Source organism: Scleropages formosus, chromosome 7 (assembly GCF_900964775.1).
Source record: "Scleropages formosus chromosome 7, fSclFor1.1, whole genome shotgun sequence".
NCBI lineage: Eukaryota > Metazoa > Chordata > Actinopteri > Osteoglossiformes > Osteoglossidae > Scleropages > Scleropages formosus.
This window is the reverse complement of record NC_041812.1, coordinates 25,693,299-25,765,387: the sequence shown is the minus strand read 5'-3', so window position 1 is coordinate 25,765,387 and position 72,089 is coordinate 25,693,299. Positions and strand designations below refer to the sequence as shown.

Genomic DNA, 72,089 nt, shown 5'->3' with positions numbered 1-72,089 from the left:
CACCTGACACCTGCCAATACGGGCGGCGGGAGGGGGTGGCGCGTCGGGGGGCAGCCACGGTATCTGATAATTATTGAATTATACACTGTGCACCTCTTTTACTAACCTCTGCTCCCCAGGGTCCCCGCTGTTCATAAAATACTTCCAAATAAGAAAGGGGAGAGGGAAGAAAAACAGGAAGACGTCACGCCTCGCTGGCTCCCAATACCGCGCGCATTCTTTGCGGAGCCAAAGTGAAAAGATACAATTTCAGCCAATAACCCGGGTGGCAGGGACACACACAAAAGAGACAAGATGTTGCATCGCAGAGGTCATTGACACTGTCCCCGCTATAATTACTACACTTTCTTTGGTGCTTCTGTAAAGCAGTGCTGCTATCCCCCCCCCCCCCCCGTCCACGTCTATACATTAGAATAAAGCGAGCAGAGCACAGGTTTTAATTATTGCCTTTTTGCCACACTGAGAGCCCACCAGTCCTTCCTTTCACGGAGGGTTTGGAGGTTAAGGGCAGGCTGAGGGCTCGCCTGTGCCCTTATTTCATATACCGATGATCACTTTAGTGAACCCCAGACCCTGGGTGAATGAAGCTATTAAATGCACCAGGAAACAACGTGGTGCCGATAGCTGAGCATCTGTTCTGGAGTGAGGGATCCATGTAGACGTGAAGGTGGCCTACTCATCATACCCTGGTCTCTTTCAGCTGTAGCCATGTTTTCTGCCCCTCGTTAGTAGCATGTATATTCATGTCCTTATAACAAAAAATGTTATTCTTTCTGCTATTCTAAGCACACACACACACGCACACACACCATCTGAAACCGCTTGTCACATGCAGGATGGCGGGGAGCCGGAGCCTAACCCAGCAGCACAGGGCATAAGGCTGGAGGGGGCATACCCAGGATGGGATGCCAGTCCATCACAAGGCACCTCGGACCCCAGACCCACTGGAGAGCAGGACCTGGTCAAACCCGGTCAAACCCACTGCACCACTATGTCACCACACCCTCATCTAAGAAGCGGTTTAGTCAAAATAAATGACATCTAACCCAGTGCAAGGTGGATATCGTGTTGGAACTGTGACAGCTGTCTGTGCTAGTTTTCAGTTTTTATTAAATATAACTTTTCTTGGTGTTTGCACACATGAGTCGGGGTAAACCTTTCCGAGGTCAGGTAAATTAATTCAATCAGACTGACACAGTAATCTCAGCATAAAACAGCCACTACATATAATAAACAGATCTATGGGTTGGAAGAGAAAAAAGCTGAACTGAACAGCAAAAATGTTTTAGCAAATGCACCCAACCACTTAAGAATTCTTTGAAGGCAAATCAATCACTACATGATAGCAAGATCCACCGGGTCCTTCATCGCTGATGACCAGCACTTCATACGAGTCTGCAGGCACTGATGTTGTGATTGATTGCTGAATGGAAGTGACTAGAAAGGAGGAAAGGATTATGCTTGTCAGATGCAGTCAATAAGGGTGAGCTGGGCGGTCAGATACTTGCAATACATCCCACATAGTGTCTGCAAAGCGATAAACATTGCACAAAGAAATCGGGAGCTTTGCAGAAAAATTCAGAGAGGCTCATAAGACCATTTTGTTTTGAACCGTTTTTCCTGACGGGACAGAAGAGAAATCTGACTATTAAATAGGTCTGTTTTCCCTCCCATGAAAGACACTGTATTTCTCACTACACTATGAATATTCGAGAGATTGAAAATCATCAAATACACTATGCAACTGAATTGTTCAGCAGTCACTCTAGAGCAACTTTACAGCACCCAAAATATTTAACAGGAACTTTATCCAAGGGTACAACAAAAGAGTCTCTCCTCAGCTCATTTCTTTACCCTATTAGCTGCCGGTTTCCTGAGTACCTTTCCGTAAGGCCACTTAGAGGATGTATTTCTAAGTCAACTGCTAGGAAGTCAACAGCTTTTTTATGAAACACGGATGCAGAATTACCTTGCGAAGACCCATTTCTGTAAATATAAGTAAATAGTTTCCAGTACCTCTGTGCCCCTGAGGTCCTTCAGCTCATACCTTCTTGAAGGCACCAAGTGTAAAAACCGCTGAGAAACAGTACCGATGACATAGCGGTGCCTGAGTTCTGTGAGTCGACCACGTGCACAGTTATTTACAGCTGGATTTAACAACAGCAGAAAAAACAAGCATGTGATTGATTCAGATTTTTTATTTATTTATTAGAAAACAGTAACTTTCATGCACAGCGACAAGGATAAATCACAGCGCTTCCGATGGCCACGACAACCGTTTAAGCGACTGCAATCATCGCAGAGATCCCGGGAGCCCACGCGAACGATGCCTCGCGCAACTCATCCAGGGAGGGACGAAGACAAGAGGAATCTGTCACATCAACGGCCTATCAATAGGTCAGCTCTTCACATAAATATCAGAGAGCAGTAAGTAAATTCTATGGGCGAAAATTGCAATAAAACAAAGGAGGTTTCAAATGCAACGGTTCCCCGATGCATTCCTCCTGCACGGCTCACTCACTTACAGCTCACTGGTGAGATTATAATGTTTGCTTTTATCTGTCAGAAATCAATATTTCAAATGTGCGATAAAAGAGGAAATTGAACTGGGAATAGACTGAAGTGCTGTAAAAGTACAAAGCACAATTATCAAAAGGGACTTACAGAGCTTAATAGGACACACATATAAAAAAATGTTCAAATTAATGTCTGGGAGCCATAATGAGAACTTTTCTTTGCCTCCCCACCCCGTGACCCCCACCTCGGCCTTTTGATCGCAATGCCTTTCCTTCCGAACGCCTTCTATTTGGTCAATATGCCTTGCAATATATATGGACCTCAAGAGGAAACAACTGCATTTTAACAAAACACATTAGATGCAATTGGTCAATTTTTCAGTTTAACTGAAATGCATTATGGGTGTAAACTCAGCATCAAGCTTAAAAGGTTTTGTTCCCTTCATGCATTTAGGAGAGATGAAAGAAGAGGCAAAGGGGGAGAGTAAGACTAAAATGTTGTCTTCGGCCGTCATTTTCGTGCTACCCCTTACTGTCCCCTGACCTGCGGTGCCTCCTTGTGCTGACGCCAGCGGGAGGTGGGCATGCTACTCCCCCTCTCCAGGGGAGGAACGCGCTCCCTGTGAACTGCCAAACTGCTCCTCTCCCACCACCTCCCTGCTCCTCCTTTCCGCTCCTGAAGGGCCACATTAAAAGCTAAAATCTCTGCTCTGCTGGCGGCTTAATGACTACATATGGGCAAGGCACCAGCAGCTGCACTACAGCACGACTTTGATTTTGTTTATAATCTTTCTGTCATTTTGGCTGATCGAAAGTAGCGTGCGAAGGTGAAAAGTAGCCTGATTTGCAGAGAGGTGTATCCTGCTCTTTCGTGTCCGTACTTTTTCCATGTACCCTGGTGCCGAAAGGGAGGACAACCACCCCAGACAAACAAGGCAGTGCCCCTGCCCTGTGGGAGCAGAATGCGAGTACCCAGGATAGACAGCTGGCTGTCATTACTCCACCGATGCTGCTCATTAATTCATGGGCCAGGCTCACCTTCCATGCGGGGAATTGTGGTAGCCGTGCGGGCAGTGAGCGGCGGGGTCCCACAGGGCCACATATATCCTATATATCCTAGTTGGGCCAAGGCCTGGCTGAGGACGGCTGCCTCGCACCTGCTTCTACCCACTCCACCACATGCAGACCGATCAAGCACCACCCATTTCCCAGAGGGGTCCTCCATGAAGACCCTCATGTGTTCCTTGCAACAACACAACCCACAGAGCCACATAATCCAACAGTTCAGCTCAACAAAAATGAAGGCATGATCATTCACAGTGCCATGAAAATAAAGAAAAAATTTATTAAGAGAAGAAAATTTATACAGTTCAAATGAGTAAAATGTTTGAATTATATCTGTTTCAATAAATATTCATTTAAACAGAATCTCACAGTTTCTAGGGGCAGCTGGTAGTCTAGTGATTGCAGGTGCAAGCCTCATCTCCAGCTGTAGTACCCTTAAGCAAGGTACTTGCCCTAAAATTGCTCCAGCTCTATAAATGGGTGAATAATTGTGAGTAGCTTAACACTGTAAGTCGCTTTGGAGAAAAGCATCAGCTAAATGAAATAATGTAAATATATCTGTACAGTGAATTATTTTTCCGTACAATTGCATATTGCAGCCTACTTGCTTTCATGGTCATTGTGTATGCATAAAGTTTTTGGTAGTGTTTGTTCTTCAAAATCATCAGAGGCCAAACAAAAGCTGCTCTTTGGAAGCTCAGTAACCGTAATGAAATGAGCTCCTCCCTGTAATGGGACCCATCTCAAGTCAAACCAAGACAGTGCATATTTTTGTCACCTCCGCCTGTTTATTTTTAGCGAGTATGGATTATTGTTCTGTCTGTGCTGGAGCCCATTTCCTCAAAGCACTTTAGATGTCATCGATAAACATTTAAAAACAAGCAGTTTTACTGACATTTACCAGTTAAAAGCCTCCATTCCAATTTACACGAGTTTTCTTCTTTTGTTTTACTTAAGAACAGGGGATACACATCGCTATGAACACTGGCCTCAGTCATAATGCAGACCGCTCCGTCATAGAGGGCCGGGGCGTTCGGGTTAAGAGGTTGATTCTGCAGCCCTTAACTTTTACAGAACACCTAAAGAAAACAATGACCAGCATAATTACACCCTGTCAGCACTTCTGCCCACACACCAAAAAGCGCTTGGTAGCCAGCGCACATATCTTGTGTGCTGTGGAGTGAGAGGTGTGGAGGTCCTGAGTAGCCACTCAAGAAGGCAGCCAAGTAATTACCCTGACAGAGAGCAGGGCGCCGAGCAAGGCTGCTGTAGAAGAGTAGGCCATGCACCACTTGCCGGAAACAGCACAACAGCACTGACACGGCTGCAGGAACACCAGGCTTCCTTCCAAGTGGACAGCGTGTTGAAATCGGCACTAACATGGCTTGGTGGACCAAGGCTGCTGACCCCTGCCCTAGGTCTTGCATCCACAAGACGTCCAAATTGCTGCCAAACACACTTCCGTGGAACTCATCAGTCTTCGTCTAGTGTCTCCAGTTGTTTCCTCACCAGCAGATACAAGGTTTTCATTGTGAACCGAAAACCGGTGTATGCTTGACAAGTTGTGAAAAAATCATACATCATCAATAACCATGTGTGCAGGTCAGAGATTCAGGGGTCTGCAGAGAGCACAGAGTGTAATGCCGGGGGCACCTTGGAAAAGCCTTCAAAACGTTATACAGGTATTGCTTTTTACCTCACAAGGTGTGTTCCAGCTACTTTCACTTTTCAAATTTATTTAAATGCTGATTCAATAGTAATGAGATCAGTGTTTTTTGTTTAATAATTAGACTGTGCTAGGCAAGGCATGCTTTGTTATGAATCTTTTAGATTATTAATTTACCATAGGCATTTTTACAATTCAATGCAGATATTTCTTTAATGACAGAAAAAAGCTAATATTATTTCACACGTATAGATCAAGCACCCACATACACAAATTAGAAAATATTAAGAAATACACTAAAGGGGCAAATCACTTAAAGATGTATCATCAATGTTCTTTTAATGGGTAACAAAAATGCGTCTGCTGCAAGAACATTTTAGAGTAAAAACCTTTAAAAAAAATATTAAGCACCTTTATAGCTTAAAAAAAAAAACATCCAGTGAGCCTCCAACACATCTTGAAAATCTCAGCAAAACAGGGAGATAAGAATGCAGTACTTGTTCATGAGTGGAGCCCAGTTCATTGGTGTGGAACAGTCATCTTTTTTTTTCTTTTTTTTTTTACTTTGTAATTCAAGATTTTGAGGATCTCCATCCAGGTCTTTGAACTCAGTAACAGTGCCAGAGACTTTTTTCAAGGCCATTAGCAATAAAGAACTCCCTATCGGAGGATACCCATTTTTCCCATTACTGTGCTGAAATAAAACATTTATAGGTCTCTGTTAAAGCAGATGGCTAAAGTCACTTCTGAGTCTCCAGTGAACTGTTAGGATGTTCCTTTTTGCTTTGAGGCCCTGAGATTTTCACTTCCCAGTCTGACCCTGTAACATCACGTACCCAGTGTTAGAGAATTCACCCGATTCGTGTGAAAGAGGTGTGAGCAACAAGCAGCTTCTTCCCACCTTCGGATGCCCTTCAGAAATAATCTTCCTCTCAATTCAAATCACATTTCTGGTATTTACTTTACATTAGAGCAAATTAGAGTAGATATCTGGGTGAGTAAGCGGAGGTCCCGTCGTCCTACTGGGGCCTTTCGCATGTGCCTCCTGGTCTGAGGAAATGAAGAAGTCCTCCTGCGACATCACTGTCTGTGCCGGCGCATACGCTGAGATGCTGCCCATGGTTGAGCAAACAGATGCTGTTGTAGGGAAACAACTCTGAGACCCCCTCCGAAGTCCTGCGTTTGTGTGGAGCACTGACCTGGCCTCTGGGGTAAGTCCGCTGAGCCCCACATGGTACAAACTCTAACTGCCCCGGACTCTGTTCAAGATTGTTTTATGACCCAGTTTGGCTGTTTTACGTCCTTTTACATGATTCTGCTGTTAGCCAGAGTGATGTGCTGTTACACAAACAGACCTGGCTCACAAAATCAAGGACAGTGTGGAGGATGTGAGTATAGGGCATGTAAATCCAGAACCTTTAAAAAAAAAAAAAAGAAAAAAAAAAAAAAAACAAGAAATATCCCTTAAAAGTCACCTGTGTGTTCCTTTCATATGATGTTGGAAAAATCAGATTGTAAGACTGCACTTAACTGCCAGGCTAAAGAAAGATCCATGGACAAAGAAAGCAGTTCTGTTCACCTTCTGTCTTAATGAGTTCAAAAATACATTTTGAGCGCTGCTTATGGCAGGACTGCTCAGCTGTGGGATGAGAGCAGCTCAATAAAATATACACAGGAGGTAAAAACTGGGGGGAAATAAACTGCCTTTCTGACAGCATTAAGCTTCCCAGCTGCTGTGGGGCAGCACAGGGTTTTTATCGGCTCTTCAGATGTTGGATCATGGGCCGCAGAAAGAAGATGCACCAAGGGCACGCAAAGTCAGGGGACGGCTGCACTGCACTACTCTTCAGCCATCTGCCAGCAACATGGGAGCACCACCTTGTCTATGACCAAACCATCATGCTCTGTCTAGCACTACATATTGCTTTGAATCTGAGAACTAACCCATCAGAGGCCATTTATGTTCTAGTGCCATACGAAGAAGTTACCACGCCTGTGTGTTTTGCCATTGATCAAATGGAAGCCGACGGACTACCGTTATCACTGGAACGCTCACCTTCTGCAGTTTTTCATAAATTATAATTTGTGTTTCGAAACTGAAGGATTTTGTCCACATCACCAGAAAGGTTCTGGTGCTGATTATGCCCTTTCCTCAATATTATAAAGAAAACTTAGGCCGCCACTGGGAAGATAAAAAAAATAAGAGGCACTTTAAGTAATTCTTATGATAAAGAAGGCTGCGCCTGGTGCGAGCTCTAGACGATAGCATCAGATGCACTTGTTCCACTGTCAGGATCATCAGTCTAGCCGTTCAATTAGGGCAAAGTGCAGAGCTCACCCAGCTGAAGAGACAAGATCAGTCTGGCCCAAACTTGCCACACATAAAATAAGAGGACACTGCTGCCCTTTTTATCTTTTATCTCTCAGGACCCCCGTAACACCGCCACTGCAGTCTTAAAGACAAAGAAATGGCCCCACTAATAGTCTGGAGGTCACATATGGAGAAGCATGTGAAAAATGCTTGCGTGGCTGCGTACACCACAAATGAAAGATTTTTACAAACAGAGAAAAACATTACTGAAACGAAAAATACGTACGCAGTTTCTGGTGGAAGTAGCTGATACACCGTGTGCCTGTTGGAGAAGCAAGGAGGTCAGCCGTTTCATGGTAAATGATGACATGGAATCCAGGCAATAAATAAATAAAAAAAAAATAAACAAATAAATATCAGCACAGAAGCAGAATGACAAACGCCGGCACTCGAGGCGGCCCATTAACTGCTGACGGCTTCGTCTAGAAAAGCAGGAGCGGACTGGAGGACCGTAATTCTGTCTCATTACGGTACCGATCCGCACGTCCTTTTCATCTCCTTAATTCATTTCTTATAGTTCAGCCTGTCGCTGCCTCTTGTTTTATTGCTAACTAACTTGCACGTTATGGTCTTAATTTACGGCGAGAATTGAAAGGCAGCAAATCACAGAATATTTCCATTGATTACCACAAGCGGTCTAATCTGCTCTATGTTGTTGGCCCTTGATTGGGTGGTACTTACTGATTGCCTTCCTCTAACTTTGGAATCAATCAAAACAAATGAGAGCTGCTGAAAAAGTCAAGGCTAATGCAGCAGGTTGTGTCTCTGATCAAATTTGTGGCAAGGTTTAATCCATAAACCATCCAATGCATTCTAATTTGTATGATGCTGCATGGGTATGTTAACTGCTCTGGTCACGTGAGACCGGGGTGAACTTCATTACTATCATCAGCTTTCCCTTCAATAGTTAGCATAATAGTTCTTCCCATTAAATATACCGAAATTTTAGGAATATAATTTCTTAGCCAACACTTATTCAGTGCTTGTCTGTCTTGAGTCCCTTTAACACTGTTGCTTCATATACAAATGGAGGTTCACCAAAGCAGTTGTACATTTACATTTATTCGTTTAGCAGATGCTTTTCTCCAAAGTGACTTACATCTCATAGAAAATACAATGTGTTCATTACATTAGCAGGAAGAGACATGGATGCGGATGCATGATTAAGTACAGTTAGTTTCTTTCCACCTTACGAACCAATGTTCATCACACGAGTAACTGCAAAAAACTTAGAATATTGATGATTCCTGATCACCTTCCTATTAATTTTTTTTTTTGAGATACACAAACATTTACGTACAGTACAGGAGTAGCGGCTGTGTAAAGGCTTATCCGGGCATGATCATAAAGTTATGGTGCATGAACATTTCCACCATACATGACCTTGAGAGATCATGGGTAAAGTGAGTCAGGAAGAGGTGAGTTTCCAGACCCTTTTTAAATGTGGACAGAGTTTCAGCAGTTCTGAGTGAAAAGGGGAGGTTGTTCCACCACAACGGTGCCAGAACGGAGAACCTCCGTGCTTTACGTTTTGTATGCAGGACCACCAAGCTGGCAGATGTGGAAGAGCGTAGCGGTCTGGTTGTGGTTGATCAAGTCTTGTAGATAGGTGGTTATTTTAGTTATAGTTTCGTTATTTATCCTGTAGAAGGGTACAAAAGCAGTTGCTCACGAGGCTAGTACCTTCATCATATCTTAATAATCTTAATAAAGACCATTTTGATATTTTTTTTCTTAGAAATTATGAATGGAAAAACAAGGTGCTCGCCAAGTTGCATAGATAGTCATGTGGATTTATGACTGAAAAAGGGACAGCTGGTCAGTGAATGTTGGGGTTTGACATCCCACCTGCCACTAAGCTGAGTGTAACTGGAGCACAACTTCCCAAATTCTTCCGACAGCCACGCAACTCTTGACTCGCTCTGACTCCGCGGAAGAAGGTGGTGCTGCTAATTATAGAATGCACTTGGGACACTGGAGGTCTGCTGCGTTTTAGGCAAAATAAAGCACAGTCACATCCGTTTAGCTTCAGTCAGGGCAAAAACTTCCAGGTCTGCAAGGAAAAACAAGCAGCCTAACACTAGAAAAACAAACAGTGGCATGCTGGTCCAGGTTACGACTCTCTTGAGGCTGAAGGCACCTCTGACGACGAGCCCAAACGCCGATAGAGGCGTAACGTGTGCCTTCGAAGGGCCCGAGATCAGGTGTTGCATATTTCTGCCCGATATGGGCTCAAGATGACAAGAGCTGATGAATATAGAGGGAGACACCAACAAAACCAACCCCAAGGACAGTACACCTATGCACACATTACTGTCACTGTCACAGGTGGGTGACAAGATTTTGCTCATGCCAAAAGTTGGCACCTGATGTCCATGCAGTCATTTCATTTTAAAGTTAACTTCACTTCCTCTTTCAGTTTCAGCCTTAAAGTAACAACTCATTTATGTCACAGGATGTAGTGCCCCTCTGCCCCACCGAGTGCTCATTTACTTCCTTGGGTGCTCATCTGAAATGTAGGAATCAGCCGAAGACTTAAATACTCGAATGGCTTAAAGTATTCCTTTAAACTGGATGAAAGAATATTTCACAGAAAACAAACTGCGTTACATAAATTAGATCGAGCAAGGTTTGAAAATGAAACTGTATTCTGTGGATGTTCCAGTTGTGTGTCTGGTCATTTGTACAGCAGTAAGGGTAGAGCAAGTGCAGGAGGCAACAGAGCTATTGTTATTAGGTATTTTACAATTCAGACTCAGAAAGAAAGAAAGTGCAACATTCAAACTGCCTTTTCCATTCTACTTTTAATAGAGTCCAGGTTATAACTGACCTTGGAAGAAAAAGAGTAAAAAGCCTTTGAAAAATTACTTGATAGGGAGAGAATTACAGCAGATGGTAAAATGACATAAAGGTCTCAGATGAACTGGAGAAAGTTAAAAGACACGGTAGACTGCAGATCTTCTAGAACTTCATCAATTCAAAATTATTTCCAGAAATGGCATGTCTCTCGTACACTGGCCTCCGGAACACACAGAACTCTTGAAACGTTAATACTGATCAGGAATACGTTTTCCAATAAAGACTTGTTCTACATATTGTTTCAAGACAACTGTACATCCAGGATAATTTAGCTTAAAAATTACGGTGAAATTTGGAGAAACGAAGAGGTCAGATGTATATTAATGGCTTAAGAGTAAGAAAGGTGTGTAAGTACCAGAATTTAAAAGTATAACAGTTACTCTATTCAACAGTTATTTACATATTCTCTGGATACGAGTCTTCTGGTTGAAGCATTACATGTATTGTATAATACTTCCAATTAAAATTCATACTTGCTGACAGGCATCGTGTAGAGATGAGGTACAGAGAACAGAGTTCTGCAGTGCAATGCAGTTCATTACAATGGAGATGAAAGTTAATGAATGGAATGAAAGAAATAATGAACGAATGAATCACATTGGAGATGAAATGCATTTTCATTAAGTTATAATAAACACTGAAACCCTTTACCTACTGAAATTTACACAGCTTTACTTGCATATTAAAAAGGGTGCTGTGGAATGTAAGCTGTTTAATGGAACACAACACCTTTGTCAGAGTTTCTGTGATTATTTGGCCTGTTACATGTCTTGTGTATGCTTTTTTCTTTCAGTTTTTACCATGTCAGTTCAATGTAAGTCGTTTCATCAAGGGTACTAGAGCAGGAGCAGGGATTCAAACCCAGGGCCTTTCGCTGACAAGGAGACAACTCTAACAACTATGGCATGTGCTGCCCCGTCATCTACAGCAATGAAAAGATAGAACAGATTGATACTTACTGTTGAGGAATATGTGTTTTTGGGTGCCTCGATAATATGAACAACTCTATTTTATTTTCGTTCTGAGTAAATGAGAGACTAGAGACACAGAGTAGGTCCCACCGGTCCTTTTCACTCGCCTAAAACAAAACACCAGTTTTATACGTTTCACTGAGATGGGTGAAAGTGCCATGAAGTTGAGTCCGAGTCATAGTGACCATTCGCATGGTTTCCAAGGCAAAGCAGAACTCAAAGCGGTTTGCTGGTACCTTTTTCTTTGGATGCCTGAGGGGTGCAAAGACCCCACACCCTGAATTGGACTCGAATCCCATAACTGCCAAGCTGCTTGGGAGTTGTGAGGCACAAGGTTTACCTACTGTGTCACCGTGTCTCATGTCATCATGGAGGTACCCAAAAGAGGGCCCTAAAACTAATGATTTTATCTCGGTGACAAAGTCAACAGTAGGGATCCAACCGGAGGATACAAGGTTAGTTGGTTCCCCTTGAGTTTTTCCACTGATTTCTTTCATCTAAGTTGACTGGTCTACAAACCCCCATTTTCTGTATGATATTTTATGATGGTTAGACAGAGGAAAGCAGACTAATGTAAATGGGTTCCGTAGGTCTCTCAGACACCCCCTAATCAGCGGAGACGTGAACTCGCAGCAACGTACGCCGAATTCCTGGCACATGACAGAACGTCTATCTTTCAAAAACTCTGCTTCCATATTCTATAATGGGAAAAAAACACCTCAAAACAAATCTGTCTAATGAGTTTCTTGACTTGTGTTGATTAAAAGCAACAAAAAATGTTATATTGGATTTCCTGTTTTGACTGACACGCATCCTGACTCAAAAGAGCTTTTCTTGTGCCACAGTGACGTGTACTTAGAAATATTTGCTGCATGTATTTATTATGCACTTTTTCTATACTTTCCATCACATTTAGGTTCTTCTTGTGAGAAAGGCCTGATTACAACATAGATAGCAATCAAAACTTCCACAGCTCCCCTCTTTACACAAAGCAGGCTTTTTATGGAACTTGCCATAGTTTCAACTTCACCAACTGTCAGAAATTTACACTTTTTCATTTATTCCTTTTCTTCAAAGGAATTCATAATTTTACCCTGCTTACAATAACTTGCGCATTTACACAGCTGAGTAGTTTTTATGGGAACGATTCAGGGTAGGTACCTTGTTCAAGGATACTACAGCAGCAGGTTGAATTCAAACCTGGGTCTTTCATCTCCAACGGGGGCAGATCTAACCACTATATAGTAATAAAGCTGCATCCTGACTGTGCTTACCTCTTTTCTTTGGTCCACATGTGTCACGTCCACGCCCACAACTCAATCGACAACACCTGACTCTGCTCCGGCACCTGATTAACTGCTCACCCTTTAAAAGGCCCTCCTCAGCTCCCATACACTTTGCGAAATCTCGTCAGGGACAGCAGCCCTTCCTTGCAACTTCTCGTTTGTACACATCTCCTGTTCCCAGTTCACGTTCTCCAGTTTTTGACTCCTTGCTTTGTTTCTCGACCACGTTCATGGATCATCGTTTCAACGCCAGCCGCCGAACGACCGACTCTACTTTGCTTCGTCTCCTGACCTCGCCCATGGATTCCTGCTCTGACTGCCGATCGACCGACCATTTGCCTGTCCCCGACACCAAGAACTTCCCTGATCCCCTGAATCCAGACAAACAACTCCGCACTTGGGTCCTACCGTCCAGGATCTCTCAGCCCGCCATGAAAACATGTATACTGTGTTAGTACACCTGTATCCCAGCAGCTGTGCCTTTGTGAATACTAGAGCTAAGAACATGTTCCCAGGATTCCGAGGCCCAAAAAAAGAGAGATCCCCATTGGTGTAGAATTAAGGTAAAGCTCAAAGAATTTACTATGCTTCCAAGTGACTTTTTACCACCAAGTCATTGAATCCATGAAATGTATTGATGCATTTGTCAATCATGAGAAAAAAGATTTAGTAGGGAAAATGAACACAGGGACACAAGCGATAAAAGTGGCAGGTTCAAGAAGCAGCACTTATTAAAACTGACTACATTCACACAGGAATAAAAAGCTGTCAAAATTTTCATAGCTGTATAAACACCAGCAAAAATGCTGGTTATAAATGTAATGCCTTAGCACCACAGACTGAAAGTCTAACACAGAAGAGTGGCTGAGGATATAAAAACAGTTTGTTATTAATGCAGGACTCCACTGCTTTCCCTGCACCGCCCATCTCACAAACCCCCATTCATAAGAACAGCACGGCCTCCCGCCCGACATATTTACTACCAAAAAACACAGATGACTGGTGTCTGTGTGCCAACAGGGAGTTCTTACCATGACATCTGTATTGCTGTCAGTTAATCTTAATGGTCCCGCCCCTGTGGCACCCCCAACCCCCATCAGTCACACGTGCAGCTGCCTGGGGAGGCGACATGGCTGTGATGGAATTGATGCAGGCAGTTTCTCCTCCAGCCCTTAGGGTCGTTATTTAAACAAAGGGGGGCAAGACTCAGGTGAGTAAGTGAGAGCAGAGAGAACAGGAGAGAGACATGGACAGAGAGAGGGGGTGGGTGGGTGTATCCTTGTGTCGTGGAGGGGGTGGGCTGTTGTGCAGGTGCTTTGTTCAGGGAGGGTGCAGACAAATGAATCCAGCAGGCATTCGGTACACACCGGAGATTGCTTATCGATCCGGATCACAATATTCTTGCCGGCCCCTGAGAAAGGGCTGAGAATTTTCTAAGGGAGTTAATAGCCTGGCGGCTCGGCTGTCTTGTCCAATTCACTGAGGGTAGTGCCCTAATCAGGGCTGAATTCCTTTTTCTGTCAAAAGATGGGGCATCCCTCCCTCTTTCTCCTTTCCAGCCTGGGGCCTGCCTGCCTCTCTTCCACTTCATCGGAGCTCTGAAAGTGATTGGGGTGACAGCCAATAGAAAGTGGCTAATCAAATTGTTTATTATCAGTCCAAATCAATATGTATGGATTACCGAAACATCAAGAGTCAGCCCTTAGAAATGTGACAGTCCTAGTGCACCAGCAGCTGCTTTGCCAGACCCCAGAAAGCAAATCTACATGCTAACAAAGTTTCGGTGTTACTCAAGTTCTCTTGACTTGCGGCATCATCTAACCAGTGCTGAAGATGATGAGCAGGCAGACTGGACTAATTCTGTACTACTCTAAAGCAATCCACAGAGCAAAGTGCCCCTGTCAAACAGTTCATCACAAGGATCATCAGTGGAAGGACTGAAACCAAAAAAACTCCTGAGAGTTGCAACCCTTCTCCTGTGGGGAGGGCCAGTATTTTCTACGTCCCCATAAGCCATGTATGCCCAAGGACCCGATTTTGTTTGTACACATGGAGCTAATTATGACTTGATTGAATTACAATCTGGCAAACCAGGTGAGGTTAGCAATAAAGCAATCCCTGGAGACAGGTCAATTCATTCAAACCCAACTTATGCAAACCTTATTCAAGATGTGTTGTAACACAAACCGAATGAAGCAAAGCCAGGGAGAATCACTATTCTGCATTACCCACAGAGATCCACCCAGTCCTAGTCACCTTCTGCAGCATCTCAAATGAATGAAAGTACAAGAGAGATCACAGATACACTGCTCTATACAAAAAATTGACACACTGAGACACCACAAGCAGCAGCCAGCAAAGCAGCTGATCACGCAACGGACTAGGATGCTCTCTAACATCAAAGATTTCATCCTCCTCTGGAGAAGAACTCTTCAAAAGGGCTACAATTTCGCCTCCATAATGTAACTAAGTTCTAGCTTGATGAGAACAATGCAAGTCAAGCAGCTACTGCTCAACTCCTGCATTGCTCATGTCAACATGCCCAAGTGGATAGGGACAACAATTACAAACCTGTACCTAAGAGGCAAGTAATAAAAACAACTATTGCTACCATTTAAAAGCAATACTGCCACCCAGCCGTTGTTGTGCAATCTCATTTTGGATAAGAATCAAGAAGTTTTAATATCAGAAAAGCCTAAAGCTTGGAGGTTAAACCAAATATGTCTCTGCAGCTCAGACTTCAAAGGTGTACCTTTGATGCTTGAGTAAAGGTCCCAGTTACACAGCTCTGTGTCCCTGTAGCCTACTGCTAACTATGGTCAGTACCCAATCATTACTCAAAGATGGAAGCTTCAGTGCTGAATCATTCATGCTGTTCTCAGAAATGCAAAAGTGCATCTCAGACCTAACCTCACTCATATCAAAGATATCCAATTAACCTGATGGGAGACCAGCCGCAACCAGACACCCTTGGCCAATGTTTCAATATCACTCTTATACCGGCTATTACGTCTACTGTGGCAGCCACAGCACTGAATTATGGATGGACAGGAAAGCTTGGTTTCAAGTCTTTACACAGCACCTGAAACAGGACAGTGAGTCCTTTGTCATTAAACACCAATTAAACCATGTCAAAACATACCAGCCGGACAAGTACGCTAACAATCTGGGTGAAGCTGTCCAGACATCTAGATTCAAGATCACACTGGTTTCAAACCAGGTAATACTGAGTACGGCATGCACTAGGGGCTATGAACACAGAAGAAGAGAAATACAGCTTCAGACTCTAAAAAAATTAAGTCACTGATGTTCAAAATTAGTTCCAGGCAGATAGTTCTCATATCAAATGTTGATATATATACTTCATACACAGTACTCATCTGTGTGTGAAAAGTGTGTGTTTACAGAAGGGGAAATGTGGCTGTGCTGCATTACTCCTACCACCACTACTATTTCTAGTCACTGTCCAGGATCTGTGTCCTTAACATGAAACCACTACATCTTATGTGGTTATGCAGTACCAGTGGTAGGTTTGAGTATGCTTGCTAGAGACTAATTCTTCCCCTTCCCTCCGATGAGGTATTCAGTTGAAAACTTTCAACAGCAAATGAGCTTGTGTGTCTTTCTGGCTCTTCTGCAGCAGTTCCTGGATATGTAAGGTACATAAAGATTGCTTACTTTGACTTTTCTCTCAAGTCCATCCTATGCAAGTTTAGCCCAGATGAACCCAAACTTCTGACTGGCAGCATGTATAGGGGCTCAACAAGCAGGAAATGCAACACGTGAAATTACAAGTGATTCTGATGACCTGAACAGCCTCTGTGTTGTGTTCAGTAAGATTTGTGTGTATATTTGTGAGTGTGTGTAATATGTATTTTTCTAAACATTGAAGATAAAGAAAAACTAATTCCACAAGCTATAGAGTAATGAATCCTAGATGGCTAATACAATTGCTTCTAAAAAAATCTATTTAAGTAGTATTTAAGCCTGTAAAAGATTGCACCAATCTTCGCTCTTACATGCAGTCTCTGGTGGGCTCATTAGGAGCAATGTGGCAACACAGGGGTCCACAACCCAAGCCTGCAGTCTGCTTGCCATCAGCTCAGATGACCAGTCCTGCAGGACTGTGTGTGATGCTCCAAGCTCAACCCCTTGAGGAAGGAGGGAGCAGACAGCCACCAAACCTCAGTGTGTGATGTGAAAGTAAGCTCACTGACACATTTCCCAACATCTCCCTATTCCCATATAGGGTATGTCCACCCTAGCACATTTCTGAAGAACTTTACTCCAAGCAATCTGTGATTCATGCTGGCTCCTGAAGTACCATGCACAAAGCTGAACCTTTGTGTAATCTGGAGAACTTCAGCCCAAGTGTCCAGAATAACTTGGCCAAATCAAAGCAAGCTCAAGCAGTGAGAACATTGATTTTAGAGATGTGAAGCATCATTCAGTACAGAAACGCATTCAGTCGTAACTGTTTTACCCCAACCTACTTAACCAAACATTAAAAAGACATCATGTTACCATATCAACGTAGTGTGAGGAATCATGCAAACTACTGGGTTGAGTCCACTATAAAGGACTTCCTTTCAGCAAAGCATTTTGGACATTTGTTTCCTTTCACAGTTATTACAGATGCACATTTTATTTCCCACTGTTGTTTGCAGTATTATGCTGGAGTCTCGGTGGTGGTGAATTAGATTAATTGACAAAGCAGTTAGCCCCATACCCTGGCCTGCTCTGAGCCACTGAGCACGCATGAAATGTTATGGAGATCGTTTTGCAAAAAGCAATCTCTTCATCATCACCATCATCATCCGGTTGCGGTCAGGGACCATCTTTCCTCCTCCTCTCAGGCACCAGCTGCCAGAAGTCACTCAGCCGGGTAATGTGGCTGGTGCGCAGACCCTGACCCACCAGTGACAGCTTTAATCCCCTGCAGGGGCTAATCTGTGTCACTGTCTGTGCTTATGATATGTATTTTTCTCCTGTGATCAGAAGCAGGCACGGGGCTACACTCCAGCCTGTGGCTCTGGGGTGATTAGGACATTGATTTACATGAGCTCAGACAGCTCTCTGAGAAAAAAAGAATATGACAGCTGCTCGTCAAATGCTGTCTTCGAATGGTAAGACCACATCAGTTACATCCCACTATAACACAGCAACAGAGAGGAAAATAATATTTCAGCCGTTGTCCTCTCAGCTGCGAACAGTTTTCACTTTTTCTGTAATGAAACTAAGCAAATTAATTTATTCAGCTACAGATTTGATCACTTTGTAGGCAAAACTATCAAGTGAATGGTTGTTATAACCATTCGGTTTCCATGTGTAACAAATGTTTCTGGTTCAGCCCTTATAAAATCAACAACCTACTACTGCAGACTCTGTTGCATGCCAAGAAAGAGACTGCAGAGCCCAAGGGAAACAGCTGCATTATTAAAAACACGGAGGGACGGGGACATAGAGCATCAGACAGTCAGTGCGATCTCCTCATGAGTTATCCTCCATCCTTAGAAGAGTCTTCGATACAGCGGCAAGAAAAGGTCTCATGGACCTGTTTGCATGGGGACTGAAGGACTCTCAGCCATTTTTCCCCTCGTAACTCACCAAATCACCAGTGGTTGCTGCTAATCAGATCAGTGGTTGTGGTCAAGCTGGGGACAGGGTGGCATGTTAGATGAGAAAGAAAGGGGCACTAGCTGTAGAGACAATGCAGAACAGGTCTCCAAATAAATTCCAGTGACAAAGATCACTGGTCTACATTTCTGCAAATCCAAATGTATCTGTGAGGGGACATCCATCAGTGGCATTTGCAGTGATGTATATCAGGATCACAAGGCCAGGCCAGACGAGAAGTGTACTGATATCACTGTAATGCACAATGACAGCACAGAACACATTACCCAAGCTGGAGGATGGAGCAAAGGGCCATTTAAGGGACGAACCATAGTGCTAATGAAGACAAAAATATCTACAAATGACAACAATCTCAGAAGTGTCATCATTAGAATCAGATACAGTTCAGCCTCTCTTGATGAAAATAAATCCACATCACTCGAATCGCTCAGGGAGTGAATGCAATTTCTTTCATTTACATGATGCTTTTTTCCAAAGCAACTTAAAATGTTAGGATACTGACCATGATTTACCCATTTATCTGACTGGGCAATTATTACTGTATCAGTTGAGAGTGAATACCTTGATGAAAAGAAAAGCAGGAGGTGGGATTAAAACCTAGCCCCCCTGAGTGTAAGGTGGTGACTCTACACTACCTGATGCCCCAGTGTGGGGAAAAACAAAGACAAGGATGAAGAGACACATTTGCAACGAGGAAAAAAAAGAAGTTTAAAAATGTGTATAGTCAACTCATTTCAAATGGACTTGAATATGGGAAATGGGAACATAGTCGCAGGTTCTTTATTAACCCGAAGACAAAGTGTGAAGGGGAAGTGTGCACTGACCCAGTGCAACCGAGCCAAGTGGTACCGAGTTCCTGGGCGCTCATCACATGAGCTTGCATCCTTACACGCTATGCTCAGGGTTTCTTCATTAGGCGCCCTCAGTACCACAACACCATGACTCCTCCACTGGTTCCCTGAGCAACAGCTGGCCGCCACTCCTCTTCTCCCGCTAGCTCCTCATTGGTCGAGACGAACAAACGAGAGCTTCGCATTTCTTTGCAATTAACTATTTTCCACATAATCAGCACAAAATGTTTTATTGTACATATTTGCCTCACCAATTCTAAAGACTTGCTCCTTGCACGTGTCAATTTCATTTCATTTATGGGATCAGCATTCCTGCTGCTCTTATTGTTTTGGCATGTGGCACATAAGCTTTACCAAAAAGCCTCCTGGATTTTAATTTGACCAGGATCAGACCGCCAAGGAACACTCCCACCACAGCCCAGCTACCCATAGTTCCCTCCTCACAGCTAGGGAGGTCTTGTTGGTCACAGTAGGCATCCAAGCCATCATTTGTGCCCTCAGCCACAGGAAGTGCAGCTCATAGCAGCTACTGTCTTAACGGAACTGGTCCTCCTGAGCAGCAGGTCTCACTGCGGCTCCCCGAGACCACTTTGTCTTTCCCAACAAGTGTACTAAAAATTACACAGGGGGTTGATACCAGGAGATCCAGAAAGCAGTCTCTCATTTTTGGTTTCTGAGGCTACCTATCTTGGCTCGTAATGACAACCTCTCCTGCTGCAACACTTGCCCATCACAATCCACCCCTTCCTCTTTCCCTTCCCTCTTTTCATTCATTAAAACTCCAGCTCACCACAGCGTTTACACGGAGCTGCGGAGGGCAGATGTTTCTGCTTTAGCACAAGGCTTGACTGGTTTACTCTGGCTGCCTGACGGCACCCCAAGCCAAACCAAACCGCACAACCCAGCCTCACCAAGCGCACTCCCACAGAGGCTATATTTAGGCCTAGTCTGTCACCCTAATAGTTTTCATAAATTCCTCTTCTCAACTTTGTATAATGCACCCCAGAATACAAGATCTTAACCCCCTGTCTGCTACATCCCAGTATCATGCGATTACTTTACTTGTAAGAGGATCCATTCCAAACCATGCTCTACTGTACAGCAGCACAAGTGTCTGTAAGCTCTGCCTCATCTGTCTGGAAGCTGTGTCCCACTGACTTTTTGTTTCGATGAAAAGTCAGTCACCCCCCCAACCACCTTTTTAATTACCCAGCAAGAGGGAGAATGTTGAGAATGTTAACAATTATGAAAATTTTACTTACCCATACTAGTAATAATGAAGCTTTACAAGCTAAAGCAACAAAATTCATAATAGTTCATGATGGCACAATGCACGTCATTTTAATTTTAGCATACTGTATGTCTGATTTTACAATTACGGCACAGCCACAGCCACTTATTGAATGCTTTGACAGCTGCCAAAGAACACAACATTAATAAACACTCTCCATTACTCTCGAATTCCTTAAAGCCAAGCATATTAAAATGTGCAGAGTAAAGCTCTCAATCTCCGAGGAGTGTCCCAGGGTGATTATTAAAACAAACCATATTCCATTCCTAGCCTCATTCCGGAACCCTCTAAACCTGTTTATTTTTCTCAACAGGCACTTGTTGCTTGGCTTGAGCTCGTGGTGGTGAAGAACAGTAGCTTCTCAACCTCATGGAGGTCATTTCATTCGACACTGGATCTGCACGGAGTCTTGCTACGCCTGCAGTTGACTTTCAGTAACATATCCACTCGGGGTCTATATCAATCACACTGGACACTTTGAGATAAGACAAGTAAAACCCTTCGCCACTGAGGATGACACGCTGCTTGAATACTTTTAGCAGGTGACTGAAAAAAGTTCAAATTTTTCCATATTTAAAATTCTGTTATTTCCATACCTGTGCTGAAATAGGCTTTCTTCAGACATTAAACTAAATGCAACTCGAGAACCATCTGGTTTTGAAAATCAGAGTAACATGCTTGTGCTCAGGAGCTAGTACTCAATCACTCTTTCAAGATCCGAGTTCTAACTGTTCAGCAGCTCCACTTCCAATTACTTTAAAATACATTGGGCTTCGATTAAATTTAATTAAAGGCAAGCAATTAACAAGGTAAAATTAGGAGCATTTAAATGTGGCCATTAACTTGATTAAAGTTAGATGGCTGGAGTGAGGTAAGCTAAAACCAGTGCTTCTGAAATGAAAGAGACCGTCCCTATGTCATTCTTCAGGAAAGGCATCCTATGCAGCTGACGTTAGAAAAACTACAAATAAATAACGAGTACGTGTCGCATCACATCTTCTCCATCTCTCTTGGTCGAACACCAGCCTGTGCCAGGTGCATCGCAACGTCCCTGGGCAAGGTTTAAAAAAACGGCCATGGCAGGCAGAACTTGAGTAAGGCAAAGTGTAACTAAAGATCGGGTGGTAAATATTTAAATGTGACCGGATTCATCCTGAGAAGTGTGATTTACGGCTTTTGAGCTCTGTCCAGCATTTTTTAAGTGGTCAGACTTATAGGTTACTTAGTCCATCTTGGGTAGCTCTTAAGAAAACTGAAGACTTTTTTTATTTAAAAAAAAAAAAAAAAAAAAACCACATTGATACAAAATTTAAACCTTGTTGATTGTTGTGGTGTAAAAGAAGCAAAATACAGTACATGCAAAAAAATGAGACATCCATAACAGGGAGGTCTAGGCATACAAAAAGTTCCCTGCAGAATGCATGTGGGCCCACTAGAAATTTAGTTCATATGTCTAGGCCTTCACAACACCAAAAAGCTGCATCAGTACCGGTGGAACAAAAAAGCATGACGACTAACTCACTGTCATCATTTCATGGATCCCATGACATTTATATAAATGACAGATAGCTAACAGAAAAATAAGTAGCTCCCTTTTGCGTGTTCTCTCTTCCCTTCTTTAATTTTTCCCCAACCTTTCTTGGCCTCCTCCAGCTGGCGTATGAATAATAAGGCAAGAGGGTTAACGGCAGGTCAAAGACAGCTCCCTATCTCCCCAGTTATTTATTCAGTGAAATGAGAAATTGATCACATTATTGCACTGCGGAGAACCTGATTCATTACAATCAGCATAGTATTGGCAGTTCAGGCTGAAGCCAGCTCTGCTAAATCAGGTGTGCTCAGAAAGGCAGAGGTCAGAGCCGTTCAGACCATTCTATAACTTCTATCCCACCTCTGTGACCTGCTGATGACCACTTAACCAAATGGAGGGGTGGAGAAATACGAGGAAAAAGCAATAAAGGGGAGGGTGAACATGCCTTCAGAACACAGGCTGGACATCAATGCCTGTCTCTTTTCCTCGACGCCTTCTAGAGACGATTGGAGCAAAGAACGTGAGAGGTCACACATGAACATGGCCTTCAGGAAGTTAATGGCTTGGACACTAATAGTGAAAAATTACTTGTGATTGTCACCACACAGGTCATGTAGGATTATACACACACATCATCTGAAACCACTTGTCCCATAGAAGGTTGCGGGGAACCGGAGCCTAACCCGGCAACACAGGGCGTAGGGCTGGAGGAGTAAGGGACGCAGCCAGGATGGGACGCCAGTCCACCGCAAGGCACCCCAAGCGGGACTCGAGCCCCAGACTCACTAGAGAGCAGATCCTGGGCAAATCCGCTCCGCCACCGTGCCTCCCCATGTAAAATTATTTGTTCATTATTCATGAATGTGAATCACAATTTGTAACTGTATTTCACTAATTTTTAGACTCGTTCAATATTCATTCAAGACTTTCCCCAAACTCTTCTGCAGAACTAGTTAGTACTTCCTGCAAATGCTCAGGATACTTAGTTCCTGAGTCATGATAAGCCATAGATTTAGTATGTATTGCTCTCAAAGCTAGATTCAAAGATTTTCGAAAAAACCTTCTGAAATGTTACTCAAACACATTCGTATTTAATTCGGCCCACGCTACGTAAAGAAACAGCCACTGGCAGAAAAGTACTGTGGCCGGTACTTTTCAAGAACTTTCCCAGTACGTCGCCATTGTCTATGTACTACCAAATTACAAACAAAATAAAATACTAATAACAAAATCTGTAATTGTTACATCCAAGATTTTATTATCAGTACTACTCTAATGTAGGCAATCTATCCTATTTTCAATGCCATTCACTATTTTTTTTAAAGATACCTCCCATTTTCTCTGTCCACAGGACTGTCAGTGTTCCTGTAAGCCTGTTTACAGTGAAAAACATCTGCATTTAAATTATTCCATTTCCCCAGGCATGAATAAAATCACCCTCTGCAAAAAAAAAAAAAAAAAAAAAAAAAAACAACAACAGGAAGAAAGTAATTTTTACAATAGCGGCACTTAAGTACGTGCAAGAATTTAGACCCCTCCCACCCCCACAAAGTCGACAAATACAAAGTGAAAGTAATTTTGTATTGTTAGAAATTGCCAGTCTCCATATTAGCAGACTTTTTAACAAACATACGGATGTTTATCTCTTTTAGGAGTTTCGAGTTCTTAGAGGACAAAAGTAAACCTTTGCAGATTCCAGCTGCTTCATCCTAAGTGCACGAAACAGTAATGTGGTAAATCTGGTCAGTCCAGACAAAAACGCAGCAACAGAAGTGGTACCCTTCACCACGTCGTGCCAGGCACAACAGGGTTGCCATCCCTCCTCCTCGACCTCCAAGTGCATGACGTCAGTTCTGCTCACAGCCCTACCGCACAGCACAGGCAGCCTCTCCCCCAAAGGGGGATTAAACCCTATTCATGTGTGCTTCTTCGCATTAAGTGTGAACACATTTCACTGAAAAACTCAGGCCTGACCACACGGCACACTGCTCACCATGAGCGCCACCCTATTGACTACACACACACACCATCTGAACCGCTCGTCCCATGGGGGGTCGGGGGAGCCGGAGCCTAACCCGGCAACTCGGGACGTAAGGCCGGAGGGGGAGGGGACACACCCAGGACGGGACGCCAGTCCGTCGCAAGGCACCCCATGTGGGACTCAAACCCCAGACCCACCAGAGGGCAGGACCCGGTCCAACCCACAGCACCGCTGTGCCCCCCCACCCCTCTTGACTAGAAACCTCGAAATCCAACATACCTCTTTCTACCCAGAGGGCACAGTGTGCTGCTTTGGTGTCTGTTATATTCCACTTCCTGTGTGATACACAGACACTAATTAGACCCCCCCTGGGAACCTCCAAATGTGACCCCCAGCTTGTTGTAAAGGCACACGCACACTCACTGGTCAATCATTATCTAACTTCACCGGCGACCACAGGGTTGTTTGAAACTCACATGGACTGCAGTCTTCACAACAGCCCTTGAATATTAAAACCACAAGAAAAAGTTCTCAGGGCCACTTTGTGTGTCAGTAAAAGAAGACGTCTAACTTCAGGCTTTGCTACACTTTTTTTCATAAGTAACGGAAATTAATTTATTGATTCATTAATTATCAGTACAATATCAGTATTTGTACAAAACAGGGGGACATGGTTGCGCAGAGGATTTGGCCTGTGCCTCTTCTCTGGTGGGTCTGGGGTTCGAGTTCGGCTTAGGGTGCCGTGCAATGGACTGGCGTCCCGTCCTGGGTGTGTCCCCTCTCCCTTTAGCCTCACGCCCTGTGTTACTGGATTAGGCTCTGGCTCGCCGTGACCCCGCTTGGGATAAGAGGTTTCAGTCAGTGAATGTGTGTGTGTGTGTGTGCAGGACTGTGGTGGTCTTGGAGTCCATACTGGGAGCATTTGGAGCAAGGCTGAGTACACCCTGGATGAGATGCTAGTCCATCAGTCCATCACAAGGCAGTCTCTTTCTCTCTCTTTCCCTCTGTCATACACACACAGAGAAAAGGGCCAGTTAAACATCACCAAATTACCTTAAACACATTTCTTTTGAGTGTGTGAGAGGAGAACATGCAGACTGTGCCACGCTCAAAGCCATGTCTGAACCGTCCAGCACTACCTGTTACACCACCTAGTAGGAGTGATAATACACACACGCACACACACACACACACACTGTCTGAAATTGCTTGTCACAAGCAGGGTCATGGTGAGCCGGAGCCTAACTGGGCAACGCAGGGCGCAGGGCCGGAGGGGGAGTGGTACACACCCAGGATGGAGCGCCAGTCTGCCGCAAAGCACTCCAAAGAGGACTCGAACCTCAGACTCACCAGAAACCGGGACCCAGCCAAGCCTGCTCTGCCGCTGTGCCCCCCATGTAGTAATAACAATCCATTTTTACTTGATTTTTATCATTTATAACATAATTTATAACTTAACATAATTTTTCATTTTCTGACTTTGACTGCATTTTCTGAAGGGGCTGGGTCTCACCCAGAGCATCTTTGAGAATGAACATCCTGAAATTCAAAACTTCTCATGCACAATTGCCATGAGATATAATTTATGGCGTGCAGGATGTCTTGCCCCCACAACAAGCACACAGAGGTTATAGACAAATCTGATTATAATAAATGTTAGAATGAAGTTGCTCAAATGTGTGGGAACCTCAGGCGTGACATGACCCTGACCCTCAACAGTAGCGGGTAGAAAACTGGAGAGCCCAGATTTCCTGTTGTTCCTCAAACAGAGCAATGCGTATTACTAAAGCTTAAGCTCCAGCCCTCTGCACTTTACCTTGTCAATAAATCATTAGAGCCCTTTCCAGGACAGGTGAACAACAGGCATGACTAACAGAGGCTACAGCTCCTGCAGAAGAATGCTGAATTACCGGTAGCCTCTATATCAGTATTACAACCGAGACGAGAGAATTTATCCTACACTAAAACTGAATTAAAGAATGCGATACGTAGAAGAAAAATGCTCAGTTTTAAGGATTGCCAGCGTGCAATAAAAAGAAAACGAGTATCTTTACCATCACATACATAGCAAGGCAGTAGAGTGATTGAGGCATCACTGCTAAGGGGCATTGGCCTGTTGGTGGTCTGGTTAGGACTCTCTCAGAGTGCGAAATCAGGGTTCGATTTTCACCGCAGCCCTTTCCTCGTAGACTGCTGTGTCGGTGCCTGAGGAAGGACCACACCTGGCCATCTAGTGGTCTTCCAGCATGGCTCTGCTGTAGCTCCTTGAGAAGGGCTGTGCAGTACCATGGAATTCTCTCTAAGGGCCCTACAACTTTTAATGGCACTGCTTAAAATAATGGTCTACAGATTGTTCAAAATACCTCTCAATTCCAAATTTTTAAAAAGATCTAAATACAAACAATTAAAAGTTTGATTATTTTATCTACTGGACGTCGCGTGTAATTCAGTCCTTGAACCCATTTAAGCGAGTTTTATCGTGTTGCGCTTTTTCGGAGCGTTCATTCTTTTTCACAAACAAGGCTGTGGAAATTTGGAGTCGGTCCAAAGTGGGGTACAAGCTGGAGCGCATGCCAGTCCACTGCATATCATGTACAGAAGCACACACAGCAAGGGAACTGCAGAGTAATAAATTCAGCTGAATTAACTTCTTTGGCTGAAAGGAAGAAACCAGTGTACCTAGACACAAACCCATATGAAGACATAAGAATACAAACCACTCAAACAGTGCTGGGACCAAGATACATTTACATTTATTTATTTAGCAGACACTTTTCACCAAAGCAACTTCCAATGAACTCTATGTAGTGCTATGAGCCCACACACCTTATTCACCAAGGTAACTTACACTGCTAGATACACTATTTACACTGGGTCACTCATCCATACATCAGTGAAACACACTCTCTCTGTGTCACTCACACACTATGGGTGAACCTGAAGAGCATGTCCTTTGAGTGTGGGAGGAAACCAGAGCACCCAGAGGAAACCCACACAGACATGGGAAGAATATTCAAATTCCACACAGACTGAGGGGGATTGAACCTACTTCCTCTTGCACCACCCAGGTGCTGTGAAACAGCAGCACTACTCACTGTGCCACCCAGGTTTCAAACATCCACATGCTACAACAGCACACTATGAGCATTTTAAAGCTTTTAAACATTTACTTGTTCAGATCACAGTGCAGTGAACAGCACAAGGTCAAGAGGTGGGAAACATGATGGAACACACCAAGGTGACATCCAGAAGGACACGGATAAGCTGGTACAAGGCCAGCGTGTGACAGGCTCAAGGTAGAGCCAACAAGCACCTTCCTGCCACACGACCCGGGCAAACAACTTGGGAACATGGAGCGTCAAGAGAGATTCCTCAGCTCACTGCAGACCACTGAATAGTGCGGTGCCACATTCCCGCAGCCAGACACTGTGGGTCTCTTCACGAGGACAGCCGAAATGAGGTACTTCTCACTGCTTAGAGTTGACACATTTTCCTGAACTCCATTTTGAAGAGAGACAAGGAGGCCAAGCATCCAACCCCAGTACACTGTTATACAGAATTATTATATTGTGGTGCACAGCACTCTGCTGTTAGAGAGAAGGAAGAAGAATCCACAGGCAGCATTCATGATGAATATTCTATTAAAACACTTGCATACAAGGAAATAATGCTCTCTGTCCAAGAAAATATTTTCCTCAAGAACCTGCACCTCAAACCAGCTTTCCTCTCTAACTTGCTGGCAAACACAGTCACATTATATCCCCCGTAAGTCCGCCCAATGGTTGAACACTTTATTCTAATTTTCCCACAATCCAACTATTTACAACAGACCTGTTTTCCCGCCCAAACTCACAGTAACGCGGGTCGTTACAATGCAATCATCATCATATAGTATGTTATTCAATTAATAACCCACTTGAGTAGCTGCTGTAATTAATCGCGACATAATATTTTCATCTGACTGGTCTGACAGCAAATCTGCAGCGGTTTCACGTAAAAACATCGCGCATTTTTGTTCGCAGTACACTGGCAATCAGATTCAGCTTAATGAGTGGAAAAAACTGTTGCAGAAATGTAATCATTAATGAAGTCGAACGCAATTAAATGACATTCCTTAACCGAGCACCATAAATGGAATTTACAAGTAAATACTATCCTGACTGTGGTGAGATTAATTCCTTGAACATCTGCAACAGGTAGCTGACTCATCACTTCATCTGTTTCTAACTTATTTTACAGAATACTGAATCCTGCTGTCAAAAGATTTAATGAGTTTCTTCTCAGTATAATTAGGCAGAAGCGTAGCGAAACATGTTTCGGTTGAACTCAGCCTATTCATGTTTCCTTCTAACAGTGGGGTAAAAAAAATCAAGATGCAGCAAGATACAGAATGAACCATTCATAACGCTCTCCTTGGGTCCGTGTGAAACAGGGGACCAGCGCAAAGAGGGAAGCAGCGAATATTTCGGTGACACCGGACATACGGTATGTATCTGAAAGAGGGATCTAGCTCAGCTTCTGTGGGATAGAGACAGGAAAAACTACCTGGGCCTAAAGGTCACAGGTTCAAATCCCCCCATCTGGCTGTAGTGCCCTTGAGTAAGGTACTTACCCTAAACTGCTCTAGTAAAGTTACCCAGCTGTATAAATGAGTAAATAATTCTAGGTAAGAGTGTAAATTGCTTTGGAGAAAAGCATCAGCTCAATGAATAACTGTAAGAGGACATTAGTGAACTTTTCCACTGCCAGTCTGCACGAGTCCAACCAAGAACAGCCAGTCACTAAAGGTACTGCTCCAAATCACGAGAATGTCTCCTTAGGGTCATTAGGGTCACCCAACACAATTAATAAAATGAGAAGGTTAGCGTTCAGTACAGGTGGTGCGGATCTTTCATCCATCGTCAACAACTGCCTGCCCCGAGTGGGGTCGCGGCGAGCCGGCGGTGACGGGATGCCAGTGGCGGAGGTCTGACAACCCTTTAAAACAAACTGCTGTACTGCATAACAACTGGAAACCCCAAGATGAGTGTGAACAGTACATTACCTGCCTGCACGGGGTTTACTGATTATACAAACAATCTAAAAACGAATTCCTTGTCATAAACGATCCTGACATTGACAAAAGCACAGCTTTATCCACACACGAAACTGGATTATGGACACATGAGAGCCACTACCCGTCACATCTGATATAGGGGATGCATGTGGTGGTTCCCTTGATGGGCACAGCAATAACCATCATACTTCACTTGACATTTATGATGTAGTCTCTGCAGGATACGACGCTTAAAAGAGCCTAAATAAATTGCAGTACTTGAGGTTCAGTGACCCTAAACATTATTGTCACTGCCTTTTGTAGGAAAATGTAAAAAAAAGAAAACAGTTAACAGCTGTACTTCCTTTTTATTGCAAGTAGGGTTGCACATGGGGTAAATTGAGTACTTTTTGCTGTCTGGAGATTTGTTTCAACCACATTACAGCAGAAAAACTAGCCTTAGCATCCAGCTCTAAAGGTAGTCTTTAAGATTAAACATCTTAATTCAACTGCATTTGTGACAGCAAACTTTTTCCATGTAAATTTCAGTGTTGGGTTTCTCACCATTTTGACAGTTTAATTTACCACACTCTTACTTCCACTGAACTCTATGTAGTGTTGTCAGCCCACACACCTTATTCACCAGGGTGACTTACACTGGGTCACTCATCCATACATCAGTGAAACACACTCTCTCTGTCCCTCACACACTATGGGGGAACCTGAACAACATGTCTTCGGAGTGTGGGAGGAAACCAGAGCTCACTTACCCAGGCACAGGGAAACAGGTGAACTCCACACAGACTGAGCAGGGACCAAACCCATGTCCTCCTGCACACTGAGGTGCTCAGACACAGCAGAACTACTTACTGTGCCACCATGCTTCTCTCTCAGAGCATTGCACCCAGAAGATTGAGGAAGAGCGAATATATACACACACACACACACACACACACACACACACAAACACATACACACACGTCCTACATTGTGGTAGCTGTGAGCGGCTTACTTCTTCACACTTTAAAGGCTGTAGGGCTCGCTGACTACTAATTTAATATTAAAACCAGTATTAGCATTAGAAACACACACACACATTTTCAGAACCGCTCGTCCCATACGGGGTCACGGGGAACCGGAGCCTACCCGGCAACACAGGGCGCATGGCCGGAGGGGGAAGGGGACGCACCCAGGACGGGACGCCAGTCCGTCGCAAGGCACCCCAAGCGGGACTCGAACCCCAGACCCACCGGAGAGTAGGACTGCGGTCCAACCCACTGCGCCACCGCACCCCCCCAGTAGAAACATGACTGCTGAAAAATTAATTTAATTTATATTACATAGTGAAACATCAGTGAAAGACAAGCTTATATATTTGAGTCTTTATGCAACGATACATGTTACCTCTTAGCTAAATTCTACATTGGTTTCCAAAAATTAACGAAGAGGTAAATGTTCCTTCCTCCAGTTCCTCACCCTACCCAGACATGCTGTAAACACATTTCTTCGATTTGGCTCTGATGTGAAGAATGATGATTCTCTTCAGGAACTGACACTGCTTTAAAATATGCGTTTTATTAAACAAAATTCCTTCTAACGCATTCATTTAGTCAATGCCACTAGATTTTCCCTCCCACAACAAGAACTGTGAGGCTGTAACCCTAACACCATAAGTGTATAAGTTACAAGTTAACTATCACAAAGTGTCCAGAAGCTCAGGGTGCTGGCCTAGTCAGAGTGTACCCTGGATGGGAGGACAATAAGTTGCAGTAGAACAAACCAGCGCGGCACGGTGGCACAGCAATCAGTGCTGTTGTCTCATGGCACCTGGGTGGTGTGAGAGAACGTGGGTTTGATCCCTGCTCAGTCTGTGTGGAGTTTGCATGTTCTCCCTGTGTCTGTGTGGGTTTCCTCTGGGTGCTCTGGTTTCCTCCCACACTCCAAAGACATGCTGTTCAGGTTCACCCACAGTGTGTGTGTTCCACTGATGTATGGATGAGTGACCCAGTGTAAGTAGTGTATCTAGCAGTGTAAGTCACCTTGGTGAATAAGGTGTGTGGGCTGGTAACACTACATAGAGTTCATTGGAAGTTGCTTTGGAGAAAAGTGCCTGCTAAGTAATATAATGTAATTGGTTAAGAAGTGCAGAAACCATAAAATGCAAAAAAAAAAACGCATATGAAGAGGCTACTCAGCATGTTCCTTCCCCTCTCAGATGCCAAACACAGTTTCTTGTTAAAATTACTAATAACATTTGGTTTAACAGCTGAAAATCATTACCAACTTTTCAACTGTTAAACCAAATATTATTGGTAATTAATTTTAACAAGAATTCATTTTAAAGAATGAATATTAAAATAATGTATTTTTATTGTACTGCAAGGAGGTTCACCTCTGTTGCCAGTAAAATGGGGACAGAAAATTATGCACCCAACATATCTATTTTCCTCTCAAATAAAAAAAAATCACTCATTCTGTGTTATATTAAAACAGTAAGTGTTCCTTTAGTACTACTGAAACATTTTGTACAAAATCCAACATAATGGACAGGAATGAAAATATGACACCCCACATAGAAAGGCGACATTTCAAAAACAAACAACTAAACGATATATAATCAAAAATAGAATGAAATAACTTTTGGAAATATTGTCTTTCTTGTTAAAAGGAGTAGGTAATATATTTTTATAATATTTAATTTTATTATTATATTAATTATAATATAATAATATATATTATTATTTTCTTTTTAATGTATAGCAGATATGTTTTTTTGCTGAGATGTACGTCGCTTTGGACAAAAGCGTCTCTTAAATGAATAAATATAAATGTAAATGTAGGTTAAGTCTGATAGCAATTTTTTTTGTAGTTGTAAGGATTCCAAAACAAAAACATAATTTAAAATAACAATGAAAAGTAAATTTTTGAAACGAAAAAAATCACATACTGTTAGTATTAATACAGATATTATCATGATAGAATTTTTCAGTGCTGAAAAACTCAAATATCCTGGTTTTTATTGTTATCCTGGGAGCATTTATTGTATAAGAATTTTTTCTGCGATGTGAAGATTGCGCTCACAGCTCATCTCAGCTGAGGTGAACTATAACGGGATAAAAAATAAAGACATTCAGCTTGCGCTGTAGAAGAAAATCTCCGATGGCAATTTGGCTCCAGCAGTTAAAACTTAAAAAGAATGACACCTTGCAAGGCTTTCAGAAGAAAAGCCCATCTTAAAATGCCTTGAGAAAAATATTGTAGGAAGTTTCACACCAACAGAACTGAAACGCAGACAAATGCGCTCGGTGACAAGCCATAATTCTAGCTGATAAAAAAAAGCACTGGACAGGAACAGGGCTACAAAGAGCAGGTCTGTCTCGTACAGCCGCCGTTTAACGAACGGTCCTGTCCGGAGGCCACGCTTCCCTACGTCCGCATGAGGAAGTCAGTCCCACAGTGGACCACAAACATGGGATGCTGGTGAACAGAGTAGAACCTGAAACAGGTCCTCTGAGCAAACATAGGATGAAGAATAAAATTATACCTCTAAAACGGTAGGGTATATGATTGTGCTGAAGAAGTTCTACTTTTCACATTATCTTACAAGACAAAACTAAAGCCCGAATCCCATTAGCCTCAGTTGATAAAATGTAAGGATACTTCATCACATGTATTTATTCTGGTCATTATTACTTTTATGTATTGAGGTTGGTGTTCTTGGAGCAGCTGGTAGTGTAACGCTTACTACTACTACTACCTTTGGCCCAAAAGGTTGCAGGTTTGAATCCCCCCTCCAGTTTTAGTACCCTTGAGCAAGGTACTTACCTTAAATTGCTCCACTAAAATTATTCCGCTGCATAAAAGGGTAAATAACCTATGCTGTACGTAGTAGCTTAACATTTTAAGTTGTGTTAGCTAAACGAATAAATCTACCGGGAGGTAGAGATTGTGTCACATTTAAAACAATGCATTTTTGAAAGAGTACTAAATTTTTAACAATTTTATTTTTTTTTTCCTGACTGCGTGCACAGCTCTCGGTAACATTGCAACTTTTGTTATTAGTGTAAAAGTGTGAACGCAAAGAGCTGGTCTGTGATGGTTGCTGGAAAGCGTTGGTAAAGTTTAATGCCGGTGTGGGAAGCGCACACCCTGCAAACACAGAAGTGTCAGCTTCTGTACATTTCCAATTCAGATTTGTGGTGCCTCTTACGTGTCAATACGAAACCACATCCGTTATCCTGTTCCTGCTTGTACCAATCTGTTAATTATCATAAAGAACTCATTAGACAGGCGCCTTCCCTTTCCTGTCTCCAATTATTTAATGCATTTTTTTACTCTGGAAAGCATCACTAGGGTTTTTTTTTGTGTGTGTGTGTGTGTGTGTGTGTGTGTGTGGGGGGGGGGGGGGGGGGGGGCTTTCTGTGCCTTAATAGAACTTTTGTTTCTACATACAAAAGCTTTCAAAAGGATCCTGCATATAAAGAAACTGCAGCAGTTATGTTGATTTTCAAGATTTTATTTGTCACATACGGGGGGTGCGGTGGTGCAGTGGGTTGGACCAGGTCCTGCTCTTCAGTGGGTCTTGGGTTCGAGTCCCGCTTGGGGTGCCTTGCGACGGACTGGCGTCCCGTCCTGGGTGTGTCCCCTCCCCCTCCGGCCTTACGCCCTGTGTTGCCGGGTAGGCTCCGGTTCCCCGCAACCCCGTATGGGACAAGCGGTTCAGAAAGTGTATGTGTGTGTGTATATGTACATATTTGTCACATACACACATACAACCTGTAGTGAAATGTTAATCTAGTCAACTCTGTAGACCGTGCAAACAAGACAATATATTTAAAAGAGAAAAATAAGAAGAGAATAAAACTAAAATTAAATTAAAAAAGAAAATGTACAGGGAACTGAGTTAAAGCTAAAATGTAAAAAAATAAAATTAAGATTTAGAGAACAAAAAAATGTGCAAGGTATTGAATATGCAATAAAAAAGTGCAATGTGCAGCACTGATGACTGAAGTCTGAGGACTCAAGTCATGCTTAGATGTAACACATTCAATCTCAGTGTAGATCCTGAGTGTGGCGTCTTTTCATTCACATCTCTGCAGGCTTCTTCAGGAGATTTTGCACACTAGCAGGACAGCACTATAGTCGCGATTCCACACACAGCTTTATACGCATCCAGCTGACCGCATTGGAGATATCGCCGTGAGAAATGATTCAGAGACAACTCATCTCAGCCATGTAAGGGAACTGCCAAATCTGTCCTCCCTGGGATCTCCTTGCCACAAATGACTAGTATGGTACAGTAGGGTACTCAGTAAACTCTGATCACTACGAAAGAACACACTGCATAGTACTGCTGTGCAAGCAGGGATGAACCCATACAATTTCTAGATATAGAAAACTAAAAAAAAATGGCAGTAAATCAAAATAAATCAAAATCACACACAACTATGTGACTTGGATAGGAGGAAGGTATATTTCTCATTTAAGTCTTTCTCGCAAAAGTTAATAATATTCTGAAAAAAATGGAATAATGCAATAAACAACTATGGTGGCCGTATCCCATTAGGGTTCAGGTTCGGGCCCTTGATGCCTCGTGCACCCAATCCCTTCATTTCCGCCAGCAGCTCTCCTCTGGCGTCACAGAACAGAGATCAAAACAACAGGCGTGTTTTTAATGGCAAACAAGCGGCTTGCCAGCTGGATCGCATCAACATAGATGCGGCGGTGACAGGAAGCCGAGGCGACGAGGTGTAGCACCGATGGGGTGGGGTGAGGGAAGCAGAGCAGAGTAGCTCAACTCTCGCCTTTTGTGTGGGGCTCTGGGGGACATGCTTAACGTTATTAATAAGACTCCCGCCTACCTACACAGCCAACTGTGCAGCAGGAGCAATGGCAAGCTCCAAGCAAAGACCTCTAGGGTGGCGGGAGTCAGCAGGCCCTCAGGAGGAGAGGATCGCAGCCTGCAGCCCATTGTCAAGCCAGGATGGAGCCATATTTCTTAATCCATAATAACTACACTTATGAGGCAGATGAAGCTATGGCACACTAAGCTTCAGTTCCGACTCCTTCGCCGTCCATCCATCTTCTTCGCATGAGCTGAATTCAATAGGTAGCTTGATCTTCATCTAAGCAGAGCTTAAAAATAACATCTACAATAAAAAATATTCTTTTACATTTTTTAAACATTTAGCAGCATTGCTAAAAGGTATCGGTGCAGGACAGCGCCACAGATGGTTAACAGTGATGGGTCTAACTTTGTCCTGGTTAGGCAACTGAACCCTTTTAAAAGTTTTTCTCAGCCCATTGCCTTCTGTGTGTGTGTGTGTGTGTGTTTTCCGCATAAATGCTCAAAAGGTTTTGTTCACCTAAACAGGTGAATCCATTCATCCAGACACCAGACTGAGATCACATAGTTATATTTGCAGTGCAGAATTCATACTTCAGGTCAACTTTAAAAACAACCTCTTTTACAATGAACTCGGAAACCTAGCAAACCCTTCAGAAACATTGCTGATATTGTGTTGTCACCTTCACCATGTTCATGTAGTGCCATCTTTAAGCTATCACTTTCAGTAAATTACCCCACGAGTGCCTATTCTTGACTGTAGAACATGTATCAGAAATGTTTGCGTTGTAGTCTATAGCAAATGGGTATTTGACTTAAATTTAACTAGTATTTAAGCACAAGCCAGTACGGTTTGATAGCAGCAGCATTACAGTAACACTTAAAAGTACAATTTGTTCCCTCCCGGCACCGTTTTTTCTTCAAGATCATAAGCAACGAAATGCTCCAGCTGGCCAGGACAGTATACAGCAATCCATTCATTTTTCATCATAACACTCAGACACCTTCCCCCTGTGGAAAGTGGGAGTGTGTTGTCTTAACAAAGAAATATAGGTCATTATGCATTTTAAAATGGCCCTTTAGAAAGACCAGGAGTACTGGAAATATTCATAAGTTTATATCCATCACTGTGACACTGGGTGACTTCATGTCATTACAGAGAGCTAAAGAGATATACTACACAATTCTACTTGGAGTATCTGGATTTACATTAATTGCATGTAACCTAACCCTGGGCTGAGGAATATTGGATGTGCAGAAATGTACTGAGTCCACCACTGTCACATGACCCGGAAGTGAGGCAGAATCTGCCACTCGAACATAGCATAGAGCTGTATGAGGTCTCAACAAACAGGGAAAACTATACCATATTACAAGAGGTAGACAAAATTACAGAAACACCTCACAATATATTAATATTATGGACCCTGTAGGAGTAGGGCCTCGTTTTGCCTTCAGAGTAGCGTCAATCCTTCTTGGAATGTTATCAATATAAGTCTTGAACAGCATATAGTGAGATATTGCACCATTCTTCAAGAAGAAAATCTTCCAGTTCTTTGAGGGATGGAAATCTTTCCTCTACTCTCTGCTCAAGGTTCAATGATCTCTAGATCTTGTGATTAGGGAGGCGATTGAAGGCACTGAATTTGTTTATCAGTGTGTATGTGGGCATAGGCATACTGAAATATGTAAACATCACAATGGAGCAGTGTATCCACCATAAGGTGTACGTGTTCCTGTTCGTGGTCTCGTGTTCCTTGGACATTATATGACCTTTCAGAGCAATCATTGGACCGAATGACTCTCACAAGATGGCTGCCCATACCATTACGGATCCCCCACCATGTTTAACAGGTGGCAACAGACATTGTCTGTTGAAGGCATCCTTTGACTTTCTCCAAACATGAACCCATCTGGGTGTAAGAAATAGGGTAAAAGATGACTCATTCAGACCATATTACTTTTCCCCATTGCTCAAGGGTCCAAGTTTTGTACTTCTTTCACCAGGGTAAGTGTCTTTGTGCTTTGGCCTTGCATACAAGGAGTTTCCAAAAAGCAGTGCTGCCATAAATTCCAGCTTTGTGATGCTCATGGCATAAATGTTTTTCTCGAGACTGGAGCCTATGTAGTGCCTGTCCATCCCTGTCAGCGAGCTTTGATTTGTGGCCACGGTTCCTCTTTCCCTGTGCAGTTGGTTCATGTTGAGCACACGGTGTCAGTATTTTTGACACCGTTCCCCTTGACACATTACAAAAATTTTGCAGTTCTGTGACCGATGCACCTGAAATTAGGGGACTGACTAATTAGCCCTATAGAACTCTGTTCATCACATCATACTGTTTCAGGGTCAGCTGCCATACCTCTTTTATAGCCGACATATATTGCCAATAGGCAGCTGACAAAACGTGACTCAGCTTGTCTGTAATTGTGATTTACTTCAAAGTTGAACTCCGGTGTCATGTGGTGTTTCTCTAATTTTGTCCACCCCTTATATGTGCCTTTAACCTGAATCAGTGTGTGGACATGGCCTACGTCTCCCTTTAGCTACAGTATATAACAATACAGGGCATCCTGTTGTTTACAGGTAACATTAATATTCCTATAATTACTAATATTAGAATAATTTCTGTCGTACCCGTGTTCGATTTCCAGTGCCACGTCTGCTGCGATTACCAGGGCAATCCTGTGCTCCCTATGTGCTGCCACCTTCCTTCTCAACTTTTTGTATAACCTAGAACCCTTTGTCGCTAATGAATACAACATGACATCGGCGTATGCAGGTAGTCAGGCGCCAGCTCCTGTCATTCAGCGTGTCCCGTGGCTGCCCACCGCGCTCGTCGTCCGACAGCCGCATCGATGCCTGCTAAACCTCCGGGCTCTGCGCAGTAATTGGAATGGCTGGCCTAATCCTCACATCGCGACAGACCCAATCGACAGTATGCATCAGGGGAGCTCTCCGCAGTCCCCACGCAGCCTCATTAGCGGTGACGCTCCTGCACTTGCAGAGAAGCCATGAGCCTACCAAATGAACGAATGAACAAACAGACAAACAAACAAACACCCAACCCAGATGCCAGTGGGAGGCCATCCCAGAATTCTCCTTCATGTCAACATCATCGCGGGCACACAACACACGGAGGACCAGCAATGTGTATATATACCACATACTAAAAGTGAGTTAGTTGTGAGTGAGTGAGTTAAATCAGTTTTGAGAGAATTATCATGCACAGACTTGCCCATTTGATGAAACTCTAAATATTTCACTGTGTAGGATGCCCCCAAACACTGAAAATGTGCAATATGCCAAGTAGGTATAATTTATAAACTGCATTTAAAGAATGTTGACCATCACAATTAGAGAATAACAAATGGGATTACACAATGCAAACTATATATTATCGACACCAAAAAAAAAAAATCATAATTTTATCCTAAGTTTCTTCTCAGAGGCTCGATTCGGTTATTCTAAGCACTTCCCAGAGGCTCGATGATTCGGCATGCTTTTCCGACATGAATTAAAGCACTAACACAACTCACGCGGGACTTGTTTCCACCAGACCACCCCCCCACCCAGATCAGAGCTACCCTCACACCTTTCTAAATATAGCATCTAGAATTACTAACATCTCCAGCGTCATTTGCCTGCAGATTTAAGCCCATTCACTCTCAGGTGTTTAAGTCAATCAGTTAAAGTTGAATTTGTAAGAATTATCCAAACTTACCGATTCCCAATTTACCCAAACTTTTTTAACAAGACACTGACAAATGATCAGATAATCCTTTTGGGTGAGCTCAAGTCATGCATGGCACTGACTGCTCAATATCTCACACAAAGCAATAACTTGAAGAACAGGCAGTGGAGCACAGCCAGAAAATAACATCTAAATAAGAAGAATAACAACTGAAAACAAACACTCTGTGTACTATGATTTTATGCTGGCACTGTATTAAAATACACTCTGGCATTGTTATTTGTTCATGTATGCTTAGATGTCTTAAGACGCCCCTGTCTTTTATCGCACCGATGAAGACTTCAATCTTGGCTGTTGCAGGGGTTCCTTCCTTAATCCCTCATATTCGGTCATTTACTATTCTGCACTTAAGAACTTCTGCCAGAAAATTCTGCAGAAGATCTGCAGTCTGTGGCACAAGACAAGGGCTGAGTACCTGGTAACACGGCGAGGATACGAAGTGTTCAGTTGCACACAGTGGACAGCAAGCGAATGGCCCATCAGCCAGACAACAGAGATGGCCAATACTACTCTCTTTAAATGAATCTCTGTACCTTCTCATCACCTCCTCAATGGGTCACTGGGCCTGTGGGTTTCTGCAGTGAGCTTCCTTCCACCTACGCTTGACGTTTTCTTGGCAGGAACACAGTAGCTGGCTCACAATCCCATCTTCAAGAGCCAAGATGCCCTAGAATTGCACAATTTGTTCATTTGTAGCCCCACTGAAGGCCTGCGATGCTGTCACCAAAAATGCAGAGGTAACACTTCTCTCACACCCAGATACACATTGTAGTCAATACAGTACATTCAGTCAAAAAAGCAAAACAAGTCCATAAAGAAAAAATGAAATATTATAACATAAGGCATTTAGCGGATTGCAATTAAGATAAACTGAACAGTTACAGATTTATTACTTCTCTGAACCTGAACTGTATAATAATAGAAAGCTTTACATTTAATTGACATGCAAGTAAATATCTTGGCCTTAACAATAATTATTTTCCAACTGAAAAATGTAAGATAAATGAATATGCAGGGAATTGTACAAGGGACTAAATAAATAACCCGAAGAAGTGCGGACTTTTCAAAATAACACCATAACATTAAAAAAATAATTGGGACATCAGGCTTACCAGGCTGAAATTCTCCCAAAAAAATTGAAAATAAGGTCCATAAATATTCTTTCACCAAAGAGGTTCAAGAAACTTAAATAACAAATAATACAGTTTATAGCCTGATGATTCTGAAATTATTACCTAAAACCAAAATTTACATTCACTGAAACTAAAGGTTATATGAAACCAATGATTGATGCACCATCTGCATGACAGATGAATATTGCTGGAGGTGGAGATTTGCTGAGCACAGCAAGCAGAAGGTGTCAAAAAATGTATAAAACTTAAAAAAAAAAAAACAAGTACAGTTTAATTACTTAACTGAATATTGTTGTAAAAGTGGGGGAAAAATCTAGCCCTTATTTCTACTTTCATGACTTAGGCATTTTTATTAAATCAAGTTCTAGATAACTAGTAAATCAGAAATACATGAAGCAAAATCTAAGTGGCGAAAGTCTGAATTTTACAAAAAAAAAAAATTAGTTTTCCAGAATGAACTCTTCAACACAGCATGCAGACCACCTTGTATGAAAAGTGGAACTGAGGACAAGCAGCAAATGCCATTTAGTTAGTTTCTAAACACTAAAAGGTCAGATCTCATGACATAGAAACTTCTTAAGGCCTGAGAATGCACAGATATTGTAAACTTTTAAGTACAATTACGAATAGTTCTTTTTAAAAAACAATTACTGTACAAGACTCTCTTTACTGGGTATGTACCATGGTGACACGGCGGCACGGCGAGTAGTGCTGCTGTCTCACGGTGCCTTGGTGGTGTGAGAGGATGTGGGTTTGATCCCTGCTCAGTCTGTGTGGAGTTCTCCCTGTGTCTGTGTGGGATTCCTCTGGGTGCTCTGGTTTCCTCCCACAGTCCAAAGACATGCTGCTCATGTTCAACCATAGTGTGTGAGTGACAGAGAGAGTGTATTCTACTGATGTATGGATGAGTGACCTAGTGTAAGTAGTGTATCTAGCAGTGTAAGTCACCATGGTGAATAAGGTGTGTGGGCTCATAACACTACATAGTATCCATTGTAAGTTGCTTTGGAGAAGGGCTTCTGCTAAGTGAATAAATGTATGTCTGTTTTTTGAATAGTACTTGATAAGGAGCCAAAATACAAACTCTGGCTGCACTCTTTTATGTGATTTTCACAGCAAGTGACAAAAGTTTTTTGGGCAAACCACATTTTTAGCAGGTAGTTTAACTGGGGCAACACTAGTAGCATTGGTGCCTTCCAGCACCTGGGATATGCATTTGGACATGGGTTCAAATACATCTAATTCTGCATAGTTTTTTTATGTTCTCCTAGTGTTCATGTGGGTTTCCTCTGGGTGTTCTGTTATCTCACAGGGTGCAAAATCTCATGTGAATTTATGACTCTAATTTGGCCATAAGGGGTATGGGTATGGGTGTGTGTGGCTACCACCTGATGGACAGTCATCCCGTCCAGGGAACACTCTGCCTTGGCTCGTGTCCTGTATTCCTGGGAAAGGCTCCGGTCCACCACGACTCCGTACTGTTCAAGCAGCTATTGATAATGAAGGGATGGGCGGTAATATAACCAAACCTCAATAACCAATCTGACAAGAACTCAAGAAAAAAACGGTGAACACGAAAAAGACAAGACCGGTCATACAGATGCTCCTCGATTTGCGAAGGTTTGACTTGCGATTTTTCGACTTTACGATTGTGAGCTGGTGATAGATATTCAGTAGAAACCGTAATTTGAATTTTTAATTTTGATTTTTTCCCAGGCTTGCCTTATGCTTGCAATATGCGGTGCGATACTCTCTCGCGATGCTGGGCAGCGGCAGCAATGGCATCTCCCAGTCTGCTATACAGATACCCCCCCTATATCTACTTTGTGTTTTGTGCATTCACAATGTCACAGAAAGCCCATGTTTGTCTCCTGCTACTGGTGGGAAGAATAAGAGGCGGGCAATTACTCTTGAGGAGAAACTCAAGATAACTGCTCAGCACGAAGGCAGCAAGCCCATAATGGCCATCGCACGTATGCTATGCTATGATGCTCAGTAGGTTAGATGTATTAAATGCATTTTCGACTTACGATATTTTCGACTTACGACGGGTTTCGCGGAACGTAACCCCATCGTACGTCGGGGACCACCTGTATTCAGAACTGGACGATCCCAAGCCAACGGGAACCAACTAAAGAAATGAGGACCTCACTTCACACTGCCCGCTGCATTCCACTCCACGATGAGAGCTAACGAAATTCAACGACCTCCGCTTCAAGGAAAGGGCCTGCACTGTCAAGCACACGGGACCAAAGTAATTAAAATATCACCTGGCAGCCATACAGAACACCTGCTAAGGTAGGAATATCTGAGCCTTTACGCATCTCAGGTTTGTTTCTTTCGGTGCTAAATGGGACCAGAGCACATCTACTTAACAAGTTATACAACTTTAAAAAATATATGAGCCTCGCATTAATTAAAGTTAGATTGTGATGAAGTAACCTAATAGTTTAAATGAAATTCTACATGGTTCTTTGTGTATTTAAGTCGTGGTGCAGACAGTCTAGGCTAAGGTTACGGGCTGTAATTCGGATGGCGGGGGGAAGGGCGGAATTGGCCTACTTTACCTTGCAATGGGACTCCAGAAATGAGAACAGAAAGAGGATCTGCCTGCATTCAACCATACAGCTACACAGCTTTAACCATAAAATAAAAACTTCATTCAAAAACATTCAGAGAGCACGAAACCAGGGAGAACATTTACGGGAACTGTCTTCTTCTTTCTGCTTTAATAAAACACCATCATATAGCACACACGCTGTTGGCCTCTATAGAAGAATTACCATGACAATGAAGCAAATGACTCTTCAGCAATATGGCCCTGTGGAAAAGGCTGTTTAATTTTGCTGGTGATGATAAGTTGGGGACAGTAATGGCAGCAACAAAAAGAAAAGGACAGGACAGACATTCATGGGCCGTCCCCAGCGGTGCCGCTCCTCTTTGGGAAATGGAGCACCGCTGCTCCTGGACAGGCTTGAGTGCCCAACTAAAGTATACTCAAGTGTCTCTAAACCCACCCCCTGGTCTGCCGTAGCAGCAGGGTGCCAAAACAGGGCCCTCGTGGATCTCGGCTCTAAAGTCTCCTTGACAGCTTGTGTTTTATAACCCCTTTGCTACAGTAGGTCCTGAAATTCAGTGAAAATGTGTCTCGCTTTTTTCTAAATCACACAGTAGGAAAAGGGGTATGTGGGACTTAAAAACAGCAGCATATCGACAACCTTCTTTGATGAAATACTTGTGAAGCACAAATGAAATGACAGGAGCAACAGATTTTGAATTGGTTTGTGGTGTTCCTGCACTCAGAGAGGTGGTGCAGTAGGTTGGCCCGGGTCCTGCTTTTCAGTGGGTCTGGGGTTCGAGTCCCGCTTGGGGTGCCTTGTGATGGATTGGCGTCCCGTCCTGGGTGTGTCCCCTCCCTCTCTGGCCTTATGCCCTATGTTGCCAGGTTAGGCTCTGGCTCCCTGCATGGGACAAGCAGTTCAGACAGTGTGTGTGTTCCTGTACTTTGACTATGTATGTAATCCATAATTATAAGGCTGTACATTAGTTCTCCAAGGGGGGTGTACATATTTAATATCTAATATGTCGAATGGAAGATCAATCAGCCACCATGAACATGCTTGCATTCTTTGAGAAGTCAAGCCATGAGTGTGTACATAGTGAAAATAGAGAGGATGACAAAGCTCATGAGAAATTACATCTGTCTGGACCACTGGTGGACCACTAACAGCTCCCAAAGATCAGTGCTCAGAGTTCACCACAGGTGACACCGCCAGCTGAAGGAAGCGGTCTGATGTTGTCAGCATCACGTTCAGAGAAGAATGGCTCAGCGTGGTTTCCTTCTCTCTTGAGAGCAGCCAGTTTTGCTCGTGTGAGGGGTGACTGTTACAGTGAAGATGACCATGCACTGAACTGGGTGGTCTGACAGGATGCACAACAACTGCCAAAATAGTGGCAGCTTGACGGTTACCCACATCCCTAAAAACCTTCTTTCTGGAACTCAGGCTGGGTAGAGGTTCGTCGGAAATTGCGCAGCAGACTTCGCGGTTGGCCATGCCTCATTCTTCTAATTTCTGGGAATTCCGAACTCATAAATAACGCGCAGACGGACATCGTGATCGACGACGGGCGTAAAAGGGACCCCACCATCTCTAGCGAAACTGAACGATTGCCCTCCACATGTGCAGCCTCCCTAAACCGTCAAAGGAAGAAGCGCAATTGAGCTACAAGGGACAGCATGTGCTATGAAAACCACAAAACAAAAATCAATACAAGTGCTGCTGGAAGGCAGTAAATAAAAACGGCACCCCGGGCAGGCTGACAAGAGGTTAAGCTCAGATACAAAAGCTCTGTCTCTGTGTGTGTGTGCGTGCGTGTGTGTGCGTGTGTGAGCGTAACCAGCACCACGCAGAGACAGATTTTAAACCCTACCTATAGAAATAGTGAAACATAAGTAACTGATCTGACCTTTATGACATGTGCTCTACATGGTGTGGTGAGGAGCGTGAGCTCGCTCACCACGCTCATCGCTATCTCCTGCTGGGCGTGCCACCCGAGTGGAAAAGCGGCGAGCCGCAAGCCCCGGTGCAGACGATCAATTCCACACATTTCTGCCACCTGAGCTTCCAGCACTCCCATATCCCCTCACAGGTCAATCGATAGGGAGCCAAATGCGAAACACAGGGTCGTGAAGTAACCAGGGATGCATGACAACCGGCTGCTCTACTATTGAATAAATAGCTACATTTAAAAAAAAAAAAACTATTTATATACGCATCTACACAGACCCGTTTTGTTGTCTAGTCATCTGAAAATGTCAAGCAGGTACTGGAAGCAAATGAAAATAGCAAACTGCAGGAACATAAGGTGGTGGCATAGTGATTAGAGCTGCTACCTTCAGATCCAAAGGTTGCAAGGTTGAATCCCATCTCCAGCTGTAGTACCCTTAAGCAAGGTACTTCTCCTAAAAATTGTTCCAGTAAAATAACCCAGTTGTATAAATCGGTAAAGAATTGTAAGTTGCTTTGGAGAAAAGCATCAGCTAAATGAATAAATGTAAAAAGAAGACTTTACAGAGCAGTGAATCTACTGAAACTGAAGACATTCACTGGTGGGGGATTCAGCTTGTTCCTGCTTTGTGGTGGGTCTGGGGTTTGAGCCCTGCTTGGGGTGCCTTGCAATAGATGGGTGTTCTTTCCTGGGTGTATCCCCTCCCCACCTCAGCCTTGTGCCCTGTGTTGCTGGGTTAGACTCCAGCTCACTGTGACCCTGCTCGGGACAAGTGGTTGATGGTGATGGATGGAAGATGCTCACAGTCTGATGAGGGACATTAATTAACTTCTTCTTATAACTAACTAAAACTATATGACACGTGTCCTGCAGACAAGGTTTGTCGTTTTGCCGCAAGGGGAGTTTTTCTAATTGAAGCAGAAGTCAGCAAATGCAATAATGCAGAGTATCTACTCTGAATTACATGCAGGATGTTGCTCACTGAAGAAGCAAGTTAGTGAGTCGAAGCCAAGCTGACAGCTGCGCTGCCCCACAGCACCGTGCCGCATGAAAATGTTCTTACAGAACCGTGAGAGGAGTCCATCCAAAACGGCGCTGGATGACATTTTCACCACAACTTAATGGTATCCTCACCGCATTTTCAGATGTTCACATTATCATCACTTCTTTGCCACTTTGTTTATTTATTGCCTCTTTCCTCTTTCTTTGATGTAATCCGACTGGTAATTTTGCAGTGTTATTAACAATGACTTAATAATACATGTTGTACATTTAATACACTTAATACACTTAACACAATAACAGGGACAGCTGGTAGCATAGTGGTGAGAGCTGCTGATTTTGGATCTAAAAGTTGGAGATTTGATCCCCCACCTCTGGCTGTAGTACCCTTGAGCCAGGTACTTACCCTAAATTGCTCCAGTAGAATTATCTAGCTGTATAAATGGGTGAACAATTATAACTGTAACATTGTAAGTTGCTTTGGAGAACCAGGTCTGCTAAATGAATAAATGTAATACAAGTTCTTGACATGTTGTAAAGTTTGTAAATGTTGACCTTGCCAATAAAACCAGTCTTAAAAAAATCACATCCTCACCCCATGTGTAGGCCCCCATCACATTTCAGTTTCACCATACCATCATGAGCTCCTCCAAACACCCCCTACGATGAAGGCATGCAACACAATGAAGCCTTTGCAACTTAATGTAATAATTACCTCATCTCTGCACTGATTGTTTGAAGAACTTTGTTTAGGTAAGCGATTTGTGCTCTTACACAATGCCGATGTGAAGAAAGTCTGAAAACCTGAGATTTGGTGAGATACATGTCTTCATGGGACATTGGAGAGCTGGTAGCATAATGGTTAGAGCTGCTGCCTTTGGCTCTAATAAAGGTCATGGGTTTGATCCCCACCTCCAGCTGTAGTACCCTTGAGCAAGGTACTTACCCTAAATTGCTCCAGTACAATTACCCAGCTGTATAAATGGGTAAATAACTGAAAGCATAACACTGTAAGTTTATTTGGAAAAAAGCATCAGCTAAATGTGTAAATGTAAGCAGTTTTGGGTGGCACAGTGAGTAGCACTGCTGTCTCACAGTGCCTGGGTGGTGTGAGAGGTCATGGGTTCAATCCCTGCTCAGTTTGTGTGGAGTTTGCAAGTTCTCACTGTGTTTGTCTCTGGGTGCTCTGGTTTCCTCTCACAGTCCAAATACATGCTGTTCAGGTTCATCCATAGTGTGTGAGTGACACAGAGAGAGTATGTTCCACTGATGTATGGATGAGTGACCCATTGTAAGTAGTGTATCTAGCAGTGTAAGTCACCTTACACTGAGATAGAGTTCATTGGAAGTTGCTTTGGACAAAAGTGTCTGCTAAATAAATGTAAATTGTGGTAAGCTTTCACTCACAAAGGTGTTTATATGTAAGCGTGCACAGTGGTGCAGCAGGTAGTGTTGATGTCTGGGCTTTTGAGCTGTGGGTTCCAATCTAGACCAATCCGTGTGGATTTCCCATGTTCCCCCACTAGGCTCAAAGCTTTCCTCTCACAGTCCAGATACACGTGTTTGCTACTCTACCGGGCTGGCTGGCGGGGGCCCGGGTGCACCCTCTCCAACTCAACACCCGGGCCACCGCCGTGCTAACTTGTGTAAGGGCTCATCTACAGTACGTGTTTACCCGTAGCCTATGGTTGGCAAGTGTTTAAAACATTAAGTGGCACTCTTGCACAAAAGCTGGAAGCAGCGACTATATAGTGGTGGGAATGAAAAAAGTCCAGTCGGGGCCACATGTTACTGTGGAAACGAGAACTGGCGCTGGGGGGGTCTTGTCGTGTGCATCCCTGGTAATTTCCAGTGATCATTTAGCATCTAAATACTGTACATATGAGAGCAGAATTACAGTGCATGGGGAGGTACGAGGGGTTGGGGGGGGGGGGGGGGGGGGTGTACGAGAGACCACCGTGCAGAAGACGAGCAAACTTCACCTTAATTTGAGGACTTTTCGCAACTGTCTAGTGATCCGTCTGTGTAACTTTTGTCATTTTCCCTTTTTCGCGCTTGCAGTAATTTGTTTCCTGCTAACATTATAAAATTGATGTATTTTTTTTTTCCTAACCGCATTCTTTTTTTTTTTTAATTGAAATATTTTATACGCACCTATCCATGTCCCTATATTATGCAGCCAATTTCAGAAAATGCGCTCATCAAACTTTATATTTCCGTTAATGTAATTGAAGTCTTGTTACTTTTTGGTTTGTTGCCTAAAATACAAATAATTGCAGAAGTATAGTGCCTTTATTTTGTTGTAGTATACACATAAAAATGACCACAAATTTACTGTTTCTGTATAATTTCAGCGATGTATTATTATATGCTGCGGTATTGGATAATGACTAATCGGGGGTTCGAACCCATGCAGTATTTAAATAGATAAGTGGTTAAGAACACACAAAGAAAACGCATTTTTGAGTCGGGACAGTTTGTGTAATTGTTATTGTATTATCGTCGTTTTTTTCTTCGTGATCATTGAAAGGAATATTTAAAAGCCTCTTGTAATTCGTTCGCTTTTTTATTTCGCATTCGCGTTTTCAAACTGCAAATATTTCTTTCAGCTCCGAATCATGTAGACTTTCGGCGTACATTTTAATTTTTTTTTTTTTTTTTTTTTCCCCCGAAAAGATTTTGTGCGTCTTAAAGCGGTAAGATAAAACTGTGGAAAAATCGGGAAATATGTATTATTATTTGATGAAAAAATGCGACGATTACAATATTGCAGCGGCGAGCGCAACCGAACGCAGCGGTTTAAAAGACGGACGAGGAAGAATATCGATATAATCGATAATGTAATTAAAGATTCCGAGCGCTGACGATGAATTGGACGATATCCATAAAAAGCTTTTTTAATGACTGCGGCCCATCTACATTACATGACTAATCTGATCATTAACGGAACCTTCGACACGAAAAGCTTGTATTATTTTCTTAATGCAAATGTACATGATAAAATAGAGGAGGACAAAGGCGCGAGTGAAGGGCCATTAAACGCATCACAAAAAGAGAATTAACATAGCGAACAATGGCCAGATTAGGCCTTCTGGGCATTATATGTCACCACGATGAAAGAAACGTTGCTCTGCTTTTCACGTGGCATCTTTTAAACGCGATCACTTTAAAATAAACCAGATAAAAATGTCTTTTTTTTTTTTTTTTTTTTTTTTTTAAATGAACACCAAGCACACATCATTTTCTTTTGCAAAACTGGTGTATTTGATTATTAGAGTAGGGAAGTACAGCATAGTAGATGTTAGTAGGTATTAAAATTTTGAGAAACTGGACCCAGAAACATCTTCCAACTTTCCAAGAAAGTGCATGTAACAGTCCAAGTGTTCTTAAACATTATATCTATGTATGTATATATGTACACAAGCCCAGACACATTTACACATTTATAAAAACAAATACTTTTACCCCCTTGGTCAAGATGGACTTTGTCTTCTAACGACTTTATGTACATTACTTATGCAATTTGTTGCTGACAGTATTTACAAAACCATCTACACTTGTTTGCATGTGATCTTAATGGAGATGCAAAACATAGCAGCAATGTGGGAATTCTGTATTATATGCCCATGAAAGATACTTACATTTTTTTTTTCCATTCTTCTTGAGGTCAAACAATTAGGACAACTGTTTTCATAAAAAGCTCTCTTCTAAAAGCAGTTTTGCATTAACCTTTAACCCCACTTCCCCCCTCCCAAAAGGCAAAAAGTTAAAACACAATGCAAACATCTCTTAAAACAATTTGAGGCCCCAGCTCAGCCAAACTCCTTGAGCATGTAACTTTTAAACAAATTCAAATTCATAGTCATATAGCTTTTTATTACTGACCCAAAATGTTTGGTCAGTAAAAACAGAAAAGTCAAGTTGCAGACATGCTTTAACTTTGTTTCTAGAATTAAAGAACAAATACTTACGGGACCAGTAAGGGACGAGATGAAGAAAAACAAAAGAAATAGCAGCCATACAGAAACAATACAGGTTAGAAAAAAAAGATGATAAAAGTTACTTGTCTGCAATGTATATATTTTCTGTGAAGGAAAAAAAAATGTTATACAGCTGAATGGATCACAGAAACATACACTATTTACAGCATTTGTATTTTAGTTTGTTTATTAAAGTTCTAATGCATTACATGGACATCAAAGATTATGTAGGTATAACAAACATACTACATATAAAATAACTTAATGTCAAGGTAATGTATCCTATATTGACGAATCTGGAAACGGTGAGTCAACATAACACTGAAATCCCTCATACAAATCCACTCAGGTCATAGAAAAAGAAAATGAAGAAAAAAGGTTAATGCTTCCACTTGATTTCAAGCAACAGTACAGTCACTAATAAATAAGTTCCTTAAAACCATAACATGTTGTACATTGTACAAATAGTTAACAATAACATTGTACATTGTACAAAAAACAAATGTAGCATTTTAGTTTCCAAAGTAAAACCAGCTGCTCTCCATTGTGATTTTCTCCCATACAGGTGTTCATATATTTGTCTGGGGCCTGTTGTTCAGAGCAGTTCTAGTTAGTGACAATCTCTTTATTGTCCTCCATGAACCTCGAGAATCGAAAGTGGCCCGTGTTCTCTGCATTTGTCATCTTCTCTAGCCCAGCGAGAGCAGCGTTAGGCTCCATGCCGTGCAACTTCTCCAGGTTTCCCGTCAAGCCTACAATGGGCGAGTTGCCCCCGTTTCCAATGCTGCTGGACAGGGGTGCGAGGCCCCCATTTTGGATGACGGAGATCTCGTTGGTTTTCATGGCCAAGCCATTGGAGAATACTGCTGTGTATTGATTCCAGAAGCCTCCTGGGTCCCCGTTGCCAGCCCGAGTTGCAATGTCCTTTTGGAAAATCTCAGGAAATTTGATAGGGTTGGTCCCCAGGAAGGCCATAGGGCCGTCCACAGAGAGCCTTCGACCACGCCTGGCAGGTGCACTGTTCCACATGTGTGTTCCCATATGGACCTGTGAATATAACAGGAGAATGGAATAAAATATTAGAAACAGGCAACAAGAGCAGGCCAAATTGCTTGTTTTCTTCCTTGTTACATACTTACTATAATATGACCCAAGATAGTAACTATAGCTCATTTGAACACTGGAGTTCTAACATTTTTAAAAGTCATGAAGAAAAACACAATAGTCCACTGATGGAAACTGATTCAGCCATACTTCAGAATGCATGGAAAGTATAGTTTGGTTAAAATTGTGATGCCTACTCCACTGTTATTTTTGAACCATACATGTTGTCCCCGCCCCACACAGGGACAGTCATGTATTTACACTGTGATTGCTATGATGGAATGGATTCGGCTGATAATGACTACATTCTCTCTGAAGAGGTGCAAGGATGGACTACAAAACTATTACAAATTCTTATAGAAAACAGCGGTTTGTATTCCTTCTCCGGAATTAAGCACGCTTCAGTAACTGAGCAATCGCAGACAACTAAGAATCAACAAAATTCATACAAGGTTGTGAATCTGGGAAAATTCCAAACAGGTACAATTTCATAGCAATAAAGTAACAAGTATCAGATTTTGTAAGTAAAAGAACATTTTGACTGCGGTTGTTCCTTAAAACTGCTGAAAGCTCTGAACTAAAGTTATATTTGCTGTACTCTACTTAAATACTGTTTGATGTATTATATCTGAATATTCGTGCATTGCTGTGCATTTGGAATAAAATTCAATACAATGTGAGATCATAAAAGACTTAATAAAATGCAAAATACCACTCAACAAATAAACAAGATCTAACCTTGAGATTGCCTTTAGTAGTGAAGGCCCTGCCACAAATGGTACAAGCAAAGGGCTTCTCTCCAGTGTGTGTTCGCTCATGGATCTGCAAGGCACTGGAGGAGGAGAACATCTTCCCACAGGTGTTGCAGTAGTGCTGCTTGGGTGTTCTACGAGGTGGAGCAGAGGGCAAGACGGGAGACGTGGCAGCCGAGGAGTTCATGAGGCCACCTGTGGGATCTTTGCTATCCTGGTATGAGCCTTGCAGGTGGCCGTTGATCTCGGTCTTGATCATGGATGACAGTGAGCTAACGGGAAGAATGGATGGGCTGGGGCTGGGTGTGAGGCTGGGATTGGATGGCTCAAAGAGCTGGGATGGCAGATCTCGCATCTGGTGGGTGAGCATATGCTGCTTGAGGTTCCCCTTGGTGGAGAAGCCACGGTTACAGGCTGTGCAAATAAATGGTCTCTCTTTGGTATGGCTTCTGTAATGGATGTCCAAGGCACTCTGACAAGCAAATGTCTTGCCACAGATGTCACACACTGTGTTCTTGAGGGTGCCCCGCTCACGGAAGGGGAAGAGCATACTCAGAGGATCTTTTGGTGGGTTGCAAAATGTCAGGTCCAGCGCTCCAACATTGGAAACCTGCATGAGACCTGAAGTGGGGTTTTCCAACAATACGGCTCTGTGCTGCTTTTCCTCAAAGCTGGGGGATGTGTGGGGCATGGGAGCTCCACTTGTAGGAGAGGGTGCCTGCATAGAAGAGGTAGATTCAGAGATAGCTGGACTCCCTGTGCTTTGGCTCTCGATGTCCTCTCCGATGGATGACGAGTCATTGGTGCGGCAGTCACCCTCCATTGAGCCACTCTCCAGTGATTTTAACTTACTGGCCGGAAACTCCTCACTGAAACACTGATTGAATTTTCTTTTCTGGTTCTCCGGACTGCTTGGCCTTCCCTTTATCTCTGGTGGTACGGGTGAGGAACACAAGCTCTCCTGGGAGGCATCAGTAGATTTGGGTGTATCAGGGATTCCATTATCGGGGCCGTCCTCCATGTTCTCGTCGGAGAGGTTTTCTATGTCATCTAAATTTTTCTCCTCAAATGACCCAGTATCAGACTCCATGGATTCAGCGTAATTGTCTGGCAGAGGCGTGTTGGGAATCTGCCCTCCCATGTGCATACGAATGTGTTGCTGCAAGACAACAGCGTTAGTGAACTTCTTCTGACAGATGGGACATGAATGCTGGACCCTCAGCGGAGGCATGGCACGATGGACACTGTAGTGTGTTTTCAGGTTGCCCTTGGTGGTGAACGCTCGGCCACACACCTTGCACTTAAAGGGCCTCTCTCCTGTGTGTGTGCGATAGTGCATCTTCAGGGCACTCTGACAACTGAGCACCCGGTGGCAGATCACACACTCATTTGGGTCCGTCACCTTTTTGTCAATGTTCTCAACCAGCTGTTGGAGCTTGGAGGTTTCAGATGCTTGCATTGGGTCAAGGAGGCATCCAAAGGGAAATTTAGCCTTAAACTGTTCTGACATGAGAGGCAATAGTGGATTGGTGGTAACGGGGGGACTATTAGAAGACGCACACTCTACAGCACTCTCAGCAGCACAACTTAAACCTGTAAAGAAGCTGAAAGTCTGGTTGTTCTCTTTAGTTTTATCATTTGAGGTAGGCGAAGTGCCACCACCGCCTTCTTCCAATACGCTGTCATTAACTTTTACCGTTTCCTCAGTGGCTCCTGAGTCACTTTTAACAGGACTGGAAGGCCTGGTTATAGCGATAGAGTGATTCTCTTCCTTTTTGATGTAAGGTGGCAAGCATGGGATTGTTGGTGGGAGCAACAGCCCTACCGAAGTAGTCAAAGTGGAGAGAACAGGTTTACTGTCTAGCCAACTAGTGACTGGTTTCTCTGGGGGCATGGACATGCCATAAGGGATGCCAGAACTTGTTGGAATATTATCTAAATGCTCGGGAACCGGGTAGGGATTCATTTGGATGTGGGGATACTTTTCTTTATGCCTCTGGAAGTGAACTTTCAAGTTCCCGCGTGTGGAGAAACGATTCCCACAGATGTTGCATTTGTACGGCCTCTCTCCGGTGTGAGACCGCAGGTGGATCTGCAAGGCACTGTCACTCCCAAACACCTTGGCACAAAACCTGCACTTGTGTTTGAAGAAGGCCTCCTCCGAGTTGCCTTTGGCCTCAAAAGTAGTACTGCTGGAGGGCTTGCTTTTCCTCTGCTGAGCTATAGCAGCCAAAGAATTCAGGTCTTCTACTGCTGTGCCAACGCTGGCTAGAGAGCTGGGGAACAAAGGGTTACCAGGAGGCGGCTGAGGTAGAAGTGGGTTTGCCGCAGAGTTCAACAAGCTACCTATGCCAAAGGCTCGGGTGGATGCATTTGCTAACAACGGGGTGTTGAGCTGCGGGTGTGTGGGCTGTTTGTCAGGTGGATGTGTGCTCAGAGGTGATGCTGCCAGCATACCGGTGCCCGGGGATGAGTTGCTGCCAGGGGGCACGCTACTGTTACCAAGGTTGCTTTCAGGTAGCTGTGCTGCTGCTGCTGCAGCCATTTGTTTCAAACTGCCAATACTAGCAGACTGGCTGGCCAAGCTCTGAGCTAACCCTGCAGCGGCAGCCAACTGCTGTGAGAGATGAGAGCTGAGGGCAGTGAGCGGGTTAGCAGGTGTCCGTGTTGCATCCTGCGACGAGGCAGGGGGTATAGGTGTCTCGGGTGTACGTGAGGCCAGCAGTAAAATCTGGTGGCGGATTTGCTCAATTAATTGCAGCTGGTGGATCTGCTGCTGCTGCAACGCCAGGAGCTGCTCCATCAGGGCTGGCACGGCTACCTTGGGGCTGCTGCGGGAGCGGGTCTCTTGGGAGAACTGGGCCACTGCCACCTTTGTGCTCTGCAGGTTTTCAATGATAACGTTGCTGTTGATCACTGAGAAGTTACTCATTTCAGCCATGCTGCCTAACTGAAGAAGAGGTGTGGGTGCAGCTGGGGTGCCAGCAATGTGGCCTGCAAGGTCGCTGACCCCACTGTTGTCACTGATGGAGCAGCTACTCCCATCACTGCTGCTGTGATCTCCAGCACTGCCATGATTGCTGTGCATACTGGAAGGATCCACATCCATCGACTCCTCTTTGGCAAGCACATCATGCTCCAAAGGGTCGCCACACTCAGCTTGATCTCCGTTATTAGCCACGTCAATCATGTGCTCATCTGGATTAGTGGATGGCGAGTTTGGTGAGAACGCTTCAGGAGATGCTGGGTTCTCGTCCACTATTAAAACCAATTGATTCTTAGTGCAACTCTTCTGGTGCCGTTTCAGATCTGATAGTTCAAAGAACTCTGCACAACAGCAGCTACAAATGTGGGCATCAGAGTCCTTACTAACAGGATTTTCTAAGCAGGGTTCAGCATCTCCTGCAAAACACAGTGAAGAAAACAGCATTAGTCCCTAGAAAAGTACTGGAGCTGAAGCAGCTTTTGCAGCTTAAATTCTTTTGTTAGTCTACCATAAGCCTGTTTTATACTTAGGTTACATTCCCTGAAGATGGAGGGAAAAAAAAAATAAAAGTTAAATATTCCACTGCGAGAAAAAGTCTTAAAGTCAATATAACTTCTCAAGCACTGCTTTAAAAAAAAAAAAAAAAATAGAAAAAGATCTTTCAAGACATGTCAATTTCATCAGTCCAGTCATTTTAGATAATCATTTTTCTTCTGATAATCCATCAAACACAACATGCTATGAAGTGCAGACACTGGGATTCCATAAAAAAAGTATTGATTTCTAATTTTTCATAGGCTTCATTTTCTACTGCCCAGTGAGTACAAAACAGTCATTCGAAGGATTCGTTAAGATTTCAAGATGCTGTCATCTTTGTTGATTTTCAGCAACCTTCAAATTCATACTAGTTACTAAACTAATTTGTAAGCACTCAGCCTGCAGTCAGAGATTGACAAGAGCAAAAGCCCTTGGCTACAAAAGGTAGCCACAACACCAAAACGATGCGTTTAACAGCTGGGTTCAGCTGTCACCTTAGCAACATTGGACACCAAACCTGTAATTATATTTCTTTTGACTTGTCAAAATTCACTGAAGTCATTAAACAAGTCTACAAATCCTAAAAAATATGCACATTTTAGTGTTTAAATGTTAAGAGAAATGAAGGAAAAAAGGTGAATTTTAATTTCTTCTTAAAATACACACATACTTCAATGCTCACAATTAAATTGTAGAATGCGGTTTGGTTTTGTATTTCATAAACAACTTCTTCAAAAGCCTCAAACAAGGAACATGCTCAGTGATGGAAAAGTAAACTCTCTCATCAGAAACAAGTTCCATCATCAGCAACCACTTGACCAGTGCTGGGTGGTGGTCTGATGGGTGTCCCAGAAGCAGAGGGTTTCTTGAGGCAGTGTGCACCCTGGATGGAACACCAGTCCATTGTGGGGTAATCCCACACACACCAATCATTTTGTATTTATTTCAAAGAAAAACAAATTGCGATGACCGCATAAACTCTGTGACATATTGCTTCCACCGGTATACCATTGGTCTTTTAAAATATGGCGATTTAAAAAACGGCTTTAGAAAGTGACTTCCTACAAATCCTTCCATGGCCTTTATTGTCTCTTAGGATCTGCATGAGGATTTGTCTGCAAATTCAAAAAAAATGTTCTGTTTCTGGCCCAGTGCTGTTTAGAAAAAGCAGAATGGGAATCTATTGTTTGCACGGTAGGGTCCGCTAGCACATTGTTGCCTGACTGTCTCAGCAGCCGCCGAAAGCAGATCTTGTTTAATTCTGGGATTATCTTCCTCAATGTTTCCCTGCACTAAAACATCAGGCAACACAAAGTTGCCATGACAGTAAAAACCCAGCCTCGCACCACCAAATCATGCGCACAGGAGTAGGCAACTTTTAAATATTACCAATCCCTGCTTAAACCAGCTGGATGTGAAAGAGGTTTAATGCGAACAGATGAGAGATGCGCTGGTTTGCTGCAAAACCCCACTTTGTCACCGAATACGACGACATAAACTAAATTAAAACAAAACTGAAATACAGGAAACAGGCACACAAAAGTACCAACACACACTGACAAATTCATTATTATATTCATTATAAATGATTGGTTCATTAAAACTGAACTATAAAGTTTATATTTTGAGATGGTTTTCCTGAGAAAGATAAAAATGAATTTTAATTCTAAATATGGATGTAAAAAGTTACTTGTACCAGGGAACTGATTAAGTAATATGGTGAAAAAACATAAAAAGGATTATCAATTAGCTTCTTCAATTTATGCTACAGTAAGAAACAATAAAAATATTTTAAAATCTGTTTTAATGTAACAATATGTAGTAAATTTACATTGTAGAAGTTATAAAAAATGTGAAAAGAATGCTTTAAAATAAACTTTTACTCAGAGAAAGTACAAATTTACATAGTGTAGAAAGACACAAAAATTAAAAACACTCCCCTCAAAAAAAATTAACAGTACAAGCACAACAAATGACTTATTGCCATATTCTGCTGAAATGTTGTTTGCACAGGGCCAAGAGCTCAAAACCAACTTGCAATGAAACACATACAAAAAGACACTGAAAAACTGAGATTTATTTGGCCAATTCAGTCTTGTGTGCGTTTGTGAGAAATTCCTAACTGAACAACCCGGCAACCACAAAGGAAAAACAGTCTAATATGACATAGCCAAGAGTACATTTCTTAATTATTCCAAAGGACAGAATACACAGAAATAATTTACACAGCAGTACAAGCACATCCTGGTTGGTTCTTTTCTTATGTTATTCTTACTTTAGCACATTTTAGATGTGGTTTCAACATAACACAAGAAAGGACACTTGGGAACAATTTTGTAAACCTCCACTACAGTACTTCCTGAGTACTACCATGTCTAAATAAAGTATAAACATGAATCTAACACTAACAAAACCAAAAATATCTAGATCTCATTGAGTAGTATATTTTAAAACAATACAAAAAAAGAACACGCAGTTTGAAAATGTCCCTTTGTTGCTAATGGAGTATTTTGTGCAGCAGTATTTAAATAAATGCCGACAATTGTGACGCCAAAGAAATGAATGAAACTGTTGTTCTCAGTTCCTCAATTCAAGACATTCTGAGCCCAGTTGTCCCAAAAACGCAGACCACTTTCTTTACGTTGCAGACTTCGGAGAAACAACTGTGGAAATGGCATTCACGAACATGGGCTGAAATTCGGTGAGAAATTATTTTAGAAAGTAAATATTGGCTATTTGCGTGTCATTCAGCAGCTTTCTTTAGCAAGATAACTTAATATAGTGTGTTCTTTAGGGAAAACTTTGGCCGTATGGCCTTTTCTTGAAAAATGTATGTTCATTCGAAAATGTAGTCAACTTGAGGAAACCCGTTTCAAAATTGTAGGAAAATTTACAAACATTGGGAACAGTTTTTGCTCCACTGACCAAAAAAAAAATAAAAAAATAAAAAAACTGCACCAAGTCGCATCCCTCAGCCTTTCAGTGGATGTAAAGACACCGAACAAGCACACAATACTCATGTGATGATAAATCAAGGTCCTGAAACCACACGATCACACCAGTTTAAAGACAACATCCAGAAAGGCATGAGACAACATTTGTGGAGAGGCTTGCGCCCAAACAGTGCAGTAATAATCCAAATCAGAAATAAAAGTACACGTCTTAAAACGTCCTACTTTATTCTGCAACACCGGCACAGTGTGACTGCCACTAAGCTTAAGGAAAGTCTTCCACGTCTTCGCCACTCCGGCTCTCAGGTAGAACTGATAACGCCTCTAGATGGGGGTCACATTAAAGCCGTCCTTAGCCTGGAAGAGATGCGGATCTCGCCAGCTTTTGGGAGCCATTTGGAGAGTAATCACGTATAAAGCAGAGGGGAAGAAGACAACGGAGCCAAGGACTACTACGAATTTCTCTAAGGCTAAAGACAAGCTGAATAATGGAAGAGCGAGAAGTATGTAAACCTCTGCTGTTAGCAGGGTAAAATATCAGAAGGGAGTCACTCTATCAAATGCCTCTCTTTTTTGGGGGGGGTGGCTACTCGGTGGACGCAAAGCAGTATGGGGCAGAAGAAGGATCGGCGTTCGGACAAGGCCTCCTCTCAAACAAAGCGTGGATTGCCACAAAGCTACCCTCGACACTGAACCCCCGGGGTTAACAAGCTGGCGAAAGAGCGCCCGCCGTCGCCCTGCACTCCTACCGCCCTTCCTGAAGGAAGCCTGGCAAAGGTTAAAACAGCAAAGGGGCAACGGCTGAGCTCCTGGGATGAGGAGAGAGGCGACGAGTCACCCCACACACACACCACTCCACTCGCACACGGGCCCAAGCTGGGACCAGTACCATCATCACTACAAATCCACCGCAACACGCAAAGTTTTCTCCCATTTCCCCCGAAACAAGCTCTCGCAGAACGTCGCCCTCAACCATGGACATCGACCACACTGCGTGCATCATTCTCCATATCCAAAACACTTGTTACTGGGCACCAAGTTACTCAAGTGTTCATTGCCTCGATGTATGACTGTTAATAACTAATATTACTATAAGCGCTGCACTTTCGCTAACTGAATAAATCACGCATGCCTGCTTGTTGCTGTCCGACTTTGCAGCTCCAAGTCTGCTGACGGACAGTTAGAAGTAAGGCCATTGTACACATTATCGAATTGGAGGGAAAAATGTTAGAGGCATGACAGCTACAGTATGTTCCAGGGACACACTTGCTTTTGAAGTGATCTAGAGGGAGCAGCACAATCCAGAAGCTGCACATTAAAGACAAAATATCAGTTTTCCTGCTCAATCAGTGTCACTTAACTCACGAATGATGTGCAAAGGGATCCTGATAAGAGTCGCAGCTCATATTTGCACAGGGTCACTAAAAAATAAAAAAAAAAAATTAATAGAGAGCGAGCACTCCTCTAGTACTTTTACACTGCAAACGTGTCATTTCGTACAACATTTTTGACCAAAAAAAAAAAAAAAAAAAAAAAAGTACAATGACAGTTTTGGTGTTCAAAACAAAACAGGGTTACTTCACCCGAAGCCTTTTTCGTATGTGAAAGTGATACTGCGATATACACCAATATCTGGTAAAAATGTACAAATCGTTATTGTGCAAAAAAAAAAAGTTAAAGAAATTAGTAGTCTATAATTTAATAACAGTACAATTTACGGGCCTCCTCATACTTTTACGGACACAAACAGCATTTATTTGACTTCATTTTATTGAACGCAAAGCTAAAGTTAAAAGTAACACATAAATTAGGCTGAGAAAACGCGTTTAAGCTTATTTTTCGTTAAGAAGTCCTACAGTACAATCTCTCCAAAATCCCGTCTTCTCAGTGTCTTGCATTTCGTAATTTCTTTATGTACAGAGAAACTAACCCGTTTCACTTCATAGTACTAAGTTCCAGCAAGTTCCGTGATGATTATTAAGTAGTATGTTGTATAGTTCTGAAAGAACAGTTAGCAGCAAAAAAAAAAAAAAGAAAATAAAAAAAAAGATTTCAGTCGTGGAAACACACAGTGCGGGGCTTTTTTGTGTCAGTCTTCACACTGATCGAATAGTGAGGATGTGTCACACACACCTCGATGAGGACAACAATGCAAACACACACACACACACACACACACACACGAAAGGTGACTTTTGGGGTGAGAAGTGTAAAAAGGTGTAACAGTCCATGAGGAGAGGAGAGGAATGGAGAGCCAGACCCAAAAGTAACCCCACTTTTACTGTGTTTCACCTGTACATGATGCGTACAGCGATGAGAAACTTGAAGCTCAACTTTAACATCTTACTTTAACAGTACATTAGACACAAAAAGGCGCCGTTTAAAAAAAAAAAAAAAAAACACAACAACAACAACCTTAAATATTTCATCTATCAACTAATTGGAAAAAGGTAAGACTTGGCGGCCTGATCTGATGAGGTTAAAAGAACAAGAAAAGAATCGTATTTCACTGTTTTAGAGAGGGAAAAAAAGTATACTATATATATTATATACACACACACACGGAGTTTCAGTGGTGATGCCACTTCAGGCTCTCATCTCATTTTCTCACCATTTCAAATCACACTTTCTGCACCCGATCCTGTTTCTTACGAAAGGCAGTTCAACACTGAATGATCGGATCGATCAAGAACAAAAATATTATTATTAATAAAAATAATAATAATAATAATTATTATTATTATTATTATTCTCCGACCTGTCAAAATTAGTAGAAATATTCTTTCTTTTCTGGATAGCACTTCAGAGGTATAATGCGGTGCTGCTTTGGTTGGACTCTTTCCTGCCCGTATAAAAATCACAGCCCGACACTCACCTTCCAGGAAAAACTACACTTTTATTCACTTGAGAGGCGAGTATGAACGAATCGGTACCACGCAGACCAAAGTCGTGTATCATTTTACATAGCGGCGCATCACTTTTTGATAATTAATTCGTTGCTGGTTGAAAAAGGACACGTAATGTGTGGAAAGGAGGCGGTGTGTGAACTACAGCTGACGCCGGCGAACAAGCCCAAGAGCCTAAAAAAAACCACCTCCGTTGTGTTTACGAGGTTGCACTCGTTATATCACAAGTGAGTTTTTTTTTTCCCTCCCAGGATAAAGTGAAATCCCCATCTTTGCGATGTATGAAAACTTTGTTGAAGCTCGAGACTCTCCAACTAGTCATAAGAGCGCAAACACTGAGCGCCGCGCGGTGCTGCACGGAACACAAAGTTCACGTAAACTTACACGTGAACACACACACACACACACACACACACTGGCCTTATAGTTGTGTCTGTAATTCCACATAATGAATCAAAGAAATAAGAAATGCAATGATACGCAAGTTAAGCGTGCAACGTTCTATTTGTAGCAGCCTATAATAAAAAAAAGTGCGCCTCGGAAACACGCTTTTTTTCGTTTTAGCCCTAGGCTTTGGTCCGAGCAGCGCTTTCGGGAAGTTATGTGAGCGTCAGGGCAGGAGAGCTTCCCAAGACACGGGAAAGGAGCAGAACTCGAAGGAGAAAGGCAGAGCTCCGCGCAAGTCCAAGCGCTCCGTTTAAACTTAGTGTGCGCGTCTCAGTGAAGCGCGCCGCGCTGCGCTGCGCTGCGCTGCGGACTCTCGCTCACTCACCGGCGCTCCCGGACGAGGCCACTCCGGGGTCCGACTGGAAGTGCTGGGGCTTCGCCTGCTTCCTCCGCGACATGCTGGTTCACTCATCAGCCGGGACAGAATTTAGAGAAAAAAAAAAAAATAATATCACCAGAAACCGTGTGGGAATCACGGAAATGGAGTCCATCCGCCGCGCATGTGTCCCGCTGTAATTATGATTATCAATAGGCTTCTCTATTAATCATAGATGGTGGGAGGGGGGTCTCTGGAAGGCGATTGGCACGCGGCCAGACCCGTATTCTAATGAGGCTCTTTAATCAATTAGCTCCTGATTTGCTGGGGACTCCTGTCTCTCTCCGCTCTCGCACCCAATGGTGGATCCGTGGGGGAGGCTGGATCTCCCACTGCTTCACACTCTTTAACCCTTGTGCCCAGCCTACCGCTGCTGCCACTGTCCGGTGCGCCACTTGTGCCTGTTAACCCTTCATTACCCAGCAGCAGAGTGCGAAGAGCGGGCTACAGCGAGACGCGACGAGCGAGCCCCCCGTGGCCCCAGCGGCGCGGCTCGGCTCCGCACATCCCTCGGCTCGCCTCGCCTCGCCTCGCCTCGCCTTGCCTTTCCCTAAGCTCCGCGGACACGAGGAGACACCGCTCCTTCCTGCGCTGCGCTCCGATCTCCCACGAGTGGAATGTGCGCACGCACGGGTCACCGGGCTTCGGGGCTCCGAAGAAAGTGCAGAAAATCCCAGCGAGAGTCGTCTGATCACCGTCCCACCGTGAAGCCCACAGCACGCAGTGTATTCCGACAACAAACAAACTTTAAGGGCCCCACGCAACTCCGTGGAAAATGTGGAGCCCAACCCACCTGAGATACCATTGGCCACCGGGCTGTTCTATCACACAGGGTGTGTGTGTGTGTGTGTGTGTGTGTGTGAGCGTGAGCGTGGCTGTGAGTCGTGACAGTGACACAGGTCGCGGGAAGGGAACATATTTCACGTGACTTGTGTAAAGTTTTTTTTTCTTTTCTTTTTTTTTTTAAGTCAAACACATTGTCAGAAAATTCACTTTAGTAAATTTTTTTGGTAGTGATTTGGGAAATATTGGTAAATACCTTTTGCTGCGAGTGCTTTTTGTACTTCTTGATGGGATGTTGCTTAACAACAGTGTGGGCTATTTTTTCTTTTTTTTTTTTTTTACAAAGAGGCAAGAAATTACACTTTGCAGTAAGAAGGTGGTACAGACGTAGTAAAAGCTGCGATTCTTAAGCCTTTAGAGAGGCTGTTGAAGGAGCTGTTCTATTATCGTGCCGAGAATGAAGTTGTCTCTCCTTTAGGATGATCACGGTCACTAACAATTCTCCGCTAACACACTAATAATAAAATCAAATAAAGGTACGCCATTCCTGTTTAAAACGTATTTTGTACAATTTGTCCCTATGGACTGAAGAAAACAAAAAAGGAAAACATCATGCAACAGTTACACAAATCCTAGTACCTACATGATTATAGCGCAAACATGTAATTTAAGGTATATTTTCACAGTCTGGGTTACAGAACATAAGGGAGATTTGCAAATCAGGTATTTTCTGAATTTAGTAAGGCTGCCATAACGTAAGAATGAGATATATATATAATTTGGTGTTCATAATAAAACAATTATGGACTGCGATGATAAAAGGAAATAAAAAGTAATAGGTGTCTGTTTTCTCAGCATTATTAATAAGGGCTGAGATGGGCCGGTTCAGGGTAAAAGTCCCTGGAGAAGCTGTACAAGTGTTGAGGATCCGGGCAGATTTATTATGTGGAAAAGACAAACGAAGCCATCAGCGGGGCTGATTTTGAAGAATGAAGATAATAACGGTTCTATAGGTGATTCCTCAGATGCCATTATTTTTCACTGAATATTTAAAAAGCAGCTGCAGGCGAGATGGATCTAGTGCTCTCCTGTGTCACATACCTACTTAGACAGTCTGATATTGACTTATTAAAGACAGGACAGAACCAAGTACACTTACGAACGACAATATAAATCAGGGTGGTTTTAAGTAATAATAATACTAATAATCCATGTATTATTTTTACAGTGTTGCAAACTGTTTTCAGTGTTAACTATTTGCGAAAATAAAAAAGATACATCAAGTGAACATGAGGAAATACACTTTTAAATTGCTGTCATTGTACCCCAAACACAAAACACAAGGCATGAATGATTCTTTGCAAATGAGAAATTATTTAAATTCCGAGAAAGTGCTACTTCGTGTTTGAAATAAGAACATGTGAATCATCTTAAATTATAGCACGCAATTCCTCGGGAGCAAAAAAAAAAAAAAAAAAAAAAAAAAGTGTCTATATATATATATATATATATATATGTTTTAAATGACATCACTGTGTTTAAAAGTACATTGTGAGAAATAAGCAGTGCAGTGCCGAGTGCTGAGCTGCTTGGAAAGAGCGGAGCGCAGCTGCTGGGGAGGAAGCGCTACATCCGCAGTGTCGCGGTGTCCGACAGTCCGGGGCCGCACGAATCAATGGTCACTTAATGGCTCTGAGCGCGCTGTGCGCCTGCGGACGGAGCCGAGCCCAACATAACTGACTCGAAGATGAGAGTGACAAACGAATAATAATAATAATAATAATAATAATAATAATAATGCACTTTGGCGACAAGAGTTAAAAACGTCAGGGACGCGATTAAATGGATAATTAAAGTTGTTAAACATATAAAACTTAAGTATGAATGTCAGCGATTGGACAAGTAAATATATGATGTAAAATACATGTAAAATTGATAGGGCAAGCGTTTGTAAAGCAAGAAGGGCCCAGTTGGGAGCTGTAGAAATGGCTGAGTCGTTTTCTCTCTCTCTCTCTCTCTCTCTCTCGCTCTCTCGCTCACACACACACACACACACACACACACACACACACACACACACTAATCAATAGTGTCGAAGGGTGTACTCCGTGTGCCACATCACTCACTGCCCTTCGCTCACAGACAGAACCTCATTATTGCTGAAAAATTCAGAATTCATTGCCCCCCCCCCGACCCCCACCATAATTACACTGAATGAGAAATATTGGGGTGGAAACAGTTCTGATACCCCACGTTGTTTCCAGTTACCGTCGTTACTGTTGTCATGAAACTGTCGCTGATACTTTACACCAAGTTCAATTAAAACGCCACATTATTACTCGGTGAACTTGCGCTAGGCCTGTTGTCTGCGAATAATGCAGATTAGGGCTTTCAGGTGGAAATTACGTAACTGCTAATTGCAATTACAATTGTGAAAATAATTGAGAGTGTTTAAAAGTGCACATTTATCTTTCGGAGATAATGTACATGTATTAAAGTTTAATGTAGGTTTCATTAATTGACTACTCTTCCAGCCCGTTAATTGCTCCGGGCACCGAGAGCGCGCCTCCCGCCGCCTCTCCAAATGCCCCTCTCCAAAAGCCCCTCTCCAAATGCCCACCCCCCATCCTCTCACTTCGCTGAGTGTTTAAGGCACCCCGTTTTACCTCTGCTCCTTCCCTGAGAGGGCAGCGAGATAAAGAAAGAGCTCTTTCAGGCGTGCAAGAGGTGCAAAACAAGAAGCCCGTAAGTTACAATAAGTAAAACAATTAACGAAAGTAATTCCCACACATATGTGACACGTGACGTGCAGCTGAAGTGCAAAGAAAAAAAAAAACAACAACAAAAAAAAAAAAAACCCAACGGTGTGATAGATAAAAACCATCTCTGCGACGCTACACCTTATAAAGACGGATAAAGTTTCTGCTGCCTTTATTAAGTTGTTGGGAAGGTTTTTCCTTCAGAGAGTGTAAAGCAGGGCCGTGCTCGAGCTCCGGTAAACTATGGTAAACTATTGCGCTGGAACATGATGATGATTGCAGTGCGAGGGAAGCGCGCGCAAACCCGCAGATGAGCGCGAGCCCTTTCTTTCCCAGAATTTTAACTGTATATTTCACACCTGCGCCGACTTCTACACATAAGGTTTACTGCACATAAAGGTTTGCCACACAGGGTGTAACTGCGCTCGTGTACCTATGCATAGAATACTCACTTTAATTGCCTTTAAACAAAAAAATCAGGGTGTAGAGATTATATTAAACAAAAAAAAAAAAAACATCTTTGGTGACATGCGTCTCGCCAATAAATTGTACTCTGCACAAATCAATTTTTTTTATTTTTAATTTCAATTGCTATTTTGAAAAATGAAAATCTTAAAAAGCACATAACCTGACTCATAAATGTAACATATAATTATATTTCAGTACAATATAATTGTACTGGCAGCATTAAAATGTACAACTTGCTGCTTCCTTGTGGAAAGAATGGTGATAATTAATGAAGAGACCAAACACGCCTTGCTTTCCGGCTTTCTCTTACCACTGGTGCTGGGCAGTAGGGCTCACTCTTCAGTTTCTGACAGCTTCTTGCAAAGTCATCACTTCAGCCCATATGTGTTTTCACTATATCTTTGGCCACAGCTACAGACTAAGTGAACACACACACACACACACAGACAAATAAACGGGTGTAACCGGGGAGCGAAGGATACGGGGAGGGTGTTTCTTTATACACGGTTTCGTTCTGTGTTTGTGTTTCCTTTGTATTTCACCGTGTTTGTTTGTGGCACCTTGTCTGACTCTGGCACTAAAGCACTGCTGCAGGCAGCTGTTGAAAGGACACACAAACAGGAGTGGGAGACACCAGCAAGCAGGAACTCCTGCTTGGCACTTTTCAGAAGAGGCCAGAGAGCGGGAGTTGGTGCCAGGTGGGGGGGGGGGGACGGCAGCAGGGAGGTGGAGGAGCGATGTGGCGGCAGTGCGAGAGCTCAGCATCATACAGATGACAAAACACTACAGATTCAAACACATATCCACATATCCATTAACTGCTCCAGCTACACGAGTTTGTACCATGAGAACTGAATTAATGCCAGACTGAGCGACAACTAGTGCAACTTCATAGGAAGTGGCTCTCGTTTTTTTCAGCATCTCCCGAGTGTGTTGCTCCCCCACCCCTTTTTCGTCTCCTGGTCATACTTTCTTCTTGTGACGCCGTAGTTTCCGAAGACCTTCTCATATTTCTAAAACGAATTCCCCTTTGATTGTGTCTGATTAAACAATGAAGATGGAATAATAAGAAACACGATGCCTCTAGATAGCAACAACTGGTGAGTTGTGTTTGAATCTTTCTGCAATTACGTTTACGTCTCTATGATTCTGATGAATGATAAATGACAGAGACACTTAGACCTGGCAACAGAGTCACATGTAGATGAAGGGGAAATTACACAGACAAAAAGCATTCAGTCTGCGGCAGACGCTGGGGAGGAAAACATCTTAAAGAAATCAGAGCAAAATGAGCAAAGTATTTAAGTGTTTATATGTATATACTGTAACAGAAAAGGAGAAAAATGTAACCTGTAAAATTCATATATACAACACATATTCAAGATTCAAGAGTTTATTGTCATATGTACAGTAAACAGTCTGCTACATCATAAAATGAATTTCTTACTCTGTGAATCCTCCCAGCAGCTTATGACACAAATTATAAAGACATAAGGGAGAAAAGACACAAGACATAAATTTCAAATTTACAAAATAAAATAACTATTAGTGCAAATGCAAGAAACAGCAGCTTATGAGATAGATTATAAAGACATAAGGAAAAAAGACACAAATTACAAATTTACAAAATAACTTTTATATATATATATAAATATATTAATGAATGCAAGTTTAAAGAGACGGCTGAGAGAGGGAAAAAATAAAAGGGAGAAAAAGTTGGTCAATAAAGTTTAACTGTGCAACCTGCTTTTTCCCAACACAAGATATAAAATGTTTATTGGCATCTGACAGAAAGGACTTCAGCTGAGTCCCGGACAGCTATTTGTAGCCAGCGCAAGTGTCCTGACTTGGTAATGGACCTGCTGTGGTTGAGTCGAGCTATTGATCTCCCACCCAAGGGGATGAAATGGGATGGCAGGAGATGCGACAGGAGGGGCTGCCTGTCATGGAGCAGGTCTGCAATGGACATGTGTTTCCAGTGGCAGCTGACACATCCTGCTAATGATCAGCAGCTCTGAAATAATGCAGGCCGTACAGTGTGGGAGAAGGGAAAATGTTCCCAATGTACGCACTATGCAAAAAAAGGTGAAATAATAAGAAAGCTTAAAAAAGGGTTAAAAAAAAATCAGCTGGAATATGATTCCTTAACACATTTGCCGTTTTGCAGTTTGTGTGAAAGTGAACATATATGGAAGTATGGATCGAGTACTTTCCACTCGGAGGGGGGAGTGTAAAAGCTGTAAACTTGTCACCACATTGACCGGCTAAAGCAAATTAAGGACTCAAGCTGGGAGGGGGCTGTACTGGTTGAAATAGTAGTGTCCCACAACGTGAACAGATGGCAACAAACTATAATTTATGTCCTTAATCCACTCCAATACTGCTTTTACATTTACTTTTGACTTCTTTTTTTAAAAAAAAAAACAGTATGGATTCCCTGCTTTTGTGGATAATTTGGGCAATGTTTTACACCGTATTTTGAAGCCTTATTTCGATAAGTCGTTGAATTAGAATTACCTACCTGAGCTTTTCCCCCCTGACCATATTTAGTTTTCGCATGAGTACATCTGACCGGGGTAGACAATATGTACTGTAACTATCCGGAACCGGTTTTCTTGTAGTCTCCTAAAAGCGGCAAAATGAACCTTAACTTGTTCCATAATTTAAAAAAAAAAAAAAAATGTTTCATGTCTGCAGTGTTTCTCTTTTTCAGACACAGGTCTCCTTTCACTGAAGTTTGCTTTTTTTAATCACTTCCTCTCCCATTCAACCCTTCCTCAGCCACCATTGCTCTACCATTGCCCAGAATACCCTGTGAATGAGACTGGTCTATTATCAGTTCTGACACTCAAACCAAGCTTTGTTTTGTCCAGATAGCTCTCAGCTCTCGTTAATATTCACGGAGAGAAGCCCAAGCTTCCACAAGGGAGCCGGGGTTCAAAAGCCCCCCCCCCAGCCCCCACCTTTCTGGAATGGCCAATTGTGGCCCTTCATTTGTAAACATGCTGGAGGGGTGGAACATCTCCCGACAAACATCCCTGGGGACGCGCCTCTTTGATTCCCTCATTCACAACCCGACACTGGAGTTAAACGGTTAACATGGAAGTGTGAGCAGCCAGGCCACACCACTGTTGGGTACACATGCTTTCCCAAGCACTGTCACTTTACAGAAAAGTGTTTGTGTGTCTGTTTGGTGGAGGGTGGGGAACTACAACTGTTTTTAAAATATGAGCCTAGATTTTCTCTTTTATTTAGAAGATGATGCATTAACTCAATGAAGTCTTTGCATACATGCACTTTGATAAAGTTGATAACTTATTGTGTAGTACCACAGTCCTTAAAGCAAAACTCAAGTTATACTGAGAAATACAAAGAAACATGAAATATGACAAGGCCTTGTATTTCAGAATATTTCAAAGCCTTCTCACCAATGTTAGGCACATTGCTAAAAATTCCAGTAGCACAACTCAACAGCATTTAATTGGATTTGCATTTTAATCACTACACTACTCTACATATCAGGAAGATGTAAACTATGGCTTCACTTGGCACGGAGTCCCAAAACTCACTGAAAGAGTATACTTAACTGGTGTAGCCAAGTATAGGACAAACTTTGCAAGACAAAAAAGCACTATGAGAAAATCCTTTGCATAGTGACGACAAAAAAATCAGAAATTGAGAAAAGTCACAGCTCTATGTATAGGTGCTTGAGGGTAAAATTTACAGTGTAACTGAAAATACATATGTAAATACAGCTTTAAGGAAAAGTAAAATGGGATGAAAGATGGTTCTTTAAGAATAAGGTACAGATACTGTGCCCTTTAATTCTAAATTTGTATTAAGCAAATATTAAGTTAAAGACTGCTCTGGAGTGATATTCAGTTTTTGATTAGATTAGTAAAATGTCTCTCGCCCTGACTGAAATGACCATGAGAATTCGGCCTAGTTTTAGTGAGACAGTCTTCTGACATTTTTTCAGAGTAATGAGCGGAATAATGAACAAAGAAAAGACAAAGACTTAATCAAACTACCTCAAGACAATCTCAGGATCTAAAGACACAGTGCAATGCATTTCTTGTATTCTCCTGCCCACCAAGACCCATTAATGTTCCAAAAACTAGTCTGAATGATAATGGAAGGAGATAACCTTCCATGACAAAAGATGCACTTCTTCTTTACTGCTCAATGAATTTACAATGCAGTGGCACAGCAGGTAGCTCATGGCCTGTGGGTTTGGACATTGGCTCAAATTAGCCCTTCCTGCTCTCCTTGCATTCCCTTGAGCTTCCTTCCACAGTCCAAAGACATATGATTCGGGTAAACTGGGGAATCTGAACTGCCCTTCACGTCTGAGTTACGCTGCTGTGTTGTGTTGATTGTCAGATTCCTGCATATGGTGAATCTAACATTCTATGTTGGCTTGGACAAAGGTGTTGGCTAAATATGAATGTCACATAAAAAAAATAGGGGTTCAGCGGTGGTGTCTTAGGTGGACTTATTAATTTACATTACATTTATTCATTTAGAAGATGCTTTTCTCCAAAGCGACGTACATTTCAGCAAAAATACAATTTGTGCATTACGTTAAGAGAGAGAGACATGGCTGCAGACATGTGACTCTTAAGTAAACCAAGTTTGCTACTATCCACTTGATGCACCGATGTTCATCAAGCGAGTAGGTGCATAAAATGCAGGATAGATGAATCCTGATGACTTCCTACCAATTTTTTTTTTTTTTTTTTTTTTTTAAGAATAAGGTACACAAACAAACAATCACATACAATGCCAGAGTAGTGGCTGTGTAAAGGCCTATCTAGGGAAGATCATGACGTTACAGTGCATGAACTTTCACACCACACATGAGCTGGAGAGATCTTGGGTAAAATGGGTCTGGAAAAGGTGAGATTTCATACCTTAACTGTCCAAATTAACTGTCCAACTGAAAGTAAAAAGCAATGATCAAAGGCTGGGATAAATACTGCATCCTTAGCAGAGAGAATGGGAGATCCCATAAAGTATTATTATTAAATCTGTTTTCGGTGGATTGAATTGACCTTCTGTTACTTCAGAAATGAAGCATCAACAAAGACGTGTGAGTAAACCTTTCTTACGTGCATCATTCTAAGAATCATCTGGGAGATTCCGGTTTTCATGTGAACGATTCAGCTCATTCACACCGAACTGCTCAGCCGAGGAAGCTCCTCTACACCACTGGATTAACTTAAATCTACACATGCAAGAACGCTTACTGAGGCATGACACATTAATGAAGTAAGAAAGAACAGACATATAATTAGTAACTCAGTCATGGCACATTAATGAAATAAGAAAGAACAGACAAATATCAGTAATTAGCAGGGTTCGTTTGACCTCAACATGAAGGACATTGTTTACAGACAAAAGAGGACATGTGGAGCTACAAATCAAGATGCCGTTGTGTACGGCTTTGTATTTGGTTCCCTACTTACAATAACAAGGACCAGATTAACAGATGTCGTATATGTGCACGCTTTAATATGCAGTTATCCGTTTTACCACGCGTGTACAGTACTGCTCCCAGTGGTCACCCTTGCGTGACCCGTTCCTTTTTCTCAGGCTCTAAGATGGTACCAGAACTTCCCAGTGCACTCATTGGGAGATCCAATTTATTTAGTGGATTAAAGAGAAAAAAATCTCCTTTTCCTTTGATACAATTGCACCTCAGATTTGGTCTGCTATGTGCCTGTGAACACAAAGATCCAGACTGACATGATAATGAAATTTACTTCATCTCCAGAAGACTTCCGTGTCTAAGAACCAGCTTGAACGTGTGTAATTTAGGAAGCACATTGTTCCTTTAAAAACGTTTACTTTTATATCCATGGGAAGATTCACATCCTGAAACCATTGATTTTGGCACGTTTTCATCCTTGTTTTTATCAGATCAAACTAAAACCTGAAACCAAGGCGCACAACCGTAAAATCCTTCTCTCAGGAATTTAAACATGAGCGGCAATAAAGCACACAGCAGGTAAACTCAATCTTCAAGTTGGGAGTCGAGGGGGGAACAGGATTTACCTTGACAAAGCCATCAAAACTTCAACAATTGTCTCTTTCATCTTCCATCTGAGAAAGAATTACAAGTCAATATTCTGGAGTTTTAAACTGTATGAATGCCCTATAAACATTGCAGACCAAATCCTCTTCTACCAAATCCAAAATCTATTAGGACATGCCTGTGGCCACAGGGGTTTTCCCACACAAACTCCTCATGAGGAATAATGCAATTTTGGAGCAATATGATGTCCTCTTCACACCCTGCTCACACACACACACACTTTGGGAGGGGAACCTGAAAAAGCAGCAAGGCTCCCTTGCAAAAAAACAGAGAAACACAATTAAATGTCATGGAATTCACGCATCTGGAAAACTCAATTTGTAAAGCCTAAAAAACGGAACGAGGGGAGGACACAGTCAACAAAATAAAAGTGTATACCTACGTGAACAAAGCATTTTTCTTTTGCAGCTTCTTTTTTTATAGTTGCAATAAATGCCAAAGCTGAAGAAAAATCTTAATACTCAGGATAAAGTGTAAAACATAAGCTTACATTACATATAGGCAGCTGGTAGCACAGGAGTTAGAGCTGTTGTCTTTGGACCTACAAGTTGGTGGTTTGAATCTTGTTTCTAGCTATAGTACCCTTGAACAACCTACTTACCTTAAACTGCTCCAGTAAAAATATCCAGCTGTGTAAATAGT

General features: G+C 42.6%; 1 protein-coding gene across 1 annotated transcript; it reads right to left on the bottom strand.

Annotated features, from left to right (window-relative positions):
* Positions 1-49,844: 49,844 nt before the first annotated feature.
* LOC108926266 (sal-like protein 1) lies at positions 49,845-61,735 on the bottom strand. The gene is made up of 3 exons (XM_018738852.2): positions 61,290-61,735; positions 51,124-54,539; positions 49,845-50,328 (listed from the first exon to the last, which is right to left on the bottom strand). The coding sequence occupies exons 1-3, from the start codon at positions 61,360-61,362 to the stop codon at positions 49,888-49,890; spliced, it is 3,930 nt and encodes a 1,309-aa protein (XP_018594368.2). The 5' UTR covers positions 61,363-61,735; the 3' UTR covers positions 49,845-49,887.
* Positions 61,736-72,089: the final 10,354 nt, after the last annotated feature.

Coding starts and splice junctions, on each gene's coding strand:
- LOC108926266 (XM_018738852.2), bottom strand. CDS start 61,362: ATGTCGCGGAGGAAGCAGGCGAAGCCCCAGCACTTCCAGTCGGACCCC. Junction 54,540..61,289: donor GGCCTCGTCCGGGAGCGCCG/GTGAGTGAGCGA, acceptor TGTGTTTTGCAG/GAGATGCTGAACCCTGCTTA. Junction 50,329..51,123: donor CTACTAAAGGCAATCTCAAG/GTTAGATCTTGT, acceptor TTATATTCACAG/GTCCATATGGGAACACACAT.